A 72,089-nucleotide genomic window follows, 5' to 3' on the forward strand; every position below is an offset into this window, starting at 1 on the left:
TGCCTTCTCCAGGTATCTCTTTTTGATTTTTGAAATGAAAACTGAAGACTTAGTAAGTATTAAGCTTTATAGACTTAAAAATCATGTAAAATTAGTAAAATTATGAGCTATATGAATGTTAAGAGGCTACCTAAAATATATTTCAATTTTAGCATTTTGTTATGGTTTAATTTGAAAAAAACACTGCACATTAGTGTCCATCAGTTTATATCTACAATTGTAGTTGCCCCAAGGTCTGATAGAAGAGAGACTTTTTTGAAAGGTAGTCCAAAAAATATTCTTTATGGCTAGAAATAATGAAAACAAACCAGTATGCATGTATGCAGATGAGAATGTAGACGCCTTTATCTTTCCTAAATTGAGTGGGAAAAGGCTCAAATGAGAAGTGAAGTAATTTTGGCAATTTCATGAAAGCTTGCAGTACACAGGCAGATGTGTCAGAGGCAATGCCCTCATCAGAAGTAACACTGAAGGGATAACTGATAAGAAATGGATATCCACAAAATGCTGGAAAAGGCCAGCAAAGCAAACAAAGAATTGAAATCCTGCCATCTCTGTATCACTTGTTTATATATGGATTGTATGTATGCAATGACAAAGTAGTTAGGTCTACATGTTACAGAGGAGCAGAGACTATTTCCATGTGATAATTATTACCCCATTTTAACTTGCTAAAAATGACCATCAGGATGCTACTTCAAGGTGTAAAATACAGTACTAACAGCAGGACTTCATGGGTTGGAGTTTGCAGACTCCATTAATTTCTTTGTGGGTTGACAAATGAGATGGTGTGGAGTTACTTGTAAAAATAAGGAGTCTTCTCAGACTCCATTCTGTCACTCTCCCCACCAGTTGTTCAGTGCCTTTCATTCATGCCACCTCTTTGTACAAAACCAATGGTGATTTTAATGTTAAATAAAGCACAGATTAATTTACAGTGTCAGTTGTTGAATCAGAACACTAAAGAACATTTCTTTCCCTGTTTCTACTGGCAAGATCTGCAACAGCATTTCATGATTGCGGCATGTTTCCCACTGCTAAAAAAAGCTCCGCTTAGTTTTGAATCCATAGGTAGTACTGGTGCTACACAATGTCGCTTATTTGTAAACGGCCATCAGAAAAGAAGACAAAAATTAACCTGTACAAACAGCTGCCAAAATTCACCTTCTGCCTTCAGGAGGTGGTTATTTTCAGTTCCTCAGGGAAAAATCATCCTGTTCTTAGGCCCTTTCATTACTCTCATCCACCATCCCTAAAAGGTACCACTTACATGGGGTGTATAGCTGGCTGGAGTGATGCAGTCTGACACCTCCTCACAAGAGTGCAGCCCTGCTCATCACGCACTGGCTGACACTACAGAAAATTTTTGCTGCACGTGATCAGGCTTTCACTGCACACATCTTTGTGACTAATGGTTTTATTAATCGTGAACTACATTTTTTCAACTTACTTTCCTGCAGTTACTTCATATAAAATGCTGGGAATAGAATTTTTTTACCAGGGCAAAAAAAAAAAAAGTCTTACTAAACTGAAAAAATGCTGAAAGGAATTTGCTCCATCTTTCTCCTCTCACAGTATATATACAGAGTATTAATCTTCAGACAGGCGAAGGATGATAACTGGTGTGAGCAGGCATGCACTACAATCAACAACGATTTAATTCCATTCTAGTTCTAACATTTAAAAACATTATCCCTTCCAAGTATCATAAATCAAGTCCTTGTTTAGGAAATACCAAATTAGTCACTGCTGCTAAAAGGCCATCGATTTTTATATTTAGGGGGGATATTCAACTGCTCTTTTTTGTTCAGATTTGGTTGTTGGCTGTTAACATTTCAGTAGGAATGTTACAAAAGGCTTGTTCAGCACATCTCTATCTTCAAACTTGAGACAGAAGAGAACCATCTGCAGAGCATAAAGTATCCTCGGCACGACCATCATCTTGCAGGCAGCTGCTCTCCCATCATCAGAGAGGGAGCTGGTTTCAGTGTCTGTGATTTCCTTCTAAATTATTAGAAGTTAATGTGGTTCACACAAGTGACTGGGGTTATTTTGGTATATAAGTAATCTAATTAAGGTTTGATCACTAACTGAATAACTGTGGTTTACTAAACAGTCTAATGGGAAAAAATAAATATGTTCTGTACCGAAAAAGAGTTAATAACAATTAGACGTGATTCTTCAGTTACGAACTCTGCTTTGAGTCACCCCACTGAGTTCAGCATAGATGGTAAGGAGAGGAAGGGAAAATTTGAGCCTGTTTTCCCTCTAACCCAATTTGTAGTTTGTACACTTACACTCAGTTTATAATAATTTTCTTCCATTTCTCATTTTACATCTTACTTTTAATAGGTAATATGACCATATTTGGACAGATTAGATTCCAGGCAACTTTGCTGCACATTTTGTGGGCTCCTACATAGTGAGTATCCTGCAGTAACACGTGTTTGCACAGCTGAAGGAAGAATGGATTGAATAGAAAGCATGACCATTTGAAAGTGTGGTTCTGTGTATGATTAGTAGAAAACTCTATGAAGATTTAAACAACTTTGTTAAGATGAGTGAAATAGGAATATGAACAGCTGGTTAGCTGCTTCATGAAATGGATGCTCCACTAAACTGATCTGAAATTGCACCAATTTTCTACAAAAAATGTCTGGCACCTGTTTCAAGCTGCATTTTTTGTGGCCTGATCACAATGTTCAGAATGCGGTGGTTCACAGATAACATCATATTTTTCTAACTGAATGCTTCAGTGAGGCTTTAACTTTTAGTCTAATTCAATGTCTGCTAAAATCACTGGTTTGAGAAATGGTTTCCTAGAGGAGTGGTTTATTGTGGAAAGGTTCAGACAAAGCAAGTGTCAGTCACTACAAATACAGTACTAACGTAAAGCTGATTAGGAAGATAAATGAAAATTTTCTAATACATTTGGATGAATGTATCTTGATCTTTCAATGTAATTTTGCATCACAAGGTCATCTCTGCAGGAATTAACATGGGCATGCAGAAGATTGGCTTTGCAGTAGTATATATTGTGGTAGCTATAGTTACTCTGCTGTTTCTGTAATTTGTAAACAGTGTACAGTCTTTTGCAAAAGAAAAGAATATGTGAACAATGGATAACATCTTTGATGGATAACCTTTGATGGATAACCTTGATGTCTTAAGACAAGAAAGTTGTTTGGGGGTTTTTCCTTGGCTTATTTTGGGTTTGGATTTTTTTTATTTTATTTTAGGTTACGTTCCTTATCTGCTTTAGAGTACCCTTTCTTATCTATTTTTCTTCCCTATGCCTAAGTGTTTTCACATTCCTTTTTTCTTTATCATTCCCCAAACATTTTCCTTATTCTCTGTTTCTATTTATTTTTTGGTTTTGTCAACAGTTAATTTGAGTCTCAAACAGTCTCCCTTCCTTACTCATTCCTCATATTTAGCGATGTTTACCTTAGCCTCTATTCTCCTCTAGCTGTCTCTGCTTCCTCTGTCGTGGTTTTCTATACCACTTCCAACCTCATTGTCATAACACTCTCACTCTCCTATGTATTTTTTTCCAGGTTCTTCCTTTTTCCAGGTCTTTGAATCCCTCCTTCTTAACCTAAATAGAATGAATAGTTTCTATTCCGTTTTCAGTTTTGTACTCCTTGTCTGACATTGTTTCCATGGCTTTCCTCTCTTCTATCAGTCTCAAGACTGTCATATTTTTTTTCTCTTCCCTGCTCTTCCTTGCTGTCAGTTCTGGCCCTCCATTCCTCTTTCAAAACACCCTGCATGTCACACTTTTCTCTGCATGGCTGTCATCTCCTGTCAGTTCTGGTTGTGGGCTTTCACAATCAGCACAAGTGGGAAACGAGATATTTTGAATTCAATTCAATGCAATTCTGAGAACAGGCACTGGAAAGACAGCACAGCTCCTTCAGTATATAAGAGGCTGGTGCGAGATGTGACAGTTATATATATAATGAGATGAACATGAACATATCCCTGTGTTAGAGATGGATTTCCCTGTCCTGAACAGTTTTGTTCATGTGTCGGTATTAAAGAATTTCCTAGGCCACAACTCACATCCTGCAAAATTTCTAAGAGACTCAAGTCTTGTGCAAGCTGAAGGTGCTCTCACACATCCCATCCATGATTTGTGCTTCCAAGTCACTGCTTTTTCTTTAACGTGATATGCTTTCAAAGCTGAAGCTGACAGATTTCTAGAATGAGACTCTTAATTCTGACAACTAATTTTTTTTCCTTGCAGTCACCAACTAAAGAAATTCAAGGCATGTTGAACTCCTGGTGAAGCATCAAAGTCCAATTTTAAAGGCAATAACAACCTTGCATTTTTTATTAAAAATTACAATGCACCAAAAAGAACATAAAATTCTGCACATTGATCAGTCAGCCTGTCCAGTTTTCTTCTTTATGGCAGCAGTCTTTGCCTGCAGAAGACATACTTAAATCCAACACACCTAATTTTGAATAACTATATTGAAGTAATAATTCTCTTTCTCTCCTTTGAGGAATGGTGACAGATCAGTGGAGCTTCCAGAAAGAGAAATGCAAAAATTCGTGTGTGTGGGCTAAGCTAAAGATTTCCTTTTATCAGTTCATAAGGACAGCATATTCTGACACATCTAGCAAAAATCTGGAATTTTCACATAAGGGCTTGAAAATGCTGCCAGCACTGGTGAAATTATCCACATTCTGCAGTTGGCAAAACAGTTGCTTGGTTTTTGTGTCCTTGAAATATATTTAACACAACCTGCCCCTGACAAAATTGGATTTCAGTTATCCTAACAAGGGAGTTTTCTAAGCTGAAGGAAGCTTAAAAAGGTGAAGCATTTCCCTGCTGTTCATGACTACCAGAACTGTTCTTCCCTGAAACTGCTGCTGGCTGAAGTTCCTGTTGCTACAGATCCGTGAACCATGTTATGAGAAGAAAGGTCAGATAAGCACTGATACATTTTTCTAGTGTGCTTGAATATTTCAGTAATAACTATGAGATTGTAACCTGGTGAGCTAGACTTTGTGCAGTTGCCAGATACAGAAAAGTTTCTTATGCACAACTTTTGTTTCATTTAAATCTTCTCTATAGTTTCTAATATAATTAGCACTGCTTTCTTTAACACAATCTTGTTTCACCCATTGTTACTGAAGCAGGCTGCTCCAAAGCTATGCAAATGAACTTCTGACCTCTGGGGGTGATAGAAGGGAGGTAGAAGATACTTGACCTGTAGCCCTTTTCAGCAGATATGAAGTCAGAATGCTTCCAAGATGCTGGTAAAAGTTATCTAGTACACAAGGCAAGTCAAAAAAAGGAGGGATTTGTTAGCCACAAGACCAAATACTGACAGGTGTCAAGAAAAACCCTCTTCTACAGCATCAATGTTTTTGCTTTACTTTGTAAAAATATTTGCCCTCTGCTGTCCTACAAACAGTAATATTAGAAACACATTTCCAAATTATATAAACAATCACATTTGAGGTGATTATTTCAATAAAATGTGTTTCATTTAATCTGGACACATGCAATTGTGACAGATGCTTTATTGAAAAAGCTTCTAGAGAATCCATTCACAGAAAAATCTGAGACTTCATTAGGACAGTAGTCACAAATTTTCCTTAATGAGGTGTATTTGGCCACTGCCGTTGTGTTTAACCAGGTGTTAAACATGTGAAAAATTAAACTTCAATCTTTGCACAGAAACATTGCCAAACAAAGATTTAAAGAAGCACAGTAAATGAAATCCAAGATTGTTATTCTTGTTTCCTTTAGCACTTTATATCATTCTGAGCCTGCTGTTCCCTTTTGTGTGAATTTCAGTGTCAGGTCAGGGAAATACTATGGATTTTCATTTGTATATGTGAATGTCAACATTACAAAAAAGATAATTTCCTGAATGAGCTAGAGACCAGGAGGGCAGTAGGCCTCCAGATCTTGGAAGGTACATGTGTCATTCCATTTATATCACTTTACCTCAAATGTCACAGTTTCAAACCTCAAATTGGTCTGGAGTCCAGAATGTGGAGACCTGAATTATTCAAAATTACTGAAACACCATTCAAACAGCTTTTTTCTAGCAGTAGATGTTTTGGCATGAGGATTGGGAGCACAGCTTTACATGAAGGAAATTCAGCCCAAGAATTCTTCTACAGATAACCAAAATACAGGGAAACATTTATTTGTTTCCATGGGAATTCCACCAGAAACTGCAAAGAGTGCTAGTCAATGAAATTCAAGGCCTTTCAAAATTTTAAGTGAGGTTATCCCAAACCCTGATGTTTTAAAAATAAAATACACTCTTCATCACTGCTTGATATTTACATTCAGAGATCCTATCTACACAAGAAAGGTATTTTTGTCTGTACAGCTTGAGTTGTGAGTTTAAACTGAGATAAAGAAAATCCTTTCCAAGCAAATAATTTGTTCAACTTTTTATTGCAGTATCCAACTTAGTTCATTTATTTTGAGAACAGTTAATTGAAAAGTTGTTCTAAAATTTATTATCTATAAGGAAAACTGGGAACAAACGTCCTTTGTTTTCAGCCTTACAAAGGATAGCATGGCAAGTTAAAACTGGAGTTCTGGTATGTCCTGTGGCAAAAGGGGTCAAGGACACTGATAAATATGATTTGCGAAACTAAAGGATTTTTAGATGTGAGATGTTTCTTCAGTTTTCTTCTTAAGTGCATAAAGTTAAATCTTTTTCCGTCTATATTCAGGACAGGTTAATTTTAAGGCATTTGTATGTCTAAACGTAGTGAATAGGTTCCTAAGAGAGTCCTGGTGTTGTATGCTCACTCACAGTGAAATCAGCCCTTGGAAACTGTAAGAGGCAGCTAGAAATAATATTTTAAACCACAACACAGTACTGAAGAGTGGGATCACATTTACTCATGAGAAACTAGGCTTCTCCCAGGTAGGAACCTTGCTCAAGACATAACAGAATGCAGAGATCCAGTCTCTGCTCCTGCTCCATGTAAAGCCAGCTCTGTCCCTATAGCCATTGTGGTATACCCATAGAAGAGCTGTCCATACACATGATTAAAAAGCATACTCTTGGGGCCTCCCACCCTTTTTATTTTTACAAGTTAGATCTGCAGCCCTTATCTCAGTTCATGTATAGAAGATGTGTCCCTTAATAGCTTCAAACTAATACAGAAAGCAGTTATATTTGGACTGCACATAACTAGAGAAGTGTCCAACAAAGCATGCCAGTAGAAATCCAGCATATTTCCTATTTTAACAGTCTGTAATTTGAGTGTTTGTTCTCTTGAGTGCCTTCAAATTATGCCAATTTCTAGAGATTAGAGTCTAGGCTAAGTACTCTCCATCAACAGATAGACACTGTATCTCTGTTTTAGTTGGAATAAGGTATATATTTGAATGGATTGCTCATTGCCTGAAAGAGCTATTCAACTGGCTATAAAAATTGTGGTTTTGACATGGGAATGTTCCTGTGGCATTGTTTTACATAGCAGTGGCTGAATCTGAAACTTCAGATTCTCTTTGGACACTTCAGCTGTGATGTGGTTTGAACTGGAGTACCCAAGTTTCCCTTTGATTCCCTACCAGGGGAGAAGTAAAATATTATTGCTTAGTTTTGATGTCCAGAGAAGTCTACGTTACTTTCTCTGCAGGATCATCTTGCTATGTTGCAAGTACACTTCCTTCCTGGTAAGTAATGATGCTTAATTTATTTTTCTGGTGTAGGAAAGAAAATTCAAGGAGTCAAGCTTATAAACTTGAACTTAATCTAAATCACTCATTGGAAAACGTTTCTGTTTACATGCAGAGTGGTGACTAAAGGTTGGGAAAAGTCCCTTATTAATTCCATGTTTCCTGTACTGACTCAAAGCAGAATCATGCTCATATGCCAAGACCTTGTCAGCTTCAGGCAGCTCAAATTAGGTTAATAAATAAGCATTGTGGATACTGAGTCCCATATACCACCTGAATGTGCTTTGAACAAGTTAAAATTCTTGAAAAATTCAGATGAAATGGGGATGTATTACAAAAAAGTTTATGTACATGGGTGGATTACTACACTCCTTACAAAAGAATGCTGCCTCTTGATAGAAGAAAGAAATCAGTAAAGTCAGCTGCTCGTTTACATGACCAAGTAGAACTAGAAAAAGACTAAAAAAATGAAGGCTCTAGATTTTATTATATAATTCTTTGGATAAATAAATATGTTGCTGATTTGGGAAGACTGATGTGGTTCAATTGCTGCTGCAGATAAGTTCACAAGGAAATGAGCACTTTTCAGACTATCTTGCTTACTATTAATTGTTAAAAAAAATAGCTTAAATTCAGCTATGGGGTAGTTGGAATTTTATAATGAAGGAATTTCTGATGAATATTTTTGCTATGTTTTTACATTTATGTTATATTTGAATTAGACATTTTTGAATCATACATGAGCAGCAGCTGCAAAAAGACAATCTGAGCTTTTTAGAGTACACTGTGAAAAATATGGAACCGCTAAATTCCGCTTCTGAGTGTTCTTAGATGAATTGAGGCAAAGTTTCTCTTGGAATTTTGCTTGAATGTGTCCTATAGGATTTGTCCTAGTTTTGCCTGTCTTCAGTAAAAACAACAGTGCAACTGGTCTGTTCTTTGCCTGTCACAACAAAAATGGTTCCTTGAAACAAAGACTTACAATGTCAATTCAGTACGTTGTATGAATATTGACTGTAACTCATCTTAGTCAAGAACATTATAAAAAGAGAACTGCAAACGGATTGAAAAAAAGCAGAGACTTTGGAATGAAAAGATTCAGTTGTTTAAAAATAGATTGGGTCCTTTGTGACTATTTAAAAAAAAGGTATAGCAGTCATATTTTTAAAAATAAAATAGCTCTACTGTGCAACTTTTTCTTTATTCCAACAGAATGGGGTTGTGTTGAATTTCAAGGCTGACCCTGGAAAACATTCTAGGTGGCAAAGCAAATATCAAGGCTAATGTCAAATTTTTCTAATTTATATCTCTCCTATGCTTTCAGAGTCTGGAAGAAAGACAAAGTCTGACTGGATTGAAGGTATTATATTCCCACATATGTCTCATGAAGAGATTTCTTGGAACTAAGAAAATCATAGAAGAAAAATCTCTTATTCTCTTTGGCTTAGTATAAGATGTGAGTATGTGAAGGGTAACACTCAAGCAAGGCTTTTCAAAATCTCTTGTTTCAGACTGATAGTCATTCCGGTGGCGGGTATCCTCAAATAATGAAATTGCTATCAGCAAATGACCCTTCTCCAAGATCACATGAATGCCACTGTGCTGTGGAAGAAAATGAGGTCGTATTTCGCTTAAGGACAGAATGAAAGCTGGAACTGATTTCATATTTTCCCCCCATGTTTTCTTTTCCAGTCTCAGTCATATCTGTATGGTTGATGGTTAGCAGGGTGCTTTGCTTCCGTGTGAGGAAGCATTTGTTATTGCTTGCTCGCTATTTTCCATAGTAACACAATGTCTCTGTTTAAGATCCAGTGGAGATGAGCAAACAGAAAAGCCTTTAAGAAGCAGTTTGTAAAAGAAGCTAAATTAAACTTAACTCCTTCAGGTTAACTGTGCAGTCAGTATTTATTCTGGTATCCAAAAGGTCTCATCAAGGGTCAGAATGCCCTCAATCTTTAAGCACAAGAATGGACATACTGGGTGAGATCCACTGTCTCCTTAGCACAGAAAGCCATCTCTGCCAGCACTGGATAGCGGATTACTATGGAAGAACACAAAAGTAGGGCAGGCATGACATGATAAACGCTCTGCTATATCCTTTACCTCCTTTCCTACCCAAGTTTCTACAAGCTGCAGCTGAGGAACTGTTGTGACTAGAAGAGGTGCCTGTGTTTTTAAATGCAGGTATGTACAAAGTAGTTAGATTGGAGATAATTTTATCCTTTATTTACTCCACTAATGGCAAGAGACAAATCACAGTTTCTGTATATGGTTACACACTGCACTCATTGGAACATGTAAGAAAAAACAGACACAAATCAGAGATGGGATCAGAGACTACTTGAAAGGTCCAAATCATTTCCTGAGCCTTTTAAAACAGTGGAATCAGTATAGAAATGCACAGCATTAAAATATCTATGCTGATGACCACATTTTGTTTCCAAAGAATTAGAAGAGCAAGCGAATCATAAAATAAGACTCATGTCACACTGTGAAAGATGAAGTATCCCAGAAAAATACTCAGCACATGGAAAAGGTACAAGAACACCGGTAAGGATATACACAGCAAATGGTTTTTGGCCCAGCCTGAAAACTGACGTATTTGCAGGACTTTGTGCACAAGTGCTGCCCTTGTAGCATAGAAGCAGTAGCCATTTACAACCTGCATTTCTTTAGAATCCTTTTCCCTACCATATACATTACCTACTTGGTAATAGCAATAGTAGCTAAGAACAACAGAGGTAGGTAAAGAGCACTGCCTGCACAGTATTTCCTGCAAAAGATTCTGAATTGAACAGACCATTCACCAGTACTGCCAAATCTTTTAACTTTTGTCATAAGTCCATCAATATATGAAGGGTGCTTCAAGCCTTAAGTCCTGGAGTAATTTCCTATATCATATTGTTGGTACTTTTCCATTCCTTGCCCTTATGTTTATGTCCTTCATGACTGTGCATAAAACCTTGAAACACATATGCTAAAGTCTGAGAATGCAACAAATGAAAAGAATTATCAATTTTTAGCTCCTGTAATTACCAAACCAAACCCAGTTCACACGAGCCTTGTTCAGGCAAGCTTGCCAAAACCTCACAGAGTTGTTTGACTTGCTACAACAGCCCTGATTTTCCATCAGCATGGTCTATTTATTTAGTGTCTGTCCAGTCAGGGGTGCTCTCATTACTTTGACATGACATCCTAAAGTAGTCATGTACTTACTCTTCAATTTAGAAAAATAAAAAATTGTCACTGCTTTGAAAATAATATTTAAAATAAATGTTACCTAATCTCTGATTGCTCACAAGCAGTTCTTGTTCATTTTCCATTTAATAGAGATAAATTTGGATTTCAAGTATAATACTCTGATATTTCTACTTTTAAAAATCATTACAAACCATATGGAGGTGGTTTGCAAATACTAGCAAAACATGCACTGTGAGAGCAGCAGTGCTCTGGTGAAAAGGACACTGAGTACATCTGTGGCACTAAACCTGCATTATATGGGAAAACTGTTTGTTTAAACATGTCTTAAAATGGCTTTTGGTGGTCTCTTTGCAAACACATGCTTCTTCTTCCCAACACCCCCCACGGTAGTGTTATCTCAGGAATGTCCTGGGAAGATGTCCTAAGGTGTTCTCATTGGTCCTTGTTAACCCCTTCCTGTGACTGGGTGTTCCTGTAAGCCCCTTGAGACTTCTAATTGGTTACTCTGTGAATCCTCCTAAACCCTATAAATGTAACATCCCCAACAATAAACGCTCTCTTGCCTCCTCTCCACGCCCGGTGTCCCGTCTCCGTGCCGGCCATGGGGCTACGTGCGGGGGGAAGGGGGGAGTACCTCTCCCCTCCAGGCTCAGGGTCAGAAGAGACCCCTGAAGAAACCCCTGGAGTTCCCTTTCCCCATCCTTCAAGGCATCAGAATGGTTCATCAGATGGAGATGGAACCAGAACTGGGCCGCCCCACGTCGTGGGTGGGGAAAGGGATCCAGATACATCAGGGCAGGAGGAAGGGTAAAGACTTAAGTCTGTAAGAAAAACCCTATCTTTTTGTCATCTAAAATGGCATAAGGACACTATTTTCTCTCATTTATGGTTTTCTTCAACTTCATTTTCATGGTTTGTTTCATCACCAGACCCACAGAGCTGAAGAGCAGCCATTTTACACATGACTTAGAGCTATTATACTGTATAAAAATATTTATGTAGGATAATATAATTGGAATTTTTCCTCTTCTACATCAAAATTGTGGTTATAGACACTTTTAAATATGCCCAAAGATTTATGAAAATACCAAGTGACAGTGAATGATAATATAGATTTTTGCCTCATAAACATGGAAGCAACAGACTGACACAAAATAAATAGCAGCACAAAAGAGAGGAAAGAGAAAATGAAAAATGCTCAGAAGTGTAGGTCTTCAATCTAAGCATGCAATAGCAACAGACCAAGAGCAAGAAGACACACAGGAAAGCATACTGCAGTTTATTTAGAGGATTTCTATTTTCATGATCCAATCTGACAGTCTTTTGCAAAAGCTACATGTATGGCATGGGATGTTTTTGGAGTAATTTATGTTACACAACTACGTGTTTCTTGTTTCTTGTAGTAACTCTTACTACTGGCTAACTTCTTTGACAAGCGCATCTATGTCACAAACATAAGACAAAAATAACTACTTAAAGTCTGAATCAATTTCTAAAGTTTATTTACATGTGGCTGTAATCTACCACCAAAATCCAGACATGCTGACAAAGTACCTCAGATCCTGTGTGATGTTAGAGCTGTCAGCTTACCATCCATGAGGTCTGAAGAACGTTCCTCTCTCACATGTCCATTTGCAGATCTGATGTGCATGTGCACAGAAATTTTGGCTTTTTACTGTGTGGTAAAAAGCAGCTCACATTGCTGGCATACAGGACCATGCTGGAACACCTGAGCCTGCCAGATCACCTGCACCAGCACATTCACCACTGTGAGCTGTGCAGCAGCTGTGCCTCAGGAGTAATGCAGTCCCCTTACTGTCCCCAGCTGGGGGTAAACATCCACGGCATTCAGAAACAAATGAAGGAAAGGAGAATGTAAATTCAAAGGAATTAAAAAAAAAAATTTCAAGTCAAAATATTCTTACTGCTGTGAATGGGACAGTTCTGGAGCTGCCTCTGCTTCACCTCAGGAAGGGGTAAGTGATACACACAGGTCTCTCACAGAAAGAGTAGGAACCCTGAGGGAAACCCTTGGCTCTCTCTATCTCCTTGCTTCGCACAGCCCCAGCTTCTCCAAGCTCTCACCACTCTGCTGCCTTCTGGATCCATGACAGGCCTCTTCATTTCAACGTATTACATGTATTTATTACATTCTGATTAAAACTGAAGAGTATGGTTTCAAAAGGTACAGCAGGCTGATGAAAAGCTTGCTGCTACCAAAGGCAGAGTGTGCGCTCACCTGCCTCCTCTCCCCTTCTCACCAACAGGTTGGTGCTGGCACTTGCCGGAGCCCTTCTTATGTGCCAATTCCATTAGGTAAAATAGCAAAAAACCCCACCCAAAAACCAAGGAAAAATGGAATAATTCTTTGCAATTCTAGTGAATTAAATTAGAACACAGCAGGGCCTAGAGTGTGACAGAGCAGGTGTAAGAAAGGAGGTGTGCAGTCAGCAGCAGGAGGAGTGGGAAGAGGAGGCTGAAGAGATTAAGTCTCCTCTGGACCCTGTTGGTTAGCTTATCGAATTTCAGTCCCTGGCTTATCAGCCTGGCATTGTCAGGCCTTTCCCTTCAGTCACTGGTATGTGCCAATGGAGTGCTGCCACCATTTTGGACCTTGGCTAAAGCATCCATCACTGCGCCTCTCACTGCTCAAAAGGGCTACCAGTAACGAGCTTTCTCCTTTACAAAACATAAAAAAAGTTCCTAGGACAGGTATTATTTTTGTAATATTTAGGAACTGATTCTACCATTATGCTACAATGGCCAAAATGCAGCCTGAGCCCCATCCATGAATGAAAACTAGAACCTGCCACAGTGTCTAGATGTGCACATTCCCAAGGTTTTGTTCTAAGAAATAGCCTTCTAGAGAGTAATGTTAAACTTCCCCTGTGCAAGGAAATGGACTGATACAAATGCCTGTAACTTTTCTGAAGTGGGATGTAAATATTTTTCTTAAAAATCACTCAATAAATCCATGAAGAAAATGCTGTGCAGGCGAAAGCGTTATAACTTGCATATGGATTAATCTAATAAAGTGTTCATATTGGCATAATATCAGAAAGCTCTCTTGAGGGTGATAAAATTTAGCAACTAATGTAGCATGTATTTTTATGCCTTTCCTGGAAAACTGAAGAGAGCAAATCTGTTGCCTTTTAGCTTTGCTCATATCCTTCATCCCACCCTACAGACAGAAGATTTTTTATGAGTACTAGGGGCAGATTGAAGAGTGTCTAGTATAAAGGCATAGCGATAGCAAAATACAGTGGTTGAAGTTTAAATCAGCAAATTTACAACAGGAAATAAAATATATTTTTAACACTGAGGTATGTAACTACTGGAGCAGTTTACCACAGGCATGAAAAACTCAGCATGTTTTGCACTCCTTGAATTTGAACTTGTAGTCTTTATAAAAACATATTTTCTACTGTACTTTTTGGGGTAGCCATGGAAATTGCCAGACAGGATAGGCAGGAGGTCAGTTCAGGCCAAACCATTATAGCCATCCCTTTTTACTACAAACTATGATTATCATCTTCTGTACCTAACAAGCCATAGGCTGATAGCCTTTTATTTCTAACAAAATTGACTTGAAGGCTCAAGCTGGAGTGTGCATTCCCTGATTCCACTGAAGAGCAGATGTCCTGGGTGACCTGCAGAGAACTGTGAATTTGGAAGAAACACTACAGTTAGGGCCAAATACAGTGAGTTCACCTTACATGACTATGGATTTTAGAGAAAGTAATCAGCCCAGAGTAATGCAAGTGCTATACAGTCATACATCTTTTGCTTTTCAGTTTCATTTAGTACTGGTCACCTCCAAAAGAGTATTTGGAAAGTCTTTTTTTGCCTATATTGGCAATTTCCCCAAAGAACAAAGACAGAGATGTCATTGATTTTAATTTCACTAAGTGTATTCGTTGTAATTATCCACTACCAGAGTCCATGTTACCCAAAAAAGAGAATCGAAACCTAACTTCAAAAAAACCTGACAAGTGTCAAGTCCTATTACCTGTTGACTTGAATAACTGCACTTGATATGGGATAATTTTTTGTCTAACATTCACTTAGAACCAAATGTTTGAAGGGAAAATTTTGTAGAAAATAAATAAGAAAAAACAATAAGCTGTAAACATCAACACATAATGTAAAGCTATGGAAGATTACTTAGCAACAGTAATGCAATTAAATCAATATTCTGGCATCAATGCTATGTATTTCAGGACTACAAGTTTTGGTATTTTCCAGAGTCTTTCACCTTATAGCTGCCCATTAATTACCTTCATTTTTCAGCTGGCAATACAAACAATGTAAAAATGTTTAGTCTGCTGCTTGTGTTAATATCTAGGAGCTGCAGTAGACAGAAGGTTTCCAGAACTCTAAAATTGCTTAGCTCTGATGTTTGCTAGCACGACTAGCAAGTTTTCTTTTTCTTAAAAATAAAGTAACAGATGAAAATGTCTCAAGCCAATGCCAGATTGTTCGCATTCTTAACAAAATCATTTCAGTGCAGAGCAGTAATTCCACCTCAAAATCAGTTTTAGATGTGCTTACTTACAAGTTGCATTTTAGCATTCAGTTTTGGGGCCAGGATGATTTACACAGTGGAAGATTTGCGTAAGCTGCCTTGTGTTCCCACCTCATGAATAACAGGCAGAAATGGAGGTAAAAGCAGGTCCATAAACTAGCCTGTTCTACTGGTCTTCTCAGACAGTGAAGCAATAGCATAATGAGACAAGAAGCACATTGAATGTTACTGCTGTGCTCCCACCAAGGGAAACAAACTTGATCCTAGGCATTGGCTCCCTCAGTCACTTGTTGCAAACCAGAGTATAAACATGGATGTGCATAAGAGCTTTCCATCAAGCCTGGCATCGGACCAGGCTTCCTCATTGCCATATAAACCATCCAGTGCAATGCTTCATCAAAACTGACTGCAGATAGCATAAAATTCCTTTTCTGAAGTACCCATTTAGCAGCAGCAGACAATTCAATATTGAGAGAAATCCTAGCAAACAGCATCAGCTAGGACCCTGTGTCTAAACTTCTACTGACACTTGGTTAGGAGGTACCATCAGCCTGCCCGGTCACTTAGCAGGACTGTAACTCTGTCAGCATTCCTTGGACTAAAGCTTTTCTGTGAGTAGCAGCATCAACTGCTCTTAGTGTTACCTCTTTTTTTTTACCAGTTGGAAGCTAACTGAATAGATACAGGTGAGATTCAGTGCTGTTCCTTAAAAGGTTTTGCCAGAGACTAACAGTGTGAATATTTTGATTTACACTTGCTTGCTCAGGCTCTTTTTGCACTGCAGCTGCAAAAAAAAAAAAAAAAAAAAAGTGGCAATTCAATGACCTACTAACATTTTCCACATAAAAAGCCAGCAGCAGAACTGGCATATTAACCTAGTTCCTCATGTTGCAGTATGTTGGCATGGATGTAACAGACAGATATGATAGGTACCCTGATCTTGCAATGTTTTACAAATGTCACCTAGCATTAATAATTAATATTTGCAGGATTAGTGTTGAAGTCACGCCCAGTGAAACTATAGGTCTGCACAGAAGAGAGAAGGTAAGCGGCCTTTGCTGCTTGTCCATGTGGAAGACCTGTTTCATCTTGTCTGTGACAACTACCGAAGACAGCAATAATGCCAGTTTACTCATCTCTATACATAAAAGAAACACGATGATGATTTCTGTCTTCAGCATTGTTGCTTCTGGCTCTTGCTGAGGCAGCCTACAGGTTTATACAGCTGAACTTTCCTCTTTTATTTTATACAGATTTTTTTTTTAATCAATATAAACACAGACCAAGGCTAAAACGTTTTAAAAATGAAGCTACAGACAAAAGAGGGCAGCTGGTCCCCAGAGGGAGGGTTTGAGCTTCCAGGTCAGAGCAAATGGGGAATTTCCTCCTTGTGTCTCAAAGGCTGTTGCTAAGGAGACCACTTTTGCTTCAATGAGGCTGTGGGATGGACTAGTTTGACATATACGCGATATTTCTGCTACTAAGAAAAAAGAAGTTCAAGCTGCAGAGTCTTTGTCAGGATGGAGCACAGAAACCCACTTACAAGGCTCTTTTTAACTGCTGTACTTGCTCCTACTGGCAAAAGTTATTAACCTCACTACTTCTTTCCTTTGCAGTCAACTTCATTTCAGTTGAGAAGGAAAATATTGCTGTGAATGGCCAGGAGATGATACCTTACTACCAGCAGAACTCCAAGGGGAGCACAAGATTTCCCAGGGAACAGCTCTCCAGCTAGGCATAATCCTTCCTTTACAAGTTCAGCAGGTAATCATTCTAAACTTAGTTCCATCTGTGTATTCTTTATTAGTATACTTTTACAATAACAGGAGGTACTATAAATGAACATGAGCTTGTTTCACCCCAGATAGTGTTCCTTTGCTACTGAATAGTTTCAATGGTGCTTCTAAGTAGCAAAAGTATTTGGCTTGGTTTAGAGCTTAAAATGACTATTTTTACATTTAATCTTCCAGCATTCCCAGTTTTCATTTTATGTTTTTTTCCACATTGACATTTGTATCAATAGATTTGACATTCACTTCAGTTGTGTGACTGAAGTTGCAAGACCTCTGTTGTCCAATCTATTGTTTCCCTATGATGATCTTTCTATGAGATAAATTATGAACATTTCCTAAAAAGGAAGAGAGAGGAGTTTCCACTGCAGCACTATTGAGAATCAAAAGGTCATTCAAATCTGATATACTTTAAAAAGTTTTACTGTTATTACTGCTTTGATTAGAAGTGTACTGTTTCACCAAAATAGTTATATGCAGGAAAGGCTGTTGGGTGGGCATCCATATATAAATGTATTCCACAGAAAATAGCTATGCAGCTTCTAAATAAATTCTACTTGCATAAGCATGTTCATTTGCACTAAAGAAACTCTGTAAAACCTTGTAGCAGTGAAACTAAGGCTCCCCCAGCAATCTATGGCTCATCTAGGAATAATAAACAATAAGCCCTTCCCCTGTTTCCTGAACCTAACTTTACAAAACAGTTGTACAATACGGAGGAAGGACATGCAGGTTTTATCAAGGAGTTTCATTCCCTGCCAGGTGAAGTGAGACTCCTTTCCACAGTAACAATGGCATGTTATATTCTTCACTTGGCTTTGGTTCCTCTAAACTCGGACACATTTTTTAATCTTTAACCTTTAAAATATTGTCTCCATCAGTGATGTAAAGTGGCTTACAGTGTACACTTGAATAGCACAGATCTTTCACATCAGAGGAAAATGTAAGCATGTGAAGCTGACAGATGGCAAAAGAGGATTCAGGAGCCTTAATAATTTCTTTTCTGTTCATCTAAGCTCTTTTATTTCACTATAATAAACACATTTATTCTCAGTCTACAGGGAAGTAAAAGTAAAAATGGAGCATGGCAAGACAACGAAGAGCAGATGTGTTTCCTTTCAATTATCTTTAAAGAGAGATTAAAATAACTTGTCTAAATAACCAATTAATTCAATAATACAAATACATGTATTTACACTTACATTTTACATGTATTTACATCAATTTACTGATTCTATTAAAGGAATATGAGCATTATTAACTGGAGTAAACAGGAACATAAACTATTTGACTCCTGATGGTCTTTTGCTTTGTACTCTTATGCTTTGAGGGAAGAAAACCAAAATATTAAAGGTGTACTAAGGAGGGTACCAAGCTCCAAAAAATGTGCCATTTAGTACCAGCTACTATTCCTACTGCTTAGAAGGAGCAGGTTCCAAAGCAGGCAGATGAGTGAGGGCTGGTGACAGCTGGAGAAAAGTAAGACTCATTTTGTGGTTTCCTAAGGCCCAAAATTGCAGCAAGAACACTTGGAAAAACTCTTGAAATGACCTAATGTGCCATGGTTTGCATGTCTTTTGTAAACTAAAAGGTAATTTTGTTATTGTTGTTACTTTTTGTTCTGGGGGGAGGTATAATCATGTTCTGCAATACATTGCATTTTTATAGAGCATTGTTTCACAAAATCAACACCTCCTTGATGCTGAGCTAGTAGGAAAGAATGAAATTTCATTGTAATGTCACTTAGATCTATCACCAATCAACTCTGGTTTCTTCTCACTTAATTACTCATCTCATCCTAAACTATTTATATCTTAGAAATACTTGGTTTATTTTTCCCACTCAGAAGGAATGCAACTAGAATAAATTAAAAACAAAAGGAAAAACCCAAATTTGCTTCAAAATGAGTGAGCATGGAGTTATTCTTCTAAAAACACTTTTAGCTCTTCATAAATTATTAAGACTTAAAAAAGAAAAAGCCTAAATCATCAGAGATTTAACTGCAGACTTCTTGTGCTGAACCTTTTTTCTTTTTTAAAGGTTTATAGTAAAAACCCTGTTTTGTTCACAATGCATTAACTCTTACTGCCTGTAGAAATTATTTTGGAAGGTATCATGTTTTAAATACGAGTTTCCAGTAATTTTCCCACATTACTTCTTTGCACGTGGGACTGAGCTTGTAGCCAGTATTAGGGCTTCACTCTTTCAAAGCTGATGTTATTCAGTTTCTCTAACACAGTCTGAAGAACTTCTGCAATATATGAAGCTGGAGCTTCTCAACACTAAACCAAAGTGAATCGCTAAGTTGCTGTGCACACATTTAAACTCCCTAACACTAGTTAGGAACTAGTTCACTATTTATGTATTTTAAATGTGTGGGGAACATTCTTTGCTAAGAAAATGTGGTCTCAGCTAAGCCGTGACAATTCCCTGTAGCCGAAGAACTCCTATCATGTATTGTTATAATTCACCTTCTCTGTGATAATATTTGTGTTACAGCTATTAAAATCTATTTAAAATAAGCCACATGCAGAAATTTTACCTTTACCAAAGAGGATGACAAATAGAAGCTGTGATCTTGTACATTATGGTTAACATCCAGGCCATCTGGGCCCAAGGAAAGTCAAAAGGAATTTTGCCATTACTTTAAATGCCACCAAGTCTTCACCAGATTTTGCAATTACATCTATCTAGTCACACTCAAGACAAATTCTTTCCCTCTTCACAATGGCATGAAAAATGAGAAATTTTCTCAGGAAATTAGAATCTCTCAGAAAATGAGAATTATATCCACACAATACATTCATAGTCACTATCTCTAGAAGGGTTGAGCTACCTCTGTGGTAGGCTTCTGTTTCCTCCAGTCCTGAGGAGGACCTTCAGTGGTGGCTCAGCTACATCAGATTCGAGCCTTCCCAGATCTGTGGAGCCTCACAACACCTTATCAATAAAGGATGAGATGGCAACTGCATAAAAACTCTCCGAGATTTCTTGACACTATGGATGTGCAGGAGGGAAGTAGCTCAGGTTCATCCTTCTATTTCATGAGGATTTACTGGAGACAACATCTCCATACTCCACAACAGACCTGCAGAGAACTGACTGTTTTGGTGCTACAGTGTGGGTCATGGTACAGGAATGTGTGTTGCAAGGCAAAATACTGCACTAATAATTGGTGGAGAGTATCCAGTCTATAGGGTCTTCCTTTCAAATGCACATGGAACAACCCTCCAGCATTCCATCAAAGCAAAACCAACCACTGCTTTGAGAACAGCCAGCTGGAAATGAGGGGGACACAAACTGGGCCTTGTAGCAAGAGGTAAGTACTGTGGGAAAACTTCTAATTCACACAAATGCTCAACCACATTTAGGTTCTTTCAAGCATTTCAGTGCTATTAGGTATCCAAATAATGTCTGGTTACGCCTGAGGCTGGACTTCCTTTCCAGAAGTAGGTCTGATCACAGGGATGTCTGAGTTCAGGAATTCAGGACTATGTTACCATAACACTATCTAGGAATAAAAACACATAAGCTAATGCAGCCTCTAACTGGTTCACCACATGACAGACTTTCTACTTAGCAACAAAAGCCAGCACTAGCATCTCACTTCACTGCTTTGCAGCCTGTAGTGGCTTCTTAAGGCCCAAGTCTCTAGCAGGCTCTTCCAGTACAAATTGGGAAGTCCGTGTACTGGCGAAATTACTTTTGGGAAACTGCACAGTCATGTGTGTACAGGAAGGATAAACTTAAACTGGAATATTTGCAGAAAAGAGCTGGAAGGATCATCAGAGAACAAAAGGCCTTTTAAGAGATTTAATAGAGCAGCTTGTTTAGTCTAGTAAAATTAAGATTGAGGGAGAAAATGAAAGCTGACAACAAACACACTGGTGAAGAGAGGTAAACACCAGGAGAAAAAGCTTTTTAGGTTAAAAGACAGCACTGGCACAAGGGTACAGACTGACCCTTAATGATTTTAGAATGTAAAAACAAGAAGGTTGCTGCAAGAGTGAAGTGATGGACCTATGACAGCAGCAGTGGAAACAAAGGGTTTAAGATGGAGTTCGGCGTTGCTATGCAAGGGTCTATTACACAATGGTCTATATATAGGCTATGATCAGTCTTGTTAACTGTGATTCTTTAATGCAGTTTTATCTTTTTAAGACCTAGTCTACAAACAAACATGTACTGAAATAACTCCAGACATTGCCTCTCCAGCTGTGAGCAGGACCTTCACACAGCAGATAAATTTCACAAAAACAATGAAATGAGCCCAGGCTCCCTTGTGAGCATCACAAAAAGAGACTTGGCTTTACTGCATTGGGAAATTGTTACTGTAGAACTAAGGACAAGCTTCAGATCTTACTGAATTTCATAACTAAATATAAAACTAATTTGTTTGATTTTCTACAGTAAGTGTAATAGGCTCAAAGACAGGCTCTGATTTTAATGATTTTTTTACTACTTCTACAACTGGGGAGAGAAAGAGTTGGGGAAAAGTGTGGTTGGGGTTTTCACAACTGTTATAAAGTGTTAATTTTTTAAAATTTTTTTGAGAAACATGGGCAGGTGCCTACCTTTAATGAAGAATTAGTCACCAGTTCCTCAGAGCAGTTTCTTCTAGGATATTGTGTTCTTAGACATCTTAAGAGCTTAGAAAAATAATTTCAGAGCTACTTTGTTTTGCTGTGCTGTATTGCCTTTACATATGAGTAGGTTTAGAGCTGTTCCCAGAATTCTCTTTCTGCTGGACTACATCCAGAGACTATACCTTAGACTTCTGTCATGGCCTAATAGTCTCATGCTGATGAAATTCCTTTTAATACTCTAATCAGAACAGATAAAAAGGGTCTCTAAAGACAGTCTCTTTGTGTTGTCCTATTGCTGGTCCAGAGGTGTCTGCTTGGCTGCCACATTTCCACACAACACAGTGAGGCCTTGCTTGGGTGTGTGGCTTGTCTTAAAATTACTAACTCCTCTTCACAAGACTTAAACAGACAGAAGCAAAGCATTAGAGCCACATCTCTTTATGATCAGGCCTAGATTTGCTGGTTTTAAATTCCTATTATATTCTGTCTGATCAGAAGAAACTGTTCATCTAGTACATTATAAAGTATACAGGCAGACTATAAAGTATCAGTTACTCTCTTTCAGCATATTCAGCTAGTGGGTAATCTTACCCATAGATCTAAACTATTTATTTATAAAACACAATTAAAAATGATCTCTGGTGTAAAACAGTTACTGTAGGAAGGGTTTGGGCCAGTTGGATCTAGCACTGCATATAAGAGAAGGGGAAAACAATCCTATAAATGGATGAGATTAAGAAGACTTATGAGATCATCTTGAAATTTCCCCAAGATAAACATCAGGAACAAGTTACGATAGAAAACAAGTGGTGATTATCTATGAATTCAAGACATACCCGACTCTTTCTGAGGTACACTGATGTTATTCTAGAGTAGTATCCTGTCATGGTTAAATTTCAGATCCATCATCTAAACTGGGCTTAGTGGGAAACTTCCAAGGCCACCTATGTATTATCTATGCATTACCTAATATAACTGAGGATTCTGTAATGGATTTTCTAATTCAGTATTAATTTCTGCATACATTTCTTATGCTCTAGACTGCTCAAGGGGTGGTGGCCACAAAAGACATAGTACTTTACTGTGGCCTTGATACTAGTAACTGGGGGAAGGAGGAAGGGGACAAACCCAGAACCACTGGAGCATTATAAACTTACATAGCTTCCCACAAACAGCTCTGTTTATGATTGCATTCTGACGAACACTCAGATCTATAGATAATATATTTTAAAGCAATAATTCTTCCTTCGTTCCATAGGAGCTAAACACAATTTCATTGTAAAAATGAGTTGAAAGATAGCAAAAGAAAATTCACAGAGCACCATGGACTCCACTTATCCTCAAGTCAGGTCTACAGCTTTCAGTTTGTCAAAGAGTTTTACTGTAGAGAAATCCAAATTCCCTCAAGCCTGGTTGGTACTGTGAGAATTCCTCACACGTGTAAATTGTTACAGCTTTATGGATGGATTTGAGATATTTCATTGTTTCTTTTCTTCCTTTTCTTTATCAAGTCCAGACATCACTGAGTTTTATAAAATGTATGTGAAATGCTATTTAAAGGAACATCTTACATTGGGGAGAGAAGGAAATCTGCCAAAACTACATCACATTTCACTTTTCAAGGTGTTCTTTTGCATCTCATTATGAACTCTTAGTTTATTTAGTTAGAATGTCTAACTGTGATATTTCCCAGTATCACAGCTTTCTAAATGTGAAAAAAGCTTCATAACTTTTTGAACTGTCCTATACCATACGCAGATTTGTAACTAGAAAATACTTTAACCAGACAGGAAAATATGTTCAAAAGAAATGTCGATTTAATCAGGAGATGTGTTTGACTAGATTATTACATGAGTTTTAGAGGGGAAAATGTAGAAGTTTAATATTTCAGAGTGTGTCCTCCCTACTTTGACTCTCTCATGTGCAGACTTTTTGCATACAAAAATGAAAAGACTTGGCTGATCTGAAAAGCTGTCACGTATCAACTAATACTTTTAATATAAATTGAACGCTGGTAGAAAGTATAATGAGTATGAACAAGTAGGTATAAAATGCAAATAAGAGTATATACTCACCTCCCTTGAAATGAAGACTAGTGGAAATTTGCTCTGTCAATAGATTTTCCCCTAAAAGGAAACAGTTCACAGAATCCAAAAAATAGCCATGCGCAAGCCCAATTGTACATATCTCTGCCTGACAGTGATGAACTTTTTATGAGGTAGTTTAAATTACATCTTTAAGACATTTCCTAAAAAGGAAGAGATAGAATTGTCCACAGCAGATTAAAAGATGTGTTAAGAAACAATGAACAAACAGTCCAAAATTGGACTCCATAGCATTTAAATTTATTTGTACTTAGCACACATCTGAATATCAAAAGACTAAGTCAAACTGAGCATTAATTTATACTTTGCCTGACTTCCTAGACTTTGTTATGGTACACAACACAGTACACAATTAGCCTGGCTTTATAAAGAAATGCAGTCTGGAAATCTCAGTGTGGGATCCTGAAGTACTTTTGGAAACCTCGTTTTGTTTCAGTCAGAATGAAAATAAGCAGCTAGACAGCAGAGAGAGACCCTTTTAGTATGCCTATACTCTCCCAATGCAGAAAAGGGTGTATCATGAAAGGAGCCCTTTTTAGACATGAAAGAAAACACACAACAGGATTTCTCCCTGCTCCCAAAGATGTGAAAACTCTTAAAAACCCTAATGCATTAGCAATGTTGGTTTATTTGTATAACTGTGCATACTTATGTCATAATATTCATATAATGTTATAGATTTTTATTCTGTACCAGAAAAAGCTGCAATACCCAGTGGGTCAGCCACTAACTTACGTTTTTTTTCTCAGATTTGCTCACTGGTATGATGTATCTTCCAACATGCCAAGGGTTGAATGATTATGATTTAATGTAGTAAGGAAGCTTTCAGAATGTGTCTTGGAAATGCAAGTTAACTGTAAGGAGAGAGAGGCAGTAGGACCTTTTCTTAATCCATATGCCATTTTCAAAAATGTGAGGAGCCCTACAAGTAGAAAACTGTAATTTATACTTTGCTTCCTCTCATATGACCCACAGAAAGCAAAGCCCAGTGGGCACACTTTAATCTGAGTGACACTTTGCAAGGTGATGGTGAAGAGGCAAAGCCCACACTTGCAGCAGGGGAAAGCTTCAGGGCTGTAAACAAACTGGTGTGCTCTTGGGCTTCTGGCTATGGGGTATGCCTGGCAACGTCCTGTCTGAGATCAGAGCAAGACCCAAGCAGACATTAATTTTCCATTCTTTTGCTCATTTTTCAGTAGAAGGAACTGAACATATGGGGCAGAGGGGAGCTAGGCATACTTTAGCTTTGTGTTGATGCTATTCCACTGAAGGCTTTTAGCTTTCATGTGCATGGTGTCTCTGTTGCTCAATGAAAACATAATCTGAATGAACTAATTTCTAAGTTAAGTGGAAAAGCCTAGACAGTTTTTAAGTTGCTGTGAAGGCACTGAGACTAAGTAAGCAACGCCACAGCCTCCTACAGATTATGGGACATCAGAGACAATTTTTTGTTGCATGAAGTGGAAAGTAATCCCCTTGCTAAAATCCCCTGATAAAATGATGTGGTGAGAGAATGCCACCACCATATGCAGACTACTTACAATTTCGCTCTTTTCATTCAATAACTGTAGGAAAGGAAAATATCCTTTGATTACTCCTACATAAGGGAGCAATCCACAACACTAACAGGATAAATATTTTTCATTATGCAGCAGTAATTAGGGATGTCTGTTTCTCTCGCTGCCTTGCTTTAGGAATAGTGTTAGATACTCTGTGCCTAGAGGATGGTTTAAGATTACAGATACCATTAGGGTAGAGTGTCTCATGCCTGACTTACAACGACTTAACCAGAAAGTTATTCCATGGTGGTCTGATTGCACCTGTTCACACTTAACTGATTCTGCACAATTTGACCTCTGACATCTCTGCTAAGGTGTCATGGGGCAGTGTATCTGTTGCTGGACATGTGTTGTATTGCTTTTTGTACTGTGATAACAGCCAGGTTATTCTAACTGCTCTCCAGACATAGGATAAGACAGTCCCTGTTCCCCAGCAGTTCCAAAAAGACAAACAATACTAATCAAACAAATAAGTCAGATGCCTTGCTTGTAATCTCTGAATATTAGATTTCCTGAAGCCATCACTATCCCATCTTGGTCTCTTTTCCAAGTCATGTAATCATCTTGCCTTTTGATTGATTATAGTTCAAACTGAGAGCAAAATCTAGATTTTTTTTCCTTCAAATGATACAGTTTTTAATGGGATTTTATAGAAAGTATTATTTTAAGGTATCTATCATTGAAATCTTACACAGAACATATATATTTATAATACCATGTTGTGTATAGCCTAGTAAAGCACTGCACTTCCATATAACAGTACTCCTTGGATGCCCTAGCTAATGCTTTCAGGCTAAGCATTTTCCTCCAAACATTTTACTTGTAAATTTTTTCACCTAATTTGACAGAATTTCACTCAGTTAGAAGCACTGACGGGGACACTTAGCACCATGCTGGCTCCCTAGAGACACTGCTGCTCTGAAAGTAGAAAGGATCTCTTCCTTCTTCCCTCCTGGACTTTTATTTGGAGAGAGAAGAGATTCGATCCATTGCAAATACTGCTTTATCATGGTAGAGGTAGTAGAGATTGTGTGTGTAATGTATTATAATATTCATTTGTACAGAGTACAGTCATTGTAATATAACCCTTTCCCCCCACTTCGAGCCTTGTGTGGTGTCTGGAAAACCCATCTCACACTGGGCTGAGATGTGGGAGGGAGGCTTAGACTCAGAAATTAGATTTTGGGGCTCTCAAACCATGACACTCTCTTATTCTGAAGAGCCAAGAGAGTCTTGGAAGTTCAGGATAATGCTGTAGTTGGAGGGATCTTTCTCCTTCTCTTAGTTCTTCCTATTTGCTTGGTTGTCTGCCCCGGCACTGGTAGGTGAAACTCCCTTCCATGTTCCAGAGCAAGCCAAGTGATCGGCGTTGGAAAGCACGTTACTGCCAGTATGAGAAATGGTATTCCTCAGTGTGCTCTTAGTGTGGTTAGGATCTCTGCAACACTGCCACAGGCTAGAAGTCTCACTAAAAAACCTTAGTTAACATTTAGCATATTTGTGGCTTACATTCAAAAGTAATTTCATAAGCCAAATGCAGTGAAAGCTCTTGCAAGCCTGCAGATGCAGAAGGTCAACATTTACAGCTGGATTGTTAAGTTGCTGTCTCCATCTGCATTTTTCTAGCGAGAGCAGTTAGGATAAAATAACAAGTGACGTGAAGCTTTTCTGAATTTAGAAAGTATTTGATGATTAAACATAAATACATGAACCATGAACTACAGATATGTGTTTCTGCCAGGAGAGGAAATAGAAATATTATGATTCAGTATATTCTCACGATTTTTTTCAACCACCAGATAAAATTTACTAGAAATTAAGGAGGAGAAAAAGTGAATATATCCCCAGAATTTTTTTGTACTGCACCAACTGCTTTGTCAAAAAGGAATAGGTGGAAGCCCTGAGAGACAGAGCTAACATCCTACAGCATCATTCAGAAGCATAAACTATCGGCTGGCACTCTGTTTCCTATAAAGAAAACAGATATTAGAAAAAAATAACTAACATCCATTTAGTTTCAGTGATATCTGTTTGGGACTTCAAGCGTTTAAGAGTTTCTTTTGATTCTGATATTGCCTTTAGGCAGATGTCTAAGGAGCTCGGTGTAAATGGTTTCAGCTAAGGTTTTTTTTTCTCCAGTGAGGTGCCCTGGAACAGCATTAGCAATTTGCTAAATGAGCAAAAGGGCTTTGCCAGACATTCCATCCTAGATAGCAAACAGTGAAAGGCCCAAGGCTCTTTCATTTGTACTGAACCAAAATGTCATTGCATGTCAAGATGGCTTTTGTGACTACTTGTGACTCACTGAAGACAGAATTAAACTTCATCTCCCAGATCAAAAGGATTGCCTACAAAATTCTGCCAGAGATTATAAGGGTTCTCAAGTGAGACCTCACCCCTGTCCATGGGCTCAGGACATTTCATCTCAGCCCAGGGCCTTTAGTCCCTGCCCTAGCAATGCCACAGGAGTGTTGGTCTCTACATCTGCCACCACTCGTGTTTCACCCTGACAGGAGGTTCCAGTAGAAGAAAGGTTCCTAAATATGTGATTATTTAAGAAGTAAAGAAAACACAGCACAGGATAGAAGTCGCCCATCCACAAACCTAAAATCATAGTTTCTCTGAGCATCAGCTAGAAATGTCTTAGACAATGAGGAAGATGAATAGGTTGAAGACTGTGTAGGGTCATACTACAATATATCCATGAAAAAGAACATTCTCTCTGGTGTAAATAATCTGGGAAATGTATTTCTCTCTGAGAATACCCTGGTATAAATCCAAATCCATTATTTTATTGGACTGATGTTAATTTATACCAGGAAAAAAAATCAGTCTTTTTATAACAGTTAGAGGGAGAAAATAACTTAAAATATTCAAAAGTAAACAGAAAGTATTAGGAACTTCCTTGATTTTCTAGCACTTGAAAATCACCAATTAGAGAGAAGCAGTTAGTGATGGATCCAGCCTTACATTTGGAGTCAGGAAAGCCCTTTAAAAAACACATAAAATGAAAGTGTTTATAGGAAACAGATGTAGTAATGTACTTTGTGTTCATAGGGAAAAGCAAATGGATGCAAGCAGAGAAGTTAGGTCACTGCTAATTTAATTGATCTACAACAACCATTTATTTCTCTCCTTGGAATAAAGTCCAGTGTATCTCTCTCTCTCAGATTCTTCTTGCATCATCCAAACTCTACTTGGTCTCTCTATGCCAGATCCAGCACCTTCTCTGCTAGGCTTGCATCTGGGTTATTTTTATTAGACATATCAAACAGCTGCTTCCAATTCTGGTCAGGAATCACATTCAAAAAAGGAGCCACCCAAACCATCTTTTCTCTCACTAATTTTAGCAGGAATTAAAAAAAAAAATTGAGCTGGTATCTCCCACGTTTTTCTGAAACTTGGCCTCAGCCTATTTCTGTTGTTTGTAAAGAATTTCTTATACAAATTAGATAACATCCTTCAGGTCTAAGTCTGATAATTAGCTTCCTTGTTAACACCAAAAATGTAAAAAGGAAAAAGGACTATAAAGTAAAATCATCCCTAAACAACGTTTTGACTTGTTTATGACTGGCTTTGGATTTGTTTTTTTTTTTTAGATTTTCTGCCCTTTTCTATCCTGTTCACATATTGCACAGTTATTTATATCCATCTGCCAGCAAATTTAGGTGGTGCTGTCCTGTATATACTTTGCAGTGGTACGGGTAAACAGGTGAAATGAACTAGACACCCTCAGAACATGGAAATTTCAAGAATGAGGATTCAAGTTCAGGGTTTCTGCTAGCCTTTTGTCAAGATGCTTTCCATCCTTCAGCTGAGATCTAGCCTGGGGGCTTGTTTTTCTTCTCAGTGTCTGGACTTAGTTGTTGTTAGAAACTGCCCTGCTCTTCATCTCCCACGGACATCCCAACACAATACTAATCACCTCAGTAAGGCTGGCAGGGGAGCTGGGACAGTTCAGGGGTTCTGGAATCGGATGATTATTGGGACTTTCTGGTATGTTTTTCTATCACACTGTGTATATTCCAGCTTGTAGAATTGTACAGATGTGAAACTTAGCAAATACTCATGTAGGAACTAGGCATATGCTTTATGGCTACTGCTTTCTTCCTCTGGCACATTTAGATTACAGCTTTAGGCCTCCACTGGAGTTCTTCAGTTAGCAGAAGAGGTGGAAAAGTGCTTTCTGGAATATCAGAAGACTTGTGAAGCAGCTGTGGAACTTTTTGTGCAGTTGTACAGTTAGCATACTTTCCTCATGGTCACAGAAAATTGATGCAATATCCAAGGCAACTCCTTCCAGTCCTTAGTTCCAGCCAGGCAGGATCTTGGTTTTCAGGAAATAGCTGAGTAACTCCCCTTTGGAAAGTCTAATTGTCAAGGCTTCAGGAGAGCTGAAGTTCTCACAAACCAGAAACTTAGGTTTTGATCTGACAAGCTGTATTTTGACAGCTGAGATGGTAGATCAGATTACACAAGGCAGTATTTTACAGAAGATCATGTCAGAACAGAAGCTGAGACACTTCAATTTTGCATCTTCTAGGTCTTTACATGTAAGACTGAGCAGATCTGAACAATTCAGGGATCCAGCTTCTGAGAGGAGTAACAAGAAGGCTTTAAAGAAATATGAAATCTGCTTTGCCAGTGTAAAAGCCCTGCTCTTGACTTGAGGAAAGTTTCTCCAAAACTCAGTAGTTCATTTTGCCTGGAGCGACCGCTATTATTTTAGTTCAGACCACCCACCCTCATCACAAGACTTGAGGATTTACAAATTTAGAAGAACAATCACATAGAAAGAACAATACAGACCAAAAAATCCTGTAATAGCAGGACACTTTTCAGCAGCCAAAGCCAGGAAACCAAGTATAGAGCAGGACAAGGCAAAAATTACATGACTGCAACAGCTGCTATTAAAATCTGGTTTTGCTTTCTAGAGAATACTTTCTTGGAAAGTCCTGCAAGATAATAACTTTCCATTCAGCAAGTACTTTTAATGTTCTAATCATGGTATTTGAAGCTGGACTACACAGAAGATGTCTTAATTCCTCATTTCACCCAAACTTCCCCTATGCTAATGAGTGACAGATTTTTCCAGGGCAAGTTTTGGCCTAATTCTCTTTAAGTTCTAAATCCCCAGATCCCATAAGAAACATGGCCAAGCAGAGTCTTGAACTTGCTTTCTAAAACAGAAAAAGCACTAATCCCAGAACCATTCGTTCTTCTTGGATCATGAATGCCCTGGAAATCTGATCCAGGCTTACAGAGAGAGAGAATATGAAGTTGAAGGCAATTAAACATTATCTTAACACAGTTCTTGGATATTCTACATCTCACTTCCTCATTTACAGGAAAAATATGGGAGACTGTGCACCAATGAGACATGCAGCTACAATAATAGATGCATTTAACCAGAAACATGGGTAATGACTGTGTTCCTAAAACATGCTGAAGGAATGGTTTTAGTTGGCATTGACTCTCTCAAAATTTTAAGGATAAATATATCTTAAATTATCCGTGACTTACAAGTTCTGATAGGAAGATACAGATAAATATGGTTATCTAACAAAGAACAGTCTCCAAATTGCGTTGGGATTTTACCTAAAGACTTTAGTGAAAGCTGCTGGAAGTCTGCCATTAACTTCACTGGGACCAAAGTATTACTCTCCTATCTCCAGTTGCTTAAAATCATTGTATATACCAGAGGGTCTGGGATATACAGATATACTCTCCTTGGAGTTTGCCCTTGAAATCTCAGGAACTAAACTGAATTGGAGAAGTCAATTGAATTCAGATAGTAGAATTGATGTGCCCCTTGGTCTCGTATTTCTGCAACTAGTCTGTTTCATTATAGCAGAAAACAAAACTTTGTGTTGTGGTGAAGCTATGTAGTGAATCACAAAGACATAGCAATTTAAAGGGTTTTTTATTGTATTGCACAAGATATTTATGCAATCCATGTAGGTACTGTAATTGAAGGATCCACGTTTCCCAAAACATTAGCTGTTGCAGCACACATCACAAGCATTGTGAATAACCAGTGCCTTCTTCAAAAATTAAAATAATCAGCTGCGAGTTTAAGCATGTTGTGGAAATAAATGAAGAAAAAAGCGAGGAGTATCAATACATATTTCTTTTCAAACACACAAATATACACTTTTCAGAAGAGCACCAATAATGCCAAGCAACTATTTTGATGAGATACTGGATGTGTAGGCCCTGCAGTAAAAAGCCGATATGCATATAGAAAATATATATCAACTTTTAAAATAATTTAACCATAATATCTTGAATGTGTCACTGTTTACAACGTATCATTTCATATACAGTGTCAGGCCCAAGCCTCAGCTTGTGTAAATTTGTGCATACTCATTTAAAGCAGCTGAGACTCTGGACCAGGTGTCCAAGCTGAAAAAGCCTTCAAACTGTTCATATCTGAATATAGGGTGGTAGTATAAGACCAAGAAAGTACTTATGGTGAATTTATAACAGAAATGGTACTATGGAAAATGAAGAAAAACACTGTCAAACCCTCAAACACAAGGTTCTAGAAAGAGGCCTACACGTAAAGTGATGTTGTAATAATTTATAAAAGTGAATAATTAATATCAGTCTCCTTTCTGACACTTAGAGATTCTCCCATATTCAGAAGCCCGTAGAAGTGAACTAACCAAATATCACAATCAGTATCATCCTCAAACTCTGTTTCTTAAGTTTCTGATCATTAATACTGGTACTTAAAAACATTTTATGTTTGCTGAAAATGTCTATTCAAATTCACCTTCCTGATATGAGAATTTATTGTAGTAAAAATCATGAAAAACAATAGGTAAAAAAATAGTATTTTAAGAATATTTTTAGAAAACCCGTCAAACAACTGCAAATACAGCTGATTTTTTAAGTATCTACTTTTGAACTATGGTCTTTTTTGTTTGTTTTTAAGTGAATCACTTATAAAGAAGCAAGGGAGTACCAGTTCTAAGATTTATTCTTGTCCATTACATTGAGGACCTCATCCAAAAGTGAAGGCCCCAAGTCAAGTTGTAGTGAGAGAAGAGAGCCTGCAAGATCTGAGAGGGATTCTTCTGACTTAGTCTTTGTCTTGGTTAGTTCACATGAAAGCCGACCGTCATCAAATAAATCAACTGTTTGCCAATCAGAGCATCGTTCAGAAAAACTGGATGAGTGACTGTCGCTACTATTAGTAAAATGCGACGAAGAACCATTTTGCTCCCATATGTCATCTTTGTATGTTTCTCCATCCTCCATCTGTTTACTTTTCTCCTGCAATTTTTCTTCTATTACTGGCTCACAGCTAAGCCTAGGATTTCTTGATGACCTGATGGATTCTTGCTTTGAACTAAATGTCACTGGTGACAATAAGGGCAAAGTAAGGGCTTGAGAACCACCAATGGTAGGAAGGGAAATAGCATTTTTGAGCACTGGTGATGGAGTTTCTGTAAACATGGATTCAGAAGTGCTGTTTGCCCTTAAGAATTCGCTGTGGAGACCAGACTGGCTAACTCTGGTTTCACCTTCATTTCCAGGTAAAAGCTCATAGTTGCCCTGCAGAAAGGAGATGTCTCCAAAAACATCATGTTGTCCCTCCTTTCCAATGTGTATGGTGTGACGAAAATCTCCAAGTGGTGGACTGATCATATCAGGAGATAAGATATCCCTTAGTTTGAATTTCTTCCCTTTCTTATTGTTAGCAGCTTTCAAGTAGATGGGTGTCTTGGCTGGCATCTTGGCTGTAGACTCTGAGAGAAGTAGTTATTTAAAAAAAAAAAAAAAAAGAGGGGGGGGAAGGAGAAGCCTCTTAGAAAGTCAGTTATTCTCAGAAGAGCTTCAGCTTTATCAATGTTACATCATCATCTTGAACCACTTTTGCACATAAAGTCTCTTTCTTCTAATACAGAGAACTGCGGAGTATGTGAAGGTGAATATCTCCCACTTCAGCTCTTTGCAAGGTAGAGCACAAGTTTCAGGGTCAGTAAGCAACCAAATGCCCTGCTGCTTCCAGAACTTGAGGAAACCTGCATGGGATAAAAAAAATCAGGTTATCATTAATTCATTCAGTTTTGTTTTTAGCAAAACCTGAAATTAGTAATGGTACTGACAGTTCCAGTCTGCGGATTAGCTTTTATGATGTTGTTTCCCTTCATTAGGCAGGATAAAAGAGTTTAGATTAACATGGGCTAGCTAACCTTTCTCTGACTTCATAGCTTTTTTTGAAGTCAGAGTTTCTTAGACACAGTTGCTGAGCACAATTCATCTTCTCCTTATTCTGGCATTCAAAATGCTAGCCTTTGAGAGTACATCCAGAAACACATTTTTAACATTCAACAATGTTAAGTTTTTTGGTAGATATAGGAAGAGTGGCAGAGTCATTCAGGTAACTATTTTGGAAATGGAGTAGACCCCCTTGAATCAGATAACTTCAGATACCTCCATTTAGTGCTGGAACTCTCACAAACTGTCACCAACAACATTTCTGACAATTGTGTCCATTTAAATGGGTAGTTTTAGGTACTTTAAAAAAGAGCTAGTCCAGGTCTTTACAATTCATTAGGAACATCCAAATGTAGATGTCTTAGAAGAGACTGATTCTTACAACTACAATTTTAGACTACATAAATGCTTCATAGCAGTTAGTTATAGCCTAGCCCACAAATTCTGCAGGCCATGAGGCCGCAGTGCCTCAGAGCTGCTCTGTGCAACCAAAAGAAACGATGTTTGCAAACCATGTTGTCCTATTAGAATGTGGTCTTTGAGAAACCTGATAGAGCTAACAAGGGCTAACGGGCTATTGGGTCAACAAGTTATGGAAAAACACTCTTCATTAATCTTTAACAGTGTATTTCTCCCTTACAGTACCAGTTCTTGACCTCCGAGCAATCTCAGAATAAATCCACTTTTTCTCCTGGACATTTTTATACTTTCCTCTATTAAGCCCAAGCACCACGGATCACTCCTCCTCATCAGAATACTCAGCTACAAATCCCTCACACTTTGTCCATCGCCATCCTCACTCTGTAAAGGAGCTTGCAGAAAGACTGCTTTATACAATAAGTGAAGGGAAGCCCTCTGCAACAAGAGTTACTTTTGCTGCCATAATTATCCATGCCCTGGTGGATATTTCCCTTCATCAAATTAAGCCCAGTAACAATAACCAGTTTTAAAAACTTAGTACTGTATGGTTATACACCCAGATTGTCAAGAAGTACTTAAGCATTTTCGCAAATCCTTTAACCCAAGTAATTAGTTCCTACAGTGGGGTACTTAACTGTGCATCACAAGGGGAGCTGGGAATCTAGCCAGGTTAGTGTTTTGGTTTTTTGATTCCCACCAGATATCTACGGCACTTCAGATAACACTGAAAAGCCCTCCCCCCTGCCAAATTTATCAGATGTAAACAGATGAAAGTTAAAATACAAAATAAGCTCAATGTTCAATAATTTCTGAGGGCATTTTATACTTTTAAGATTAATTTTGAAAATATTATTGATCACATCAATCAATTAGAAGCCCTTCAAAGCTTCCTTTTACACAACAAAATGGTACTTTATTAGAACTTACAGAATACTAGGAGATTCACATTACATTCCAAAACTTTGCCAACTTAACTCCATGTCAGTATTACAAGATACAAAAGTAACTCCTAAGATCACTACTTGTGCCACATTCAAAGGGAACAGAACTAATGAGTCAAGTCAGTTACCTTGGAGTTTTAAGCTGTAAAATTTACTGCATTGTTTCTCCCTCTTATAACTGTTCTGCCCAAGCAACCCATTTAGCTAAACAAAATGTCCTCAACTCTAGAGAGAAAACTATTATCAAGCAAAGACAAACGGTGAGGTTGTTTTATGTTCATTTAGTGAACTCAGCTCTATCTCCCTTCACAGAAATAACAGGCCAAATTCTCTCTCATTCTGATTCCTCATTCTTTCAGATGTTTTAATATGGAATGAATGGCAATGTAGCATCAATGTGGTTCAAAGTCATGCTTGTTGGTCAGTAGTTTAAAAATGAAAGACAAATCCTAGTTCATTCAAAGCTTCCATGGCTTCCACCAGTTTGAACGTGTATCAAGTACATTATTACTGAACTCCACAAGGAGATTTAAAGAAACCCTGAAGGACACAATGAAATATGTGAACATGAGGAAATATTAAAAATAAAGCGTAAAATAACTTTAGTGCAAACAGACCATTCTGACATACACGAAAAGCACTTTACTTTATTTAGCTCATAGTTTAGGAGGAAAAAAATGCCAAAACTCTGTAGGCAGAGCAAACTTTTGGGCATCCAGATCTCCTTTAGTTCTTGCGCTACAAGAGAGCCCCAGTAAGGGGCAGTGTAAAACCACACTACCTCAGAGGATGCTGCAAGAGACTCTGCTATCAAGAATTATAATCTCCCTCTATACAGCAGTCCCTTTAATTGTGAAGGCCTTGCCTTCCATTTGGCCAGTGCAAGAGGCTTTGCATTTGAAGACACAAACTTGCACAATTACATGCTTAGTGCAAACATTGTTTTCTCTGCTGAAGACAAAGGTTACTCTTGCTGCAGTTTTCACTAGCCACTGTATCAGAAATCTGCAAATTACGCTCTGTAAATAAAAGGGTTCTCTCCTCAATGGACAGGCTTTCCACGTACAATATAACATAGGTTTCAGAGCAACTGTATTTTGTTTCTGCATACCTATCCTCTTTGTCAACTACTGCCCAAAGGAGTACATATTTTTAGCTACTTCGAACAATTGAAATATACCATAAATCTGGAAACAGTCACTTAGCTGAAATACCATTGTTATTCATATTTCATTTACAACTAAATAAGGAAGAACCTATATCGATACATATACATGTAGTATATGTAGGCTTTTTATTAAGAAAAAAAATATAAATCAAACTTTGGCAAATGAAGAAAAGCTTAACAAGACTAAGCCTCCAGTTCAAATCCTGCAAAACTAGTCAACAAAATTTTCACAGGAATCTTAACACACTCCCTCCATTCAACAAGATTTAATGGAACCACAAGTATACATGGGCTAAGAGAAGGGACAGATCACATTGCAATCTTGATACTAGGCCATACAGTAAAGTCGGTCTTGTCTTAAAGGAGACCTTTTTCTGATCTAACTGCTAAAAGAGTCTCTGTTTTAACTAATTTCAGCTCAGTAACTAAGTGATTATATAGCCAAACTGGAAAGCTGAATAAGAAATTACCAGAAAACCAAAAGTCTACAATCCTGGACTGCCAGCCTATGGTGGAAGACCTTAATTTAAGAGAAAACAACATGAAAGGATTTTTCTTCTGGTTGAAAAGATATTCCTCTCCTAACAAGATCCAAGCATGAGCCAAACCAGAGAAATTTCAGGCCAGTGAAAATTAAAGTTTTAGTTTGGCTATAACACTTTCTCATTTTCATTCCTATCACTTCACACTCTCATTTAAGTGTTTTGCTTGGTAACTCAGTAAAGACTAATATTTTTAGAGGTACTTCTCAATCCTCCTTCTGTCCACTCAGCAATCATCACCTTCTATACAGCTCAAAGCTTTCCATGGATGCCTTAGTTTATTCCACAGTCCATTTTAAAAGGACAGACTATCAGCAAATATCTCAACAGCTAAGTTTGCAAAGCCAGAGACAAATAAGGGTCAAAGTGCAGACTTTTATTTGTGCACAAATCCTAAGAGACCCAGATCCTTAAGCAGTGTCCTAAGCAAAGAAATGATAGAAACAAAATCACATTTCCACAGAGCAGAGCCAGAAGCAACTGTTTGTGCTGGTAGGTCTATGGGCTTTCTATGCGATCCTTAGCAAGGGCTCTGCCTTACACATCACTGACTAGAGGCATGTGAACTTTGGAGAAAGTCCTTTCCAAAGCATAATTTCAAATAACATTGAATTATCTTGTGGAGCAAGTCAGTAGGAGAAAACAGAGTCTGTACATTATTTAAATAATGAAATGAAAATGAAGTAACATAACAAAAGACAGATACAAACTACACAATAAGCTGCTGCAACTTTCCTACGTGCTGAAGTATCTGCAAGCGTAGAAGAATCAGGCTTTAGGGCTTCATTTTAGGTTTTAGCTACCAGTAGCTTTCAGTATGTGAACTGTTAAGAGCATCCTTGTCAACGCTGTTACTTTCACTATACCTGAAACAACATCAAGTGTAAAATGTGTTTTTACAGGTTTTATAACAGGGGCCTGAACTCATGAAGTCACAACTCCTGAATGCCGCAACACAAACTCCCAGCCTAACCAAGTCCTCAGGTACAAGAAAAGCAGCAGATAATGCACTACAAGGCTTACTTCTCACATTCCTGTGGACTTAGGTGTCCATATCAACTATCAGACTCTGAAGATGAGACCACAGGTCTGTCCACTTCTAGACCAGGCCACCACCTCTCTGCTTATAGAGCCACCACCTTCTGAGTAGCTTTAACCAAATCAGGTGGTAACACTTCTCCCTCCAGATTGTTTATAAGAGGCCCTTTGAATTCATCTGTATTAAAGTCAACTTCCCCGATCAGATTAGAAGTCCCTGCCTCTTTGCGTCTCCTTTCAAAGAATTTGCACCTGACTAAAGCTACAGATTTAATTACTTTATAAAAACTAGATTTAATTATTCTATAAAAACAATCAGGCTAATTGCACTTCAGTTCTCTCAAACTGCATTCACCCAACTTTCCTAGATCAAATCTAACCTATTTTATCCTGTTATCATACACATTTTTAGAAAATGAAGGAAAAAATAATTCCAAATCTTTCCCAAAGCTACAGAAGCACAGGTCAAGAGGATGCAGCTCATTAATTTCTCCATTGTCCTGAAAAGATACAGATGCCTTGTGCTACTTGTGAAGACGTTTGTCCACCTTTCTCTTAAAATTCCCTGTACATGCAGACTGCATACGTTCATTTACTTCACAGAGGTTAGTCACCAAAGAAGATGCACCTAAAGTCTCCCCTGCTCCAATCTGGGTCCTGATTAATACAATTAGATATTTTATGTCTTCAACATCTCCTTTCACCCTTTTCTTCTTCAGATTGAATAACACAAGTATTTTACTTTTTCAACATAGGGTATGTTTTCTGGAACCCGGAGAGCTTCTTCGCCCCAACCTCCTTTTCTGGTCTTCCTCCCCTAAGCTCAAATTTTTCTTTAAATATGCTCAAAAGCAAAGACAACTTTCAAGCTGACATCTCAATTTCTCTCTTTCTCCGCATTTTACTTTCAGCATCACAATATTGTTGGCTTATGTTTCATTTGTGGTCCACTAAAAACCTAGCTGCTTTAGTGAGTAACTGTTGTCTAGCTAGATATTCTGTATCTTTTTCTTGGTTATGCCCTACAAGGGCAAAGTCTTCGCACTCACTGCATTGCATTCTACTAACTTCAAACACTTCAAATGATCAGGATCACTTGGAAGTATAATCTTGACCTCTGCAACATACTAGTTTAGCATCATCTGTGGATGCAATAAGCATACATTCCATTCATTCATGAAAATATTGTGTAGTAGCAGAGATGGAAGATAGCCCTGCAGCGTTCCACTCGATATATCCTTCCAGATTATTACTGGCTAAATACTCCAAGGTACAGCTACTTGAAACAGCTTAAATTCTGCTCAGGGGTAAGAAAATGTGAATATGCTCCGTACTACAGATACATTTAAGAATGACAAGGAAGGCCTGGACAACCTCAGAGGTACACCAGCTGGGGAGAAATAATTAAAAAAAAACCCGTGAAGTGACTAATTCATAAGTTGTCTTTGGAAGGGAAAGTGAATTGTAAGAAAAATCATGAAAGGATACATTTTTATTTCCCTTGCTATAACACTCTTTTTTTCCATGTAAATCAAAGACAATAGTATACCAGCTGTGAGCAGTCCACCTGAAGAAGTGTTAATTGCCATTAAGTGTAAGCACAGACAGGGATAGGCTACATACAGTGTCTTTCTCTCCAGGTATCTTCCATTTCTCCAGTATCCTTCTCTTTTTCCCACCCCTAAAACCTACATTCACAAATAAAGAAAAAACAAGTTCCAGAAATTATTTTTAATTGTTGATACCTTTAAATTTTGTCGCTTTTCCATGCCTTGTACACTTTCAAATAAATTGAGCTGGAGTAAATCATATTAACCACGGAAGACGACCACTAACTTTAAACCAATGAAGTACTTGTACATTACATGGAAATCAATTAAGTAATTCATCTATTTAAGAATTTTCATTTTAGCTTGTAAGAAAAAAAACCAAAGGAAAGCCAACCTGGTTTGGAAAAAAAGGAAGAAAAAAGTCTAATTTGAGCAACTGGCCCCAGTCTCCAGTTATTGTTTTGTCCTTTATCAGTCTGTGAGATTACAAAGGCCCTTTATCAAACAGAAACCTTCAGCCTTGTTAAGGGACTTGAATACTAACCAAGTTGTTTCTCAGTCATCCTTTTTGATCGAAGTGAACAGGGGAAATTCCTCATGTGGTTATAGTGGGGGAGTAATTTTAAGCCTTCAGATACATCTCTCCCTCCCTCTCTTTTGAACCACCTCCAATTTTCCAACATCCTTTTCCGAGCAGATCAGAATTAGTAACAAGATTTCAAAACCCTTCTCCCTAACAGCATATACAAGATAAAAATCACTTCTTTCTTCCCATCATCACTGCTTTGTTTATAAACAAGATCATATTTCTGCTTTTATTCTCACCATCTTACAACAGGAATTTTCCTGTATATACAGGGTAGCATTATATTACTAACCATTTCAGAATTCTTTCTTGTGCTGGTATAACAAGTTCTCCAAGCAGAATAAACTACAATGGCCAAAGAAGAATTTGTTATCCTTTAGATTTTATCCGTTTAGAGTCAGCATTCCCATTCCATTTTTTTAGGATGAATATACACATATATTCATCTAATTGACAAATTTTGCCAGCACAACCAGTGGTAGTGCTCGAATTACACTGTCCAGTAAGACTCTATTCCTTAGGAACAATAACAAAAATCCCCCCCTAAAACTAAAACAAACAAACAAAGAAACAAAGAAAAGGGAAAAAAATAAAAAGGCTTTCCAAACTATTGTTCTCCAGCAAATAAACTGGATTTCTATTCTTTAGGATAAAAAGCAATGCAATTCTTCAGAAAAAGAAAACATTTTATGTGAATGTGCTCAGGCTGTAAACCAATAAATCAGTTGACCTTTCTCCATCTTCCTCATCAATATATTTCTTCACCAATGTCCACCACCTGCAAATTTGTACTGCAATAATTTTGTATTTATTAGCAGGCTGCTCATAAAAATATTATGCAGCTCAATGCAGTATAAAAAGATTGTTTCAGTAGAAATGCATCCCTCTTTGATGCTGACTTATTTCTGACATTTATTCTAAGATTCTAAATGTTTTTAAGACATGCTTTGTTGACATTCCAGAGGACTAACATTTTAAAAATCTGGCTGTGATGCAATATTAAATTAAATGCCTTATAGAGTCTGTTTTTGCAGTTGTGCTTTTGACCAGTCATTACAATATCTTAAGTAATTCCTTTTTTTTAGTCAAGTAATTTTTTTCACCTTCCAACAGGTTTCAGTCACAGCTTGCTTTGAGCTTTGAAATATTAGCATCTTTTCTAGAACAATAAAAACCTTTCTTTCTTTTCTTTTCTTCTCCAGAGACAGGGATTTAATGAGCTCACTGTATTTTGTTGTTCACCTCCACAGACTGAAACAGGTCCCTCTTTATTACTTTCTTAGCTTTATTGGCTGGTACATTCATATATATGGATTTAATACCATATAGTTCATTGGCTTTCACAACCATGCAGATTTAGGCATAGTTATATGTCAGTACAAATTCTGGCACGTTAACTAACGCAGCCAGTGAAGGTGAGGTTATGCTGCATCAGACAGACTGTGCACTGAAGCACAGTCACACATTTCCTCCTACTAAGTCACAGACCAGATGAGCAAATAACTGGGAATCATGAACTCATAAGCCACAAGGCAAACAGGCCTAAAAACTTGCCCATCCATTTTCTTAGGCCATAGGGAAAAACATTGTGAAATTTGACAAAAAAAACCCCAAACCCTATAATCTGAGCCTGTGTGCCACCTAAAAGACTGCTCTGGTTGAAATCTCATCTGCTCAGAGAGAAGAAAGGAACATTTTTTAGCCAAAGCAGCTGCCTGACACAACTCAAGGCACGTTCATTTAAGTGTTGATATTGCCACGTGGAAGAACTTGGGAAGATGTGGACTGAAGAAGGCAGTGTTGCCCCTTTTGATGTCAGCCAGCACTCAGATCACTTTAAGCGGATTAACAAATCCACACTACACACCCTTTGTAATTCTGAGCAGGTTAGCATAGATGGCTTTCTCTTAACACAGAGGGTGTAGTTCCCCAGCCCAACTCAGCTCTCAAAGCCGGTTTAAGAAGTTCCCACTCCGGATTCAGTTCCCACTCCGGATTCCTCACTCCTCGCTGCTGGTTCCTGGTTCTGCACTGCAGTTCCTTGTACCCTCTGCGGGCAGCCAGACCTACAAGCCACACTGCAAACTGGTCACAGCAGCAGTTCTCCCCACTGACTCAGTTTACAGTACAGGCTTACCAACAGCTGCAGAGTGCCTGATGGAAATGCTTCAAGAGAGTTGCTGCCAGAAAGGCATTCTCCCCTTCCCCCCTACTGTGTGCACATGTTTGACCCCTCATAGGCCAGCTCAGTACACAGAACTGGGTGAAAACTAACTAGGAAAGGGATGTAAAATCACAAGGCTAGGAGTGAGATTGCTACTTTCAGCCACACCAAGTCATTTCAATAGCTCCACTGACTCTTGAAACATGACTCTTAAAAAAAAAAAAGGAGTTCTGGCAGAAGGGATGGGCAATCCTTAACCAACTCTTCTGCAAGGAAAAAGTGTCCACGGATTCATATCCAGGTTTTATGCACTTCTGATGCAAAAATGGCTTTGTAGCTCCACTTGCTTCTGCCTTAGGGTTCCCAAAACTGCTGTCATATTGAAATGAAGTTTTTCTAACTACAGTTATCATTACTATTTTATGGAAAGCATCTTAACAAAGGCAATCTAACATAAAAGGATCTTGCAAGATTCCAATAAAAAAATCCCCCCACAACCAAACCCACAAAACCCTACCCTGAACTCCCCACCTCCAAAAATCAAATACCCTTCATCTCTAAGTCAAATATTCCTTATCATCTCCTTGAAACACACAAGTGACATAGGAATATCATAATCACCAGTTCTATTATTCAATTCTCAAAGTGTTTCACTTTAAATAAGTATTGACCACTTAAAGTGTCTGATAAACTAGTTTTAAAACAAATTCGAAGGCCAGAGAGCCCTCTATATGCAAAGGCTAACAATGAGGTAGACATATAAAGCTACAGAAAAAATATAAAGTCACACAAGGCTTATTTGTTTTATAATATAGAAAAAGGAGCTGGGGTAGATGGAAGAAAGGAAATGTCTCAGTGGATTACAAAAATCTTCACTGAATTTCTTTTTTAGTCTAACTCATACCCTTTTAAAGAAATGAGATTAAAATCATGAAGTAAATAAAGCTTCTAAAATTTGGTTATCTATATCCAATCCCAAGTAGATTATTAATAGAACTAAAGTAACTGGTTTATCACCCTTAGATGAAACCCAGAAATTATATCTTCATTGCGAGTTTATACTATACTTCTAACAAAACAATTCCACTATTTGAAAGCACTGTTTGAGCAGAGGTAAGTAAGAGTAAGAGGAATAAGCGACAACTAGAAGACATGTCATAATGTGGTGCTGCTCTGCAGCATATCAGTGACACCTACAATATGCCCCAGCTGGCAGGGACACATCACACTGGACAGCAGTGCAGGGGTCCCCACTTCCTCCTGAGATCTCTCTGCCACAGACTTTCTGTTCTGTTAACTTGAGTTGCTTGTACTCAATTGATCAGACTTCTTTTTTCTTGCAATATATCAAGTAGTATCAGGGTGCATTCACTCTCTGTGCCAGTAGTCATATTTCACATACTGCTCCTAAAACCTGGAAGAGTTAATCAGTTTAATTTGAAAGAAATTAATATACTCAGCACTTGTGCAGAAGTGTACTGTCTGAACATTCAGAGTGGCACAGTGGCAATTCAGTGCTAAAGCTAGTTTAGTGATTAGCAGCTGTTATTTCTTTCAAATTCTAAACCTGTGTATTTAACTAAACTGTCCAAAATACTGCTGTCTCAAATCCCACTAAAGCTACCTTCTCAACACTCAGGGTTTTACCTCAGCCAGTACTCAGCACCTATCTTCCCATTACTGCGGCCTTATTTCAAGAGATAAGTAGAGCTCTAAGACACAGCTTAAGCCAAATGGTGAGCGAGACGACAGCCTCTGTATAAGACAAGACTGGACCTTGAGCTTGCATGTGCAGGCAACATGACAGAATAATTAAATGGGTCAGGGAAGCATGTTGTATCCAATGAACCCAAGCAGATCTAGTGTACTGCAAGTCAAGTCCTGCCCTTTGCAGATTTCTGGAAAAGCATTTTGCACACATTCGTTTTCACTCTGCACTCTGCAGGGGCTCCTGCTTAGAACTTTGCCTTGAAACTGCAAGAGAACATAAATCTCTCTGTTCAAAGGTCAATATTTCAAAGTGCTCCAAAATGGTCATTTTGTTTTCAGAAGTAGTGTCAAGGGAAAGCGTATTGGCGGCAAAAAGAAAACTCCTAGTAGGCAGTCACACTAGGGTAATGTAATCATGACTCACGCTCCTCACCCATTTCCTGACTAGGGCTGTGCATGATCAAAAGAAAGCCAGCCACAGTAATGCTGCCTCTCGTTAATGTTAGCCAGCCTGAAAGGATTACAAACTACCAGAAAACAAACTCATTGCAGAGTATCCTATTTAAAGCTTGGTATAAATCGACACTGACAAACACAGTGGCACAACACCAACCAAAACAACTTGCATTTGTTGAGAGAAACAAGTTACAACTTTTCAAGATGAATTCTCTTAACTGAACTGTCTCATGCACTTCTAAAACACGGTAAATCCTTGGGGTGCCTAGGGAGAGGGGATATCCAAGTGCTAGTTAGTATCTAAAGAAATATAAGATACAAGGATCTTTTGAAGAGGATCACACCGAACTCAGACTGCTATAAAACCACTACCTCCTCCCCAGAAAGGGTGTAAAAGAACCCACACATGGGCCAAAGCACTAGCTGGGCTTAAGTGGCTGTCACCTTATAAGAAAAGCACTGCAAGAGGCAATTTCTATCTCAGTGTTCCATCCTGTTGGGCAGCCTGAGTGAAGTGTGCACTTAATGATGCAAATTAGTGTTCATTTGCATAAAGAGTTCTTCAGTAGAAAACAAATTTCAGATCCTTGTTGGCATCTCAGTCACATTTAATTTGTTCCAAAACCCACATTAATGGAAACCTCAAAATTAATCATATATTGCAACAGAAACTAGGCTAGACATTAGGTAACAAAGATGCCAACAGCCAGCTGCACCTCTCTGCAGCCCTCACAGGCCCAGACAGAATCATCTTTAAGATCATCTAGCTCAACAAGACAATTCCTTTCCCTCTCTCCTATCTCAGAAAGAGAGCCCTACATTTGCAGGTCCTGTTCACTCTCTTTTATAAAGGCCAAGTAACTGCTAAACGTGCTCCTCAGTACCAGCCACTCCCAACAAGGGAGATCAAAAGGGAGAGAGATCCTGAAGTTGACCATTAAACATGTAATCCATTGCCAAAACCATTGTCTATAAAATTAAGACTGGTCAGCAGTGGCATTCCACTTTCAGGATACTGAGGAGACCTATGCTAGGTTAATCCAGGCTGCAATAATTACTTCAGAGTTGAGAGAAGCTGGTTTTGAAACAGAGCATACTATACCAAGGCCTTATATTGCATTGTGACACTTGCTGCTAGACTGTTATAGCTCTGTTTGGTTGTCACATGTTTTATTTATACAACTCCTAACAGCCCAGAAATGAGGTGCAAGTGATGCCTTTGGGCATGGATGCACCTCCTATTGACCAAGAACCAGCCGTTACCACATGCTGCAAGTCTTTCACACACCAATTCATACAACTGGTATGGAAAGCAGTGGGGGTTAGGCAGAAAAATAAAAACATAATTCAGGGACCTACTTTCCTAAGTAAAGGGCACGTTTATTTATTTAATCCTTTAATAAGTAGGTAAGATGAAATTCTACCTTTACTACAGGCTATTCAAAGCAAATTTCTAATGGCTCTTGCCATTAGAATTCAAGACATGGGAGCTTAGTGTGGTTTACCATCCTTCAAAAATTTAAGAAAAGATGACATGTTGTAGAGCCCAGGACAGACACTTACAGTGCGGACAAAAAATTCTGCTCAAACACTTGGGGGGTGGGGGGAAAATAACAGCTAGGGAAATAAAACACTACTACAGCAACAACAAAAAAAACCCCACCAAACACCAACTCAGAAAACAAAACCACTGTAAAGACGGTCAGAATCCAAGCCACAGAAGTAAGTGGCCAGGTATTCCTGATTTTCTTAGTGTAGACAAAGGAACAGAAATCAAGGTCAATTTCCTTGTCCTGAGTGCAAACCATATCCTGAAAAAAACCCATAACATACAACACTGTAACAATGCATCAGGATTGCATTATCTTAAGACACAGTGTGGGGCTCTCTTCTCTTGTAAAAGTCTGTACTGTTTTACAGAGATAGCCTTTGCAGAAACACAGGGAAGCAACAAACTTTACCTCCCTGAACCACATAAGAGCACAGAGACAGTACACTCCAGAAATTTAAGAGGGAACTTGCATCCGAGGAGGGCATCAGCAGCTCAGTGTTGCTGTTTCAGTACTGGACCCTGAGAAATTAATAGATAATACAGGACCTGTTCCATAGACTCTCTGGATATAGCTCACACAGGAAGGAATAGAAATATCATAATCAAAACACTTTGAAACACAGTCCCAGCAAAAGACATGTACAGTAACTCCTAGAAGGAAGATATTACCAAACTGGCATTCCTTCTTTCCCTCTGTACATGGGCGCTGGCCTGGATTCACCAGAGGTATGCTCCTTCTGGCTGCAGAAGCAGTGGGGCAGCATAATTGGGCTCCTTCCTCAGAGCCCAAGGAAATCCTTACTGGAGGAAATTATTAAATTGTTCACCAACAAAGATCCATGTTAGAAGCAGTTCATCAACACCCCTATAGCTACAGTCATAGGCTTCTTAAGTTAAACCACATACTTGAGGAAAATGGGATTTTGATATTGTTGGTTTAAGTTCTCTTACAACACAGAGTACTAAATACGGTTTATCCTACAATAATTCGAATCATATATATATCTTCTTAAACAAAAATCCAGCCACAGACACTGCTGTTAAACTCTTCCCATTCCTGAAAAGACCATAACCCATTCACTTTAGAGAACAAAAGTGGGAAGGCAAAGACAATTTAGCATTGGGAAGAGGAAAAAAACTCAAACAACAATGAAAACAAACAAACAAAAAAAATCCGCACCTAGTCAATAAACTAAAACTCTCCAAATACAACACATTAGCATCTTGCAGTAAAACAGTTAACTTTTTTATAGTCACCAGGTTCCCAGGTTAATGGCTCCTGATTCACACCTCCCAAGGTGAGTGTTTCAGACTGTCTGAAACAAGGCAGGTCATTTCACTTAAGGTACCAATAGGGGTTGAAAGAGCATTACATCTTAAAGTGAAATCTCAATTTTAAAAACAAATAATTGTGAATACCTGAAAAATTCAGACAGACTCTTAATCTGCCTTGCATTTGGACTGTTACATCCCCAGTGATTTACTATCCAACAGACAAACTGAGTGCTGCTTTGGAACTTGATTAAGCTTAATAAATATTTGAACTCCCTTAATAACTCTTGCTAGTGATCTTTCTTATGCAGAAGATACAGAAAATTTTCTTAAGCGTTTTTTCCAGATACCAAAATATTCTTCTTGGGCTTTCCACTGAAATTCTGTCATTTGCTTTGTACCTGGAATAAGTCCTTTTCTCCTTGATCAGCCACTTTTTTGATAGCTTTAAAAACAATCAAGATGAATTTTCTTTAAAGTCACTTTGTTCTCTTTCTTTCAGCAGTATTTGAATCAGTGTAACTGAAGTGTAACTACTGCAAATCAGATGATCTGAATCAAAACTCTCGTTTTACAAAATAGATGACAAGATACAAACTGCTCCATCAGCAGTGGAAGGATAGGTCTGTACAACTTGCAATATACACAGCTCCTCTTTCTGACCAGTACATCCACTGAAAATTAAAAGAAAATTCTTTTTTCCCTGTCATGGAATTTCACAGTAGATCAATTATCACTTCTTATTCACCAGCTTAATATGCCTGATTTCATACGAGTTTCTGCCCATTTGAGTCCTCTAAAAGGTACTGTCACTCCCAAGCCAGACTAACGTTACAAAGATAAGTTGTAGCTTTTTCTTCTATAGGCATTAGGACTTGTGGCCTGCATTGCCAGTGAATGCTCTTAAACTCTTCGCTTTCAATTCATCTGTTTCTGTTGGAGAAACCACCCTAAGATGATCTGCACTGCAAGACTGAGGATCAGGGGCAGGAGAGGAAAATCAACAGGTAGAGAATGGAAATGAGAGGAACTGAGCGATTTATTTGAATCTTTGTTATTTTTTTTCTTTTTTTCAAAGAACTGACCATTATCTAATTCAAACAGCTGTGGCAGAGCCAAGAATCATATTGACACAGAACTGGGTAACAACTCAGGAAAGGCCTATAGCTTGTCATAGACAAGTTCCCAATGGTCTGTTCTGGCTTTTATCATTCAAGATATGAAGTACTTTCCCCTACATTCATGGTATTTCTCTTAAAAATTAAATGAAAAGCATTTTTATCTAAGGAAAGCCATACTAAATTTTTAGAGCCTTTCTGTCCACAGATTGTGTTTTCTTGGCCATCAACATGACTATGAAGGTTGAAAGGGCAAATCTCCTGGAAGTTATAAAATGGAGCTCTCATCCAAAATGTTGTGTTTGGAAAGTTCTCATCTTTCAGCACAAAATAGAAATAAAAGACAAAAAAAAGCAGATATCTGTGTTTCACACTACTTCAAATCCTGCATGGAGAACCAAATAAATTCTTTCCTGTGAAACTGCCATGAACAGTTTGAGATCTGGAAACTTTAAAAGCTGTTTCTCCTCTGATGTGCAAGCAGAAGGGCACACATTTCACAGCGACTTAGCCTATTCAAAATGAACAAGAAAAATTTAACATTTTAAAGTACAGCTTTCTAACAAGGGTATCTCAGATGCATGACTGAGCAGAGTCCATGTCCAACTTCAGATACTCGGTTCTGAAGAAAAGCACAATGAAAAAAATTCCATGTGGTTTCACTCACTTTTAGTCAGGAGAAATTGAAATAGTTCTTGAATCTGACAATATAACAGTAATTTCTTTTCAAGCCACATCTCCCATACATTGTTACTACTGTAAAACTTGACTTTGGGATCACATTTGTTCTTCCAGGATATTTATCCAAAAACTACAAACTACAGCTACCTCACCAGATGGACTGAAAGAACACAGAGTCAGAGCACCTGAAAAATCATCTGTTACCATTTCAGTCGAGGATTTTTAATGTACACATATGTACATGCAGACAGCTGCTCCTACTTCCGCAGATAGCACACTGATTTATTACAGAGAGAATATACACAATTTCTTAGATGATGCCTTTTTAACATGTCCACCTACTCTTCAGATGTCTTGAAAGCTTCTATTTTAAAGCTCATTTTCAGTTGTTTATAAATATCAGACATTGCCATTCAAGCCAACATTTACTATCCACATTCTGCAGCAATCTGTTTGCTTATTATGAGGATTAGAAAGAGGTGGAAGAATTTTAACCAAAGTTTTTAAACTGTTTCTCTAACAAGACAATACAGAATTAAATTATGTATTTCTACTCCCCTGCTTTACCACAATGCCCTTTACTCCTATGGATACACCACCCACCAAAATCTGCAGCATTGTTAACAAGTTCTAGCACTTCTGTACTTTTAAAGCTAGTCCTGACCTTAAAAGTTGTACCTGGGAATGTGTCTTCTCCTGTCACTGTGAATCACCAAGACAGGCAATTTTAAGGTGTTAAACTATATCATTTTTACAAGACTCAGTAGTGTCTGCCACCTAGAATTTTCCAAAATCCTCTCTATTAAAAGTACCGCCCCTATAACTTACATTGCTCTACCCCCACAAACAACTCAACAGGCGGGAATAACCATCAACCCAATTTCAGAGGAAGGACAGAACCTTTGCATAAAAACTAGGAACGTGGAACCAGGAGACAGAAAACAGCGGAAGAGGGGAAGGGTAGGTGCAATGAACAAAGACATGTAAGAAGGTTTGATGCCTGAAAATTAGCTGGAATTTAGCAACAGGAGTTATTTTCATGTTTAGATTATTCATTTGGGCATTGAAGCCTGCTTCTTTCCTTGCGGATTATATATTTGAATTATTAGAGATTACCTGAATACACTTAAAAGATTTACACTTGAATGGATATACTATTCATATCAAAGGCAGTGTCAAAAAGCTTCCAACTTTTCTGTTGCTGCTTCATTAGATGCTACTCCTGTCTCTTCCTCCTATACACCTGTCAGTGCATATTTCAGTAATCCAAATATTATACTATGTCACAAAATATCTTATTTTCAATGTATATTCCTCTGCCAAAGTAGAGGCATGGTTGCAGTCTCAAGGTAAAAGAACTACTCCAACTAAAAGTGAAATTAATTCTCAGACAAAAACCTGAAAACTGTCCACAGCATAAATCCCTTGATTGTCTGTTTCAAGAAGTAGGTTTTATTTTTGTCCTCACTCCTTTAGGAACTCCTACAGATTCATAGCCTTCTTGGATTCTTGCTATTGTAACTCTTCTTCAGGACTAGAAGTATGTATTTTTAAGAGAGCTGTACAGCCCACTGTCTTAAAATGGATTACTTTGTTGTCTTTGCTGTTGACTGTTGACCTCAGGGGATCTTATCTAAAAGACTCTGGAGGCTGAGATGGGTATTCATCATGCCTGAAGGTACACAGAGGTAAAACCACAAGAATATAGCCTCCCTCTCCACTAAAATCATACCGTGCAAGTGGGGAAGGGACATACAGAACAGAGCAGCTGCCATACAAATTACTGGTCTGCTCAGTCTCCACTATCTTGTTCCTAACAACAGATTCTCTATTCAGGCTGTACAACTTCTCTGTAGCACTGATTACTTTGCATATTATTAATAAGAAACAAGTTAGACAGATATGATAACAGTAACAATCCAACCTTCTCATTTAAGATTTTCATCAAACCAACTAGATGCTACAATTGCCTTCCAGGCAAGATGATCAAATTGAGCAATCTATTACTATAAATCCGTATTTCTGTAGCATCAAAGCCCTAATCACAAGCCAGGTATCTGGTATATTAAGAATTATGCAGACATAAAATGACAACTACAAAATCTCACAGAAGACAGTTCTTCATTTGTTGCATCTTTTAGGGATATTTAGCTTTACAACAGAATTGTTATTGGTATGAGCATCACCTCCCTTCTATTTCACCTTCCCATTCCAACTCTTTGGACTGAAATAAAGTACAATTCTGTATGCCATATATGCAACCTATGCATGGACATGCCACTCCATTCTTCACTTCCATATTCCCATCTGTTTTTTAAACATCCAAGCAGAAGAGATCCCCAGATGCACTACATCTTATCATCTTATGAACCATGGTTATTATTCCAAGGTCATCTAATAGAGGAGCCACAAGCAAGCAAAGAATCAGCTTAAACTTGATGAAGAGCAGTGATCTTTCGCATCTGGAGCAGAAACATGTGAGCTGCATCTGACATGCAGGAAAATCAATGGCCCTGTTCTTTCCTCTTTCACTTACCATCTAGCTCTCCTGCTGTTCAAGCCTTAAATTGGGCTCACCCCTAATATTATTTCTAGCAGCTACACTTCCTTAAAAGAAGGGAAACACTACATAACCACATACCATCTTACAAATGAACACAGACAAGTCATGGAAAAGGTAAAAAAAAAAAAGAGTGCCTTTGTAGGGACCACAGAGCTGGGGAGAAATAGCATGGCTGACCTTTACATCAAACTACAAAGGGCAGAATCTGCATCATCTTTTTCCTTCACCCTCACTGTGGCACGTGTAGCTTTTAGTGTCAGAGACGCTTTTGTTTTTATTCTTTGTGGTTACAGAAACATGGTTAAGAACCAATGAGTCACATGACTGCTTCAAATGACAGGGAGCTCATAAAATTCAAATTGATTAAGCTATCATTTGAAATCTGAATATTGAGAAGACTGACCTAACCATTCTCTGGAAATAAATTTTAACCAAACTGAAACTATGCTTTAGTTCCCAAAAGACAGTTTATCAAATAATCCAAAAATAAAAGACCGAAAATTAAAATTGATGGCCATTCCCTAAGAGAATTAATCATTAAAAGCAGTGGCAAGAGTGCCTGAACAAGATGCTGTTTCTAAATGGTAGTTGTCACATAGAAGACAGAAGACAGAAGGTGTGCATCTCAAGCATGGCAAATGGGAGAGAAAAAGCAAACCAAAACATTCATCTTAAACTCCACCACATTTTGGACTAGTCTTTGCCTGCAGATCTAATTTACCCAATCTCATGAATAAACAGAATTAAAGTCAAACTAAATTAAAATATATAATGAATCATATTAACTGAGGCAAAAGGTAAAGTTAGAGGTTTCTAAAAAATACGTAGACCTTCATGAAAGAGATACATTTAGGCTTTACTTAAGTAGGACTGAAGATACACGTAAGAAGGAATAAAGAATGGAACTTGTTTCTTATCACAGTATCTTGATTAATACAATTTAAAAGGTTAGATTTAGGAAGTATTACAACAAAGAATATATAAAAAATTGTTCTGGTATCATAAGGATTTTTTTAAGGTTCTAAATTACTAAAGTATTAATTTTGTGTAAAATTTAAAATCTTTTTGAATGACTTCTTGATGATAGAAACGAAATATGGGAAAAAATAAAAGAGCAAGAACATAAATGTGCGGCAAAAATCCCCAGCAACACTGGCATTACGTTCCTGTACATCACTTGGGTACTAGTCCATCATTTAAGTGCTAGAAAAAACAAACACACAAAAAAATCCTGTCTACTACACAGGAACTGACCCAGCCATATGGCTTGAGAAAGTCACCTTCTTAAAAGTCAATAAGGAGCTTTAATAGAATAGAACAGAGAAAGTGTTTATCGAGACAACAAGATCCATGCACCTCTTCTTTGCTAAAGACTTATTACTCATACGCTTACAGGTATCAGGGTTTCTCCTAGTGAAGATGATGACTGAGAACTCTGCTGGTTAGAAAGCTGGTTTCACAACCACTTAGGAGAAGTGCTTCATAGATGCTGACTGTGGTGGCAGCAAAGCACCTTTGATCTTCTTTGCAGAGTATCACTGAGAATTATGAACCCCATAATTAGAAATATCGTACGTAGCACTGAAGTTACAAAGTCACAGAACGCAAAGTAAGAAAATCCCAAGACTATATTACATTACATGTCCAATCATTCTTTGGTTCCTTGACCATCTGCACCACCCAAAAGGACTATGACAGAGCAAGACTTTCAGCTTTAGCCCAGAATTTCGAACAGATCCTCTCTTTTTGCTACTTCTCATCTCATTCACCCCACATACTGTTTAAGGTAAGAGGGCTATGAGAAATAACATGACCATAATGCACTTATATATGTATCACCATTTTCTGCAGGCTTTTTCCAACTTACGAATACTTGCTTTCTCCAGCATAACAGGCTTTAGGGTTTTTGGTTTGCTTGACTTAAATGTTATACTGTACGGACTTAAGTCAACTCGAAAAAAATGAAATTTCAGACTAATAATTTGCTTTTACTTACTATTTTTATAGTAGTGTCTAATATTCTAATAGGAAAAACCCCACATGTGCAATGAAGACTCAACACCTGTTTCCTTTGTTTAAGGCACAACACAAATCTTCAGATGCATTTAAAATTCCTACAGCATAACAGTGAGAAAGGGACTTGAAACATCTGGTATTTCAAAGGGACAGGAAAAAAAAATACTATTTTAGGTCTTTTAGGCAAAGACATGAAGTAATATTTATTTTTAGAAAGTTCTCTACAGATGACTTGAAAAAAATTAATTGCCATCTAAATGCATCTAAACAAACTTGCAGACTTGACTAAGCAAGTCATACCTGGTTTCAGCTCATCAGTTCTTGTATCTCTACAGAAGGTCAATTGCTGTTTACACGTAACCACAGAAAAGTTCACTTAGCTCATTCAGAATGAGCCCCAGCACAGTAACTTAATGTATCAGTCCATTTAATTTCTTATCTGACTTGTTCCCCGTTGACCTTTATGATAGAAATCAAAGCAGTGTATCAGACTTGGTGAGCTTTCTTCTATTATTCAGTGTAAGTAAACAGTATGAACACAACATTTGCATAGTTAAGTTGTATGTTGTTGTACCACCCACAGCGGGGGCTGAAACCCTTAATGTGGCTCCCTGGCATTCAAGAGATACTAATCATCAAGCTTTAAGAGTATTGCGCAACTTTCATGATTTCAAAGGTAAGTATAACAGTAATTCAAATTACTTGTTCTAAATATACATTTCAGCGAAATAGTCCTGCATAAAAAGCTACAAAGATCATGAAGATGTAATTTAGTTTGAGTATTTAAAAAACACTTTCACATTTTCAGATCTTTGGGTACTAAAAAGCGCTACTTGACTGTAGGTTTAGCCCGTAAATGGCCTGCAAATGGCTTATCTCCCCTCTTTAAAAAACAAAAACACAACACAAAAAGGAATCAAACACATTCAGCAGTTCCCTACCCTCTCTAAAGAAAAATCTCAGTTGCTTACTAGCTGCACTCTTGCGGACTTAACTAGTGGCAATACCATAAGACGAACGTTTGTTTCTATACTTGACTATTTATTCCATAAATGTCAATGAAACCTAAGTAAAGGTATAAATATATCTCGTCACCCTGGCCGACTCCATCCATTTGTAATCATCTCATTATATCTTGGCAGTGTGTTTTCTGAAGCTTTACTGGTCTTGATTTAACCCTTGAACTATGAGGAAGCTAGTCTTCTTGTCAGCCAGGTCCAGCTGCTCCTGTTTAGAGACACCTTCCCAGCTGCATCTTTGCTCAGTAACCTTATGAAGGTAAATTCATAACATTGTAAAATACTGTAGGCAATGCTTATCTGCATGAATGTCATCCAGAAATCTTTCTTATTTTAACACAGCACTAAAGGTGTGTCTCTTCATCACGAGGTTTACCTGAGCTTGTACTCATTCTGCCATCCTCCAAAAGCCTGTACTCTGTAGGTGGTGCTTCAAATCCGTTCTCACTGCTCTACCCAGACATCTCCTTTCCCTGGCTAGCAACTGGTCTGCTTTGTAGTGAGAGGAAATAATTTAAAAACAGTCTGAACACAATTCTTCCCACATCCTCATTTAAGTTCAGGCTTGAGTTTATTAGGGAAATTCATCTTGCTATCACACAAACTAACAAACACAGGATATACCTTCAGCCGACTGCCATTCCTGTAAGTGCTCTACCCATGGGGATACCATGGCTATTAGGTACAGACCACCCAACTGGTTCAGTTTTACCACTGGGGGAAGAAGAGGTAGCCAGCTCTCCACAAAATGGTGAAGACCTTGAGAAAATACATTTACTCTGGCTTGATCAATGTAAGAGGAAAGAAATGATGCTTTTGCTTCATTGTTTGCTACCAAAACAGTAACATCTGCATGCAGGAGGGTGAAAGCCTGGTTTTGATCTTTTGCATGATTGTAAAAGGCCAAACAGGCACCAGGTGACCCAATACACAGCAATTCTGCCAAATAGGGTGTGGAATGGGAGGAAGAACTGGTCAGAGAGCATCGCTGAGCCCCTGGGACACAGCCTCACTGACAAGAAGTGAAGAACTTGGTGGCAAATTCTGCATGGCAAAGGGAAATTTGTTTTTAAATGTGAGTTCCCTTTCCTGCCCCAAACTATTTCTCAAGACTTGGGCAGAGGACCAGAATTTCTTCTATAAGGAGCCACCTAGCTTAGAAGACTATAAACCAAAGCACCATACCCAATTATGAAAAGCTGAGAGCAAAACATGTTTTGCCATGAACAGTGGCTTCTGTTGATTACTGTAAAGCTGATATAAGTGGTTTGGAACAGTTTTAGACGCCTCTTTGAAGTCAATGTGACATTTAGCCACAGCATTTAAATAGGGATGGTGCAGAGCCACACTGCCTCAGGGAAAGAGTGGCTCTGAGCTGCCTCTTAGGGTGATATCCATCTCTTTCCTTTCTAAAATTCACCCAGGCCACCTCCTGGTGATCCTGGCTGGCTTTACCAATCACAGAAGACAAGCAGAACCACTGAGGTAGTTTCTGCAGCCAGATTTCTACCTCTGTGGATGCACAAGAGCACAGTAACTGTGATTATCTTTAATCTAAGGAGAAGATAGGCCCCATTGTTTCCTTCCCAGATACCGTTGGCTTATGCTGAGGCCAGGAAAAATCATTCCCTTCAGTACTATCCTACCACCGAAGAACCTGCTCAGTTCCTCTCCTCTGTATGCTGTAATACAAAACAAATGTTCAAAGCAAGGAGTGTCTTGAACATATGAGTTTTCTCTTACTTAATGTTTCTGCTGAAAGGCTATTTTTAATATGCCATAGAGCTCAAGTAGATCTTAAAGCTAACGCTAAAATAGGCTCAAGCCTTTCACTTTAAAAATAAATCCTTGCAACAGTAATCACCTGCTGATACATGCTTTTATGTTTAGCCAGCTGCTGAGATGCCACATCTGTCACTTCTTGCTTCCAGAAATGCACTTTCCTTTTCTGTAGGGAAGGAGAAAATTCAGCTCCTAGAATTGCACTGAGTATCATGATGCCTTTTTTGGTATCTCTGTCATTCCTCTAAACATCTGAGCCATGGTACATGGATTATAAGATTTCTGGTAGTGTGTATCTAAGGAATTTTTCAGCTTTAGATTTTCATACCTTAAACCTTTTGATTTTTTTCCTCTACATTTTGCTGAACAATGTTACATCCTTACAATATATTCGTAACTGAAAATAATGGTCCATGAGTGAGGAATTTCATTTGCGGGAACATTCTTTGTCTCCCTCCCTCAATTATTTTTCAAAGGAAAGTAAGAGATCAGGATCATATTTGTTACATTATGCATTTCATAATAAAATCTCTTCCTATTTTTAAAATATAACAACAATCTACAGTGACGCAAGTCCTAAATTAATTGCTTCCTCTATTTTGGTCTCTTTTAAATTTCAACTGAAAATAAATCAAGTCCTTCTTATTAATCTACAGCCCGCATTTCTTCATCAGCAACCCAACGCAAATTCTTCTTGAGTTCACGACTTGAACCCTTTGCTCCACAACCAGCATCAATCCGGGCCACTGACTTGTTCCAAGTGTCCTGCCTGCCCCCGGTCCAGGTCTGGGTCCCGGTCCAGCCCAAGCCCCAGCCGGGCATGCAGTGGCGGCGCACTCAAGCGCACGGTTATTCTTAGACTCGGGTAGGAAGGTGCGGCAGGGGAAAAAGGGGACATCCCTCACAAAAAAACCGCAGGCTGTTTCAGGGGGATGTACGCTAGGTATGCCTTCTGCCTCCAAGGCAAGGACATAAAATCAGGTATGCCAAAATACACTGAGAAGGAAGTTTAAACTAATTGTAGGAGCGAATTTCAGCTCGGAGTTTCAGTGATGTAGAAACACCCCGAGAGGTCTTCGCGACATCTCGGGCACGAACCCCGCGAGCAGCCAAACACGATCATTAATGGATACTCTCCTACCCACCCCAAAATGCGTCGCCTCCCTCCCTCCCAGCCCCTGAGCTGGCGCTGCGGCTCCGCCGCCGCTCCGCGGGGCAAGAGGGGCAGCGCCGGGGTTCGGAGGCGCAGCCCGGCCCGGCGGCCCTCCCGCCCCGCGCCCCGCTCCCCGACTTACGGCGCTGCCGGCGGCTCCCCCGCCGCTCCTCCCTCCTGGGCTACCTCCCTCCCGCCGGTGCGGAGCCAGGAGGGCAGCGGGGCCGCCCCTCCGCGACTCGGGGCGAGCGCGGCACCTGCGAGCGCCTGTCAGTGCGCGGGCGGTGGCGCCCCGTGTCCCGGGGGCGGGCGCGGGGCAGCGGGCGGCGAGCGGGGCCGCGGGGAGGCGGCGCTGCCGCTGGCGCTGCGGGCGGGGAGGGCGGGCTGCAGGGAAATCCTGGCACCGCGGAGCGCCGCCTGGGAGGCGGGCAGGGAGGCCAGGAACAACCACAATAACAATAAAGGGGTTTTGCCTTCCCGCCCCCCCCCCCTTTTTGTTTTTCTTTTTTTGAGCTCATTGCCGAGGTGGCGGCGGGATACCTTCCCTACACCCCAGCAGCGCCCTGCTAAAGCCCTCGGGTGGGCAGCCCCCGTCCCCCGAGCACGGTCATCTCGGAGGTGTGCTTAAAAGCTGATGATTTTCCCCCTCAGCCCTCTTCCCCCTCACCTCCTCGACTCCCCGATCCTTCGGGGTGAGGCTCAGCCCGGTCTCCGCCCGCTACGCTCATTCATCCTGCCTGTCCTCCATTATTTACGCGTTGTTAAGGAGCGCTCGGGCTTCCACGACTCCGCAGTCTGCGATTTGCAGGTAAACGGCAAACACTGCGAGAGCTGGGGAGGCGCAGGGGCGTCTCCCCCCGCCCAGCGGCGGGGCCGGAGCGGGGCGGGGGAGCGCTGGTGCTGAGCGGGGTGCTGAGCATCCAGCACCGGCTCCGAGGGACCCACCGCGGCCAAGCGCCCTGTAGCGAAAGATTTAAGGGCACCTGCCCATCTGTTTTATACAAGTGAAACTGCCTTGCCCAGAACGGGAAAGGGCTCAAAATAGCTGTTGGCAGTCCAGCAGGTTACTGACTAGGAAGCCCATAAATACTGCGCTGATGTTAAATTTTTTACAAGTTCCCTGCTTAATCCAAATAGAGACCCCTCTATTGTTTCACTTCTCCCAGTGACATCCTCCCAAAGGTTTCTGTTGGCAGGTACTCAACACTCAGTGCCTGACACTTTTACCGAAGGGTCATTTTTCAAAATGTTACTTTTGGCACTGCCATACAAGCCCTGCATGTACCCTTATTGAAATATTAAGTGTGGTATATACCTTACCCGGGCTAAGGTATTTTTATAAATATTTGCATAATTTTCATTACATATGGCATTTTAAAATCAGTGTAAACAGTGGATGCATTGTATATAAACATATACTTAGTTTAAAATATGTTTACCTACCCACATCTGGGTGAGAGAATTTTCCCCTTTGCTCTCTTTGCGTTGGAACACTTTAAGACTAACACACTTTACCACAGGGCATTTGTATTTTCTTTTTTGTAAATACAGTGCCCAGATTCAGAGAACATGATCATTTCAAGGTGTTGAGACTGTAATATTCAGCATACCCGCAGACCGCTGTGCCCTTACATATACAGGGTGCTGTCACTGGGCAGGAAGCATCATGCCATACATAGCGGCTTATATCCTGATCCTGCTGTGTGAAATAAAAGTTACACAGAAAATAGTGACCTTTCACATGAAATTTCTCGTTGCTGAACTATTTTTAATTCTATGAAAATCTTAATTTACATAACATGATTTAAAAAAATAAAACAACAACTAAACCAAAAAAAAAAAAACCAAACCAAACTAAAAAACATATGTCAGTGTAATAGCTGAGGGTATTGCTCCATAGGAGCAAGAGCTTCATGCAAACAGTCCCTCCCAGTTCCCGGTGTGCAGCCCCCCAGCTGGGAGCAGGCTGTGACCAAACAGGTGGTTGGAGGCAGCAGCCCCACTGCTGCCCAAGGGATTGGGATGGCTTTGTGCCCCAGCCTCTGACAGTACTGAAGGCATGGCCAGAGTCTGCACAGTTCCAGTAATTCTTAATTGCTATTGCAGAAGCCAAAATAAATTTGAGAGCAGCCCAGAGGCTGCTCCCAGTTTATGCAAAAGGACAGTCAGAGAAAACAGCTATTATAAAGTTTGTGTAAGCAAAAGAAAAAAAGAATTCTGTAGTAATTCCTGGCTTCTTTGGATATGTTTCCAACTTTGCAATTATTCAATTATTTATCCTGTGTGAGTGTACTCCTCACTACTTTTAATCTACCAATTCTACTCTTGAGACTACTTTTTCATTTAGGAACCTAATTTAAGTGGTTTAGAACTTTTAAAAAGGGTTACTGTTGATGACATTGTTCATACTTCCTTTTAGTTCAGAAAGGACATGTGTGTGGCATGCATGTGTGTGGCGCCATGTGCTGAAGCTGAAGAAAATCCACACAACCGTTTCTGAGGACAAAAGAGACAAACACATGGATTTGTTTGCTATAATAAGAGGCTGGCAACATTTGACAGTGGTGGACTCAAAAGCTTGTCTCACTCATGTCACACATCCCTGCCTCTTCTGAATACTTTCCTTGGTTCTCCTCTTCAGAGCTGCGTTTCAGACCTCTGTGTGCCACTCTATTGCACCACAGTTGGTTTTACTCAAGTTTCTCTCTTGTGCCCTTTTGGGTTATGACCTCCTGCATCTCTGTCTGTGGCACCTGTTCTAGCTTTTCCTCTTCAGTTTCCCCTTGTCTTTTTCCCATCTGAGATTCATGCTTGTTTTCACTGTGGTGAGGAGAGGAACAGCTTTACTCTAGCCCTAAAAGCTGATTTGGCCCAAAGGCACAGCCATGCCATTTTTGTTGGTCTTGTATCATTGCCGTTACCTTTTCCAGTCCCACGTTAGCCATCCCAAGGTCATCAAAGGCAGGCTGCAGCCCCCAGCAAAAGGAGCATGTTCTTTTCCCTGCACTGTGCCCAAGTGTACCATCATAGGCCATAATAATACTGGTTTGTTCTCCTATGTAGGAGCAAAAGACATATTAATAGGAAAATGTCAATACAATTTGTGTTTTGAGGCAGTAATGGTTAAGAGCAAAGCTTCAGTTTCTCTGCAGAAAAAATGCTGATCCTATTCCCAGCTAAACATGTTACAAGAAACCCTGGAGAACAGATGTAGAGGCCAGAGGCAGAACCAAGGTTCCTAGGATTCTGTTCCAGTTCTGAATATCTTCAACTTCTTAGCAGCTAAAGTATCAGCATTAGTACTAACACTCAGGTTATGAATTGGTCACCAGGAAAGAGTGATGGGATCCTCTGCTGTTCAGTCTCTTTTGATCACAGATTTATGTCCTCTCTCCTTGTCGTTTCAAACATCTCTCATTAGGAATTAAAACTGGAGTTTAAAGCATGGTCTCAAGATTCCTAAATGGCAGGCATACTTGAATACTTAAATACTTGAATACTTATGTCCCTGTGATATCTAGAGAATTTGAGTATCTGTTTAAGTGCTTTGTTGAATCAGGACAACTTCTATTTGTCATGATATTGGGTTTATTTATATATGCCCAACTCAAGTGTGTGGTGCTTTTGCTCGTCTTTCAGCTAGAGCTAGACCACGAATTTAGTGAGGTTTGTTAAGCAATCTGTTATGCTTTGAAATTGTGTGTTTAAAAGCTGTACTTCGACAAAGGTTTCATGATCCTTAAGTATACATGATTAAACATAAGCTCTGGAAACTAAGTTTAATTTAATGTAAACACTCTTCATAGTACCATAAACAAGAAAATGTGACTAAAATCTTTTTCTAAAACTGTCTATTTTCCTGTGTTCTTGAAGATTGCATTCTGAAATACTATTGCTAAATAGTGTTTAACAATACTACCTAGGAATGGTCTAAATATTTGCTCTTTTTTTAATAATTCCTGTGGATTACCAATGCACACGTATCCAAACATACTACATTTCTGATAAGTTACTTTATAGAGCAACTACAATGTAGACTACTATAAAACTGTAGGGTCAGAACTGAAGGGGCTTTGGGGTCATCTACTCCACTTTGTACCCTGATGGAGGATCAAGCAACTTATTGCCATGCTCTTTTTCAGGGGACATACAGCCCCTTTAGAGTTCCCTAAAACAGGCTGCTACATAGTACATACAAATTTGTCTTCACAGCCACCTTTCACAGTCCCTCCCAGATCCCTGTGGCACTCTGGGCAAGTGGGTCGACCATGTACCCAGCCTATTTCCGCACATCTTCGTTTATCCTCTGTTCCTGAAATCACCCATTGATGGAAAATACACAACCTCCTGAGGTAGCTCCATAGTCCCATTTTTTCACTATCTGTATTTTTTTCTGTTTTTCCCAACAGATACACAACTTACATCTGTCTTGGCTGCAAATTAGTCTAGTTTCTTCTGTCAATGACCTCCGTGAACAGTGAGACCATCTTTATAACAATCCTATTTGGAGGCTCTTATTTTCCCCAGCTTTATAGTTTTTCCTCACTGTTTGCTCTTACCAATTGAAAACAATGATAAGAGCTACATCATAAAACTTCTTTTCATGGAAATTATTATACAGCATGGGAAAGCAAGAATATGATCTGACTGAGGGAAAAAATCTTCTGCAACTTGTTTGCCACAGATTATCTGTGTAACTGTCACTTTGGGAATTTCTATAAATAAAATCACTATCACTCTTCTGAGAAGTGAGCATTTACTACTATTTTTTAAACAATGAAAAAATACAGATCTGTTTTTCATCTAAATTCTTTATATATTTGAAATCACTTGGAGAAGGGAGTCCAAAGAAATGTGGTTAGGTTTGATGAAAAGAAGTCTCCCAGTGGGATATTTAACAGAATACCTAGAAAACAGTGTTGAAAGACTTATAATATTTGGAACCCTTTTTTTGACTCTTGTTCCATGACCTCTGAGCTTCAGAGGGCCTTACTTGGCTTTAACTCATTATCCTCCGTGGTGATAACACCTTGGACCCAGGGGAGGAAAGAAGGACTAATTGACCCACAGTTTGAGCAAGGCTTTTGCCTGACCTTGTGGATTTTGGTGATGGATGTTTGACTTTCAACTTTTTTGATATTCAAACACTGCACAAGATTTGGCTTTGCTAGTCTGCCTTTTCTTTTGCTTTTTCTACTGCTTTCTGAAATGCCAAGTGGAAGCAAGTGTCTGTGCAGGTACCAATCTTCCCCCTCTTCTCAGTCTTCCCAAGCTGCCCAGTAATGCCTGGAGGAGTGCATGAAGTGAAGTGGTGATTCATCTGGTGAAAGGAGGTGGTAATTCACATATTGGCCCAAAGGGCTTTTCCTTTCTTTTTTCATCTGCTTTCTCTTGGTCCTCTAAGCTCGGAGCACTTTTCCTTACAAAACACCTCAGGGAGATAACGAAAATTCCACTGTGTTTGGCAGGAGGGCATGCAAACAAGTATCTAGTGCCAGACAAATGTCACTGTCTGTGATCACCAGCAGCTTCAAATGCATCACTAGTTAATTTTCAATAAAAGGACATTAATGGCTGTTTTAAGCTTAGAAGGGGAAAAGTAAGACAAAAGTAATTTGAAAGGATATGGCAGTAGGTCACATAAATGTAATAAACGGATGTGACACAGAATAAATATTATGTTTATCAAGAAATACAATGAAAAAGAAGAGTGAAAGAACAATGGGAGCTCTGCAAAATGTTGTCTTGCTTAATATGAAAATTTGCGCATAACTATCAGCATTTAGGGACTAATTCTGAAACTGCTGAGTACTCTTCCTTTCTATTAACTACTGTGGGAGTTGAGAGCACCTGGCATCTTGAGAAATTGGGCTCTTTGGCGGTTTTAATTTAGTCTGACAATAACGCTGAATAAAAATATTCTTGGGGATAGCCCACAATTATATAGCATGAGCTCATTTCTTCATTATAAAATGTGAGCTGAAACCATTCATACCTGCCAGCCAATATTACAACAGGCAATTCCAGTTTTTCATTGCATGGGAAAAGCACTAGCGAGCTTTAATGAGTTTCAAAAATAGCTGCCACATCAGAAAATTGCAATGGTGCTTGTTTTTCTAATGCGAATACCTGTTCAGCAGACATCGCTTAAACAATGGCATCCAAATAGACCAGGGCATGTAAAATAGCTACCTCTATTTGTCAGCTGCACACCCATTGTTTTAAGTCAGAGCCTGCAGAGCAGCTTCAGCTGTACATTCCTGGGAAGTGAATAATATCAGTTGAGATTACGCTACAGTACCACATCTATTACAAGCACATTATAAAGATTGAATATAACCTAATTAGGAAATGCTGAAGTCGGCTGGGTGTGGATGTGGGCTGGGAAAGAGTCATTTTACATGACCTTCTCATAATGAAAATGAGAGTTCATAGAGGATAAAGCAAAGGTAACAGTGTAGATTTCAGTCCCAAATCTAGATATCACATGCACATCCCATATTCCTCATGCCCTTCCTGCTAAGCTAAACAATTGCTCCCTGTTTCACTTCCATTAAACTTGTTTGTAAACACTTTGTGAATCCAGCATGACAAGCCAAATTTGGTCACATTCTTAATTTTCATGCAGATTAGAACTAGAGCTCTATTTCGACTTTTAGTGGTGGAAGGAAGAGGTTGCAGAGGGAGGCAGGGAGTTTCATCTTCTCTGGATAAGTAAAGGGACAAGGTCTTCCAACAGCTTCATGGGACCTCGCTCTTCTTGTAGATCTGGCTCTTCTGACACCCCTTCTTGTCTTAAGACAGGGTTGTTTCATTGCTTTCTGCTTGCAGCCTTACTACAACATCATGATCAGCATCATGGGATTTCACAGTTAAGAAAATCTGTATAAGCTGCCCTTGTATCTGCACGTTGTTAGCCAGGCGTGCTGCTGGCTAACAAGTCGCTGACAAAATGCCTTCAAACATGTCTCATGTCTTGCATTTACCTCCTGGTTCCAAAATGAAAGTTGCATTAATGCCAACAGCTGGAACAGATCAGTGCTCCAAGCTGGATTCATGCCTTACCACTGATTGGAACAGAGGTTGCAGAGAGAAAACTTCAGCATGCCAAGCTGAAAGTAGTTTACTGTGTTTATGGGACAAAGTCTCATCTGTACAGGTACTCAGAGAGGACAGACCAGTCTTCCCATAGCACACCACAGAATAGTGCAATTGAGCATGCAGTCAAAACGAGTAAATATAACCTCAGACATCGTGGTCTGTCCCATAACTGAATACATTGTCAGAGTAGATACACTTGAGCAGAGCTCTGCTGTTCATGTGCTTAAAATCAACAATTACCCATTTTCTTTGCCACGAATCTATTTTTGAGATCCTGTTCCCACCATAAACAAAGGAATGATTCATCTTTTTTTATGTTGGCCTTTGCATATTAAGTACTATGAAATTGATTCTCAGCTGATTTTACTGTAGGTTGAGAATAACTATTAATATCAATGACATGATGCTGGTGTGAAATTACATTCAGGAATCACTTAAAGAAATGGACCTCATAGAAACGTGCCTTTACTATGTATTTACTACAGGGTGTACTTCTGCATCTCGTGATGTTGCCATAGGTGTACAGTTCCTGTCCTCTGCCTTGCAGATTGGAACTAAGTCTGCTTCTGCCTTAGACTCTATAAACACTGGAGACTTATTTCTTCTCACAAATGGAGTGAGCTATATCTATCAAAATCTACATTTAAAATGCAAAATGAAATTACCTATTCCACAGTCCTACAAATATTCTCTAGTTAACAACTTATACAAGTCACAAACCAACCTTGAAACCACCAAACCACCCAAGATTGTAAAGACGTGACTTTTTTTCTGTTCCCCAGTGTCCCCAGAGTGGTGAAGTGAGTTGCTACCTTATTTCTGAAGCACTAGTTTTGAGCCTGTTGTCTGTGGGGCCTTGTTGCCCAATTCTGAGGCCCAATTATGAAAGGTAAGTAAGAAAAAGAATGCTTATTGTCAGTAGGTATGGATCTGCGAAGGAAAGTTTTTAGGAGTCTGCAATTTGAGAAAGATGGAAGTAGCTAATCCAGGACACACCTTTTTCTTACATATGGCAAAGATGTAGTGCATTATTTTAGACTGAAGAGTATTAGTGGAAACAAAATACAGGAAAAGCTTAAAAATGGTTAGCATTATAAAATATGAAATAATTTTTTTTAAAGATACTTCCATTTCATAAGATACCTAGTGCATTTTCAGAAAAATGTCTGGAAACCTAATAACAAATATAACTGTTATACGTGTTTCAATTTTCATAATCTTCACATCAATTATAGTAATATTTTTACCAGTACTTCTGTTATATAATTAGATAACCTGACATCTGGCTAAACAAACAACATATCATATGTGATTAAAACACTGATCAAATTGCATAGGGTAATAATATGACAGTGCTGGAAAAATTCATTTGCTTGTGATAAATAGAGCGTTTTTATCTCCCCAGACAAAAATACTTTCATCTGAAGAATATAACCATCATTAACTCCTTCTTTCTCTTCCTCCTCATCCCACACATATGTTATCATCCTGGAAGATCATTTGGGAAGCAAATGGACTAATCTTTTAAAATGTGTAAACAGCCTACGAACTGGCTATTAACTACATGCAAATGGTGCATTGCAAATGTAATAAGAAAACGCCCACTTAATTCAGTAGGAATTTTGGCTGCAAAATTCCTGCTGCTTAGTCCAGAATCAGATGCTTATGTTTGAGTGGAATTTTGTCACTTAGTGAATATTTTAAATCCTATTCTGTTTTAGCTAAATTATTGGTTCTGAGTAACCTCTTAAGAAAACTGGTATGACTGGAATACATATTTTAGTGAAGAAAGACGTGTACCAAACCTTAATCAACAGTCTTTCTGCTGAATGACATAATTTGTTTTTCTTAAGTATCCACAACACTTGGAAGTTTTTATTTGGGATTTGGTGTGTTAAATGTTGACTTTCGTTTGTTGTTTTTTTTAAAATGGTGTCTACTATAGGTGTATTATACTTACACTTATGTCTGTCAAAACTGCTGGAGTGGAACAAATAGTTAGTAACATCTGCCTGTTTGCTAGAAACACACAGAGTGGGTTTTTTGCAAGATTTTGCAAGATTCAGTGCTCTGAAACCTCTAAGAACAGTTCCTTCTACTTGGTCTAAATTTTCAGAATGCTACACAGAGGTATGTGTTAGCCGAAACCAGATTATACATTTGAGTTGATATAATCTGATGACAGAATTAAAAAAAAGTACAAAAATTTATTTCAAGTGCAGTCAATATGGAATCTAATGAACCTTTCCAGATCTGAGCTAGCACTGCATAGAGAACAGAAAATCACACTTCTTTCCAACCATTTGTTTATTCAGCCTGACTGAATACTTATAAAATCTATTGCATGAATCTTTATATTTCACTTCTGTGTGTCTGTTCAAGACTATAAATCAGAAAAAAATGAAATTGCTTTCAGTATCTAGTTTTTCTCCATTTTGATCTGATTTGTAAGTGAGAGTGTCCTTTTTTCCCATTAGCTTTGAGTTCCTTAAAATATTTCAGGTAGATTCATCAATCTTCAGTTTAATGTTTGAGCCACATCTACTTAAAGCTAGGGTGTTAGTGCTCAGCTTTCTATTTCAAGCCATGTATGGTTGTCTTGTATTTCTATCCTTGAAGAGATGACTTTTCTACTCAGTACATTCCATTTTTAACTGGACTCCTAACTGACATGCAAATCGCAGTTGTATATTTTATGCAGTACAGGCACTGCTTTTGGAAAAAAAGACCTTGGCACCATGGAAAAATGTCATGTGATGACTCTCTCATGACCTGTCTAACGATGAAAAAAAACTACTTAAAAAATGCATCATTGGAAAAAAATGCCAGAGCATATTTCAATACATTCCCTAGTGAATTCCATCAAGAAAGGAAGTTGTCTCACTCAGCGTTTACTCACAGCCAACCAGTTCCTGAAGTCCTGAACAAAGATTTACTCAGGCTCTGATTTGGTAGGATGTTCACATGGAGATGCAAAGGCAATCCTTCCTGACGGGATGCCAAAGCTCTCAGCATGTCCAGTGGTTTGGAGAAGGGAGGAAAGCTAGAAGGAGACAGAGGATGGGATCTTATTTCTACATCTCAGTGTTTTCACATTTACCTTGGTTTGGCCTTGCTTACTATTGTATCGTGTTTGTTTTAAAAATGAGTCAGAATTTATGGAGCCATTCAGGAGGATGTCCAGTAATCTGTGATTCATGACATCCTGAAGAACTTGCATGCTGATTAATAATACCCTCTCTGCATGGAATAGCACTTCTGTGCTGTGAAATGTAAGAAGTGCTGACAAATCCTTCTAACTTAATTCTGTCAAAGGCCTATTTTGTGATGTGCAGCCTTTCAGAGTATAAGTCTACCACCCTAAAAGGCTTCCAGAGTATTTGGTGGTGCTCACAGGCCTCACAGATCCCATCCCTCCACACGCTGACCTACAAGAAATAAGGGGTCCTATTTAAAGTTATCTGAAAAACTGTTGCATATTTAAAATGTGAACTTCATAATTAAAGTTTTAGTTTGTAAAGCCAATCACCATGCCCAGCACTCCCTGCTATAGAACAGTCCCAGGGATTTTGCCTGAGGGAGGTAATCGTACAGCCCACTTGAGTTCAAAGGGAGGGTTTTTGACTTCAGGTAGCCCACTCCCTGGTAATATATCTGGTAAGATTTACAAGTTTGGAACACATTGACTAGCGAGTTGTTTATATCTAATTTTAGATTACACTGTCATTTAGAATAAATAAACGCCCACAATATTAACAAATTAATAGTATTAGCACTTAGGGAAATTAATTTTGAAATATGCAGTCTCTTCAAAGTAAAATGGAAATAAAAATGTAGAAAGGAAAATGCCATTAAAAGCAAGCTACTAAAATGACACAGCATGCAAATGGATGGGCTTTATAGTTCATTATTAATTCCCATGGAATTTGCTCTAGTAATCAGCCTTTCTCTCCCTCTGCAGTTGGTGCTTCTAACTGGGCGTAGACTGGGGGACTTTGCTGCTGAGATTTGGCAAAATGCCCTAAGCAGTAAGTGCTGCCTGGGCACCAAATTGACTTACCAAAACATAGGCCAATGACATTATTGTGCATGCCTTACTGTTGGGGGGGGGGTGATTCCTTTTCTGCAAGGTATGAAAGTTCTACCCTTCTCAACAGGAATTACCTGAAAGAAAATTATTGCCCGGGGAGATAAATACTGATCCGAACTGAATCACCTTACAGCTAAAAAATAATTTCCGTGGGTGCAGACATGACAGTCAACACTAGAGAAAGATCAAGGAACATTGAACTTGTACATTCCAGCACTTCTCATGTTGTAGTATTTCCATGTGCTGTAAATAGCTCTGGCTTCAGCAAAGCAGTACAGGATATTGTAAACTGAAACACTTCCTAAAAAACACAATGCCTGCACAGGTGCAGTGAGCCAGCAGGATGACATAAAGAGTTGTTCTGTGACGCTCATCCTCACAAATATATGTCTCTTGATCTCTCTGACCATAAGAAACCCTTTGGCCACCTTTCCTCTTAGCGTTGAAAACTCCAACATGCGAAGAATGTTTTCAAACAGGATGACAAGGCTACATCCTGCATGGATTTGAAAGGAATTGATTGCAAAGAGCAGGCAATAGCCCATTATATCCTTCCTGCTCAGTTGGCCCTCCTATCGCTGCTGATCTCAGTATGGGGAAGTCCCAAATAAATAGGAGCTTTAAACTTCCCCTGTTGTACTGCATTCTTATTTGGCATCTAAACCCCTATTATTTGCTATCCAATGGGGAGACAAATGGATCATCGATTAGCTCATGGTAGGTTTGAATTGAGGAATGTGAGTACGTGAAATTGCAGCACTATTAGGTCACCCTGGACTGATAGCTGCTACAAACGAACCTCGCCCCATTGTTTTTCAAGGATCTTTCCCATTCCCTGTTGAACACAGATTCCCTGGTAAGTTCATCTGGTACATCTAGGCTGTGTCTAGGCTGAGGGTAGATGCTTGCTTTGTTATCCAGTGAGGGTCCTGATCTTCTCACAGCACTATCAAGGTCTTGCCCTGAGCAGGTGGCAGCTCTCAGCTCAGTTTCCAAGTTGCTTCCTGCACAAACCAGGGCAGGGAGGAGACACCATGTGTCTGAGTTTACCTCCAGGACGCAGCTGGGAAGTGACTGGTCTGCCCTCACCCAGGGGATCGGAAGTGCTTCTGGATCAACCAGCTTTAGACAGGCCTCAGGCGGGTTCTACAACAACTGTTTGGTTTGATGGTGAGAGCCATCCCTTTCTAGGTTCAAAACATGAGCCACACCTCGCCCTTGTTTGCATCTCACATCCAAACTCTTTTCACAGCATCCATATGGTGCTTCTTGATCTTCCAGCAGTAATGACCCTCTAGTAATCAGCCTTTCCCTCCCTCAGCAGTTGGTGCCTGTAATTAGGGGTAGATTGGGGACTGTGGGTAGGGTGGAATGAGGGATTGCCTTGATTGCTGCTCAAGGACTCCTTGCACTGATAGTGTCCTGCACTGGGGTGTTTTGAGCAGAACAGGACTCCCCCTAAGGTGCTGATGTCCTTCTGGCCACGTGGTAAGGATCTGCCAGGAATGAAGCGAGGGATCTGCTGCAGAGATGAGGTGTGGGTTTGGCAGCAACTCACAGACCCATTGGCCACCACTAGGGCTCTGCTGTGGACATCTTGAAGGGAAGTCAGGGACCAGATTAATTCTGTGGCTGACAGCAGAGATGTGTTTTCTCTTAACTGTCCTGCAGTTACACAATAATTGTGTAACTTTTATCAGGTCTGTTTGTTCTTCCTCACAGTTCATCCATGTCTTATGTTTTCACTGTGGTTTTTTTTCCTAGTTTTAAAGAATGAGAATTTCATATGATTTTCTGGGACAAGACTCCAGTGGTAACTGTGTCTTTCACTAATATGCTTTTTGTTAGCAACCAAATGTGACGATTAGTGTTTCATTTTCATAACAGAGGTCTTATAAAGCAAATGGCATAATCAAATAATGCAGCATTTTGTATTGCTTAATTGACAGAAGGGAAAGGCTGAGATAATTTACCACTTCATCATCCCTCAAATTAAAAATCTGGTGCCTGAGGCCTCTACCCAGAACTCCTAGTTACTGTTGGGTTAAGGAAAAAAAGGTTATGGCAACAGGCCAACTTCTGATAAAATTATGATCTTCTAAGGCACTGATTCTGCTTTCATTAAGCGTTGTGCAAATCAGAAGGAAACTCCATAGGTATCAGGCAGCTGTAATGCGAAAACATCAGTAATATCTGGATCTTAGATATTCATAAAAAACCATGCAGTGTTCCTGTCTGTCCTACATTTGTTGATAGTTTAGTTTGAAAAAGAAGGTGCAGACCAAAATCCCAGACTGATGGTGATTACTTAATTCCTGTTTTTTATTTTACATATGTATATGTATAGATTTTATTTTACCTTGTATTTGGATAATTTCATAAATTAATGAATAAAAGAGGAAATAAAAGAGTCTGCACTAAGTAGATAACATTGTACTTTTCCTTAAAAGCAAGTCCTTAATGTAATAGACTAAGCTAAGGTACTGACATGAAAATCAACTCTAAAGTGAAGATTAATATACTTTTAAAGTGTTCTCTGCATCTCCATGTATATCAGAGGAAGTAATTAATTTTTTTAGCAATGGCCGAGTGGTTCTGGATAAAAGGATTAAAATTGGACTTTGCAAGTGTTATTGTTTTCATTAATTGGAGGGATGAACAGAATCAGAGCTGATGAGTCATTGCAGGAGCCTGCTGGAATGTTGCTCCAGCTGTGTATTGGGATTTGCAGGTGCACATTTCTTGGCCCAGATATTCAAAATTAGTAGGGAGGCATTCAACATTCAGCAAATTCTTACGAGATGGAGAATGTTTTCTACAAAGGAGTAGCCAAACTCCTCATGGCAACATATAGTGCACATAGTATAGAAATACAGTGATTTCTGATCTGCTTTGACTTTCAGCCTTGGTTTCTTTTTTTAGCAGTACAAACACAGTAACACACTAGTGTGCAGGACCCAGTACGAAGAGCTGTCTTGAATGTTTTCCTAAATTTTTTTTGCCATTTTTTGCCTCTAGCCTACACTGAAAGAAAAAGTGAACATCCTGGGACTGACAACCAGCCAAAAGCTCAGGGGCTTCTCACCTAGAAGTTTCTTGCAGAGCACAGCAGAGAGCATGTGCAAAAGGTGTGAGCTATTGTTACTCAGTTTGTAATCTGAACAAGTTGAGTCAGATCTGCTGTGCTCTGCAAAGGACTCTGCCTGTAAAATCCAGCTTACTCCACTGGTACCATATTACACTTCCCTAAAAATATTGAAAATTATGTTTCCTTTTAAACAACATGCATTTTTAATATGATTTGTATTTTTTATCACATATCTTGTAAGTGATAAAAGTACGTTTTTGCCGTTCCTCCTAAGGTTTCCTTTAATCCTAAATGAGAAATTATAGTTGTATGCCTTTAACAGGACTTTTCTGACCTGACCAACAGAAAAAGATGACTGTAATCATGGCAAATTATGCAATGAATCTGAATCGAGTTTGATCTAGCTCTAGTC

At 38.9% G+C, this 72,089-nt stretch overlaps 1 protein-coding gene and 1 long non-coding RNA gene across 5 annotated transcripts; one reads left to right on the top strand and one right to left on the bottom strand.

Annotated features, from left to right (window-relative positions):
- The first annotated feature begins 12,891 nt into the window (after positions 1-12,891).
- On the top strand, positions 12,892-20,548 carry LOC113946416. The gene is made up of 3 exons (XR_003527421.1): positions 12,892-13,003; positions 17,015-17,162; positions 20,372-20,548. It is a non-coding gene; the product is annotated as an uncharacterized LOC113946416 (long non-coding RNA).
- Positions 20,549-31,342: 10,794 nt separating this feature from the next.
- Positions 31,343-58,227, bottom strand: CDC42EP3 (CDC42 effector protein 3). 4 transcript variants are annotated; one of them, XM_027641629.1, is made up of 3 exons: positions 58,066-58,227; positions 53,425-53,542; positions 31,343-33,471 (listed from the first exon to the last, which is right to left on the bottom strand). In XM_027641629.1, exon 3 carries the CDS (start codon positions 33,179-33,181, stop codon positions 32,414-32,416), a length of 768 nt encoding a protein of 255 aa, XP_027497430.1. In that variant the 5' UTR covers positions 33,182-33,471; positions 53,425-53,542; positions 58,066-58,227; the 3' UTR covers positions 31,343-32,413. The 4 variants fall into 4 exon arrangements, with proteins under 4 accessions (XP_027497430.1, XP_027497429.1, XP_027497431.1 ...); XM_027641628.1 differs by lacking the exon at positions 53,425-53,542; XM_027641630.1 differs by lacking the exons at positions 53,425-53,542; positions 58,066-58,227 and adding an exon at positions 57,541-57,650.
- Positions 58,228-72,089: the final 13,862 nt, after the last annotated feature.

Source organism: Corapipo altera, unplaced genomic scaffold, assembly GCF_003945725.1.
Source record: "Corapipo altera isolate COAL_440 unplaced genomic scaffold, ASM394572v1 48b, whole genome shotgun sequence".
Taxonomy (NCBI): domain Eukaryota; kingdom Metazoa; phylum Chordata; class Aves; order Passeriformes; family Pipridae; genus Corapipo; species Corapipo altera.

What these genes read in the sequence shown, in the direction of transcription:
- CDC42EP3 (XM_027641628.1), bottom strand. Translation starts at nt 33,181, where the DNA reads ATGCCAGCCAAGACACCCATCTACTTGAAAGCTGCTAACAATAAGAAA.